Raw genomic sequence first — 71386 nt, forward strand, 5'->3', positions numbered from 1 at the left:
AATTTAACAAGCAATTCCTGTCCATGAGATGCACTTCCTTGATTTCAAGTTTAAAAAACAAAACAAAAATGTTTTCTTTATAATAAAAAGATGAAAACTACACAATAAACAAATACTTCATAAACAAGGAAGGGTCGGAAACTTCCACCGTTGCTGAATAAATTTTTAGCCTATACCTAGATCTTCCAATTTGTTAAGTTCTCATTGCTTGAGCTAGTAGAAATTGAAGATTTTTGAGCTGAGTGAGGATCTTACAATAATAGATGAGAATATGATCTAACCACACTATGTCAATAGCCTACATATGTTTTTATGGACCAATATAAAAGGTCTAATCGCACCATACTAGGTTAGCATCTTAAAACTGAAATAAAATGAGATCTATTATTGGATTGAGTTTAAAATTTTCTAAGTGATTCTATAGGTAATTTTCAATGAGAAGCCACTTTGTCGTTTATCATATTGTTGGATCTTCTAAAATTAAGCATAAAAGTTGTTGATTGGGCCAATTTTATTATTTTTCTTGATTTTCTTGATTTATTATTTTTATTTTGGATTATGTTTTAATTTCATTAATATTTTTAGAATTTAGGTTGCTTCCTAATAGAGGTAGGTTTTCCTAATTTATTTAAAGGTCTTATAAACCCTTTAAAGAGGCAGCCACCATATACTTAAATTTTAAATAATAAAATTATGAATTTAGAGTTCATATCTGTATCTATTTTTGCTCATTAAAATTCTTTTGTTTTATGTGTTATTGATATCCTATTAGCTTCCTTCTGCGCTGGTTGGTATCAAAGCCTAACGATCCTAAGTTTTATAGTACTTGTTGTGTGTTTCAATTTCACGGATAATTGTTAATTTGTTATATGCTGCCAACAATCATGGTATGAAAAGGTCTTGGAATAGGATGTGGCTAAGGGGATAAGAAGGCTCCTATTTAGAAGAGAAATGTTCAGGAGCTTTTTATGAAGGGCATGTAGAGACAGATCATAAGATTTGACTCAAGGTTAGAAGATAAGGGTTAATAAGAATATACCTAGGAGAGTGACTATGGGTTTTTGGCTAGTACCAAAAACCAAAAGCATGATCAGATGAGACATCCTCATGAAATAAAACAGATCAATTGTGAGGATTTCAGGTTTTCGTATCAAAATCCTTAATTTGTCATAACTTTACAGGTAAAGGAGTTCATAGACTAGTTGAATGAAGTTAAGAGAATTTTTTTAATGTAAGAAGGTTCTTGAGTAGACACGAGTTAAGTTAATCACAATCAAACTAAAGGGTTGAATATCTACCTAGTGGGAACAGTTGAAGAAGACGTGAAAAAGACAAAAAAAAAATCAATGATTAAGACCAGATGAAAAAGAAGATGAGGGAGCACTTCCTCCTTTCAGATATTCCTAAACCCTATACTACAAGCTTTACATGCTAAAATAAAGAGGTAAGTCAATCATTATTGTATTGATAATTTCTACTAGTTAGTAGCTCTGAACGTTTTCGCATAAACTAAAGAACAATTAGCGGCAAGGTGTCTGAGTGGTCTACGGAAGTCCATATAGGATGTACTATATATCTAGTATTTATGGATAGTTTTTGTAGGCTTGTTAGAGGGTTTTGATAATAGAGAAGCAGCAAATTGTTATGGTTGTTAAAAGAATTTTCTGAGTAAGAATTTGCTAATAGATGCTTTAATATATATGAGTGATCCTAAGTATGATAGTGACTTAGGTAATGATGGTGAGATTTTGCAAGGAGATGGTGATACAACCCTTGTTATTAGAAAGAGTTTGTTAACACTCATTGGTGATTTAAAAAAGGATTGGTGGTGTCATAATATCTTTCATTCTATGAGAATTGTTAAGGAAAAGGTTTACAGCTTGATTATAGACAATGTTAGTTGCCAGAACATTGTATTTGCAGAAGCAATGAAAAAGCTTAAAATGATAATTGAAAATCATTTTAAGCAGTATAAAATAGGTATAGCTAAATAGAGATTTTGAGGTAATTATTGACAAACATTGCCTTGTTTTATTTTTCATTGGACAAAAAAACATTTTAATAATACTAGATATGATGTTGTTTTTATAGATGCATAACACTTTCTATTAGAGAGCCAAGGTAGTTCGATAGAAATATGATGTGTTGTAACTCAATTTTTAACCTCCTATTATTATATATATATTGAAAAATTAGAGAAACAAATCCAAAAATATGTTTTTTTAGTAATTTTAGTTAATTTTAATCATTTCATTATTTTCTTCATTTTTATTTAATTTTTTGTATTAAAAAATTCTTGAAAATCATAAAAATACAAAAATACAAAAAAAATACAAAAATACAAAATATATCTAGGTTTGAAATTGGATCAATAATCAAACATCATAGGCAAAAACGAGGATCAATAACTTTTGGGTTATAATTGAGATTTGAATTGAAGAGAAAAATGAAGAAAATGGCTTATTTGATTTAATTTGGCTAAAGTTAAAAGAAATTTAATGTTCAAGGATGATTTTGAAATAAATAGTCAAATTAAAAATTATTAAAAGACTTAATTAAAGAAGAAAATTAGAATTGAGAGTTAGATTAATCAAAATTGCATAATTTTAGAACCATGAATAAATTTATAACACGGTGTTAAATTTGAAGATCTAAAATTTGAAACTGACTCAAATAAAGACACAATTTAAAAAAAAAAGATATAGAGAGATTAAGGGATTTCAAGAAAGTAATGACTAAATTGAAATTGGAAAGAATAATTAATTTAATTTAGGGTTTAAATTGAAAGAAATTTCAAAATTAAACATCTTAAAAAATTGAAAGCCAAGGACTGTAATTAAAAGGAATAAATATTTTAAGGACCAATTTAACCATTTACATAACTTCATTTATGTCCTATTTGTTTTAATCAAGACAATTCAGTCCAATTGGTTCCAATTAAATTAAACTGACTTAATTCAATTCAGTCCAATTATTTTTAATTAATTCACTTTAGTCCAATTAAACCCCAAAATCCAACAATTAATTTTAGATTCTTTATTGGAATTCCAAGCAATTAAACCTGAGATTGCAATCTCCCAAATCAAATTCTTGAGCAATTAAATTGAGGATTCCAGCAATTAAAATCCCACGATCCCACCTCCTCGATCCCAAAATACCTGCCCATATCCAAATCTTCAATCCCTTGGATTAAGTCCTGAAATCATTCTCACCAATCCAACATTTTCTCTCCATAAAGGGAACAAATACACAGCCACACTGACTAAAAGGGGGGCTCTCGGATTCAAACCAAAGAACCCTGAAAATCAAACCCATCCTCCTCACCAGCAGTTACCCCCCGGCAGGGCTCATGATCATCATAGCCTCCACTGTCTCTCCATTGCCAAACCAGCACCACTCACCATAACCTCCCTCTCCGCCACCAAAACATCCAACCCATCCTCTGATTCCAGAGAACTAGACCAATTTCCATAGCGAAAACCATTGTCCATTCATCAACTCCAATACTGGAAGACCCAACACTCATAGCCTATCCTTCTTCCACAAAGCACTGGAACCAACAGAAACTCTCCATCACTATCATCTTCACCAACGGCCTCTGCCTTCTTCCTCATAACCTCCATCTTCGAACTAGCCAACAACCACCTGATCCTCCACATAACCTCTCTCCCATTCACCCGAAACAACGCCCTCGACTAACACACAGCAACCAAGAAAACCAGTAGCCATGGCCAAAACCATAATCAACCTGAGCCTCTCCAATAAAAACCTTCACTGACTTTCCTCTCGATAAAAACCCAATAGATAAAAGCCAAGAACCATAAGCCCATTCTTTCACCCTCCATTAACCAAAAAGAGAGGCATCCATCCAAATCAACTGTTTCTCCTCCACAATAACCATTGAACCACGACCTATCTCCACCATCACAGACCAAACTCGTCTTTGCCCAAAAACCACTAGTCTTAAACCCCATACAAAATCCTAGCCACCAAAACATTGCCTAAATCAGCCACCATTCACCTCTCCCTCGCCACACCTTCTCCAGTAGCGCCATGAGAAGTTGAACATCTCTTTCACTTCCATGACAAACTACCCACACCACCAAGGCCAAAACGCAGTACCTCTATCTTAAACTACACTAACACTTTAACCCAAGACCACTGACCCTCAACCACCAAGACTTCCACATCTACCACCCCTTTCAGCTGATGAAGAACAACCCAATTTCCCTTCCGTTCTTCCACCCGAACCAACCCAGCAGTTCCACAACATAGCTGAACCAGCCACCACATGAAACCAACATCACCTTAACACCTAAGTCAGACCCGTATCCCTTCTCATCTTTGCAAGCCACCAACAGATCCTTAATCTTTCTCCCATTACCCACTGAAAACCCCAAAAAAATCAATGTAATTTTTTTCTTTGTTTTACAGGGGGAGAAAAAACCAATAACAGAGGGAGAGAAGAAATAAATGGCCACTGGTGTTACGAAATGAGGTTTGATGGGCTTTATATACAGCGCGTGAACAACACACTTCTTCAAGCTAATTTCTACAGATAAGTCACGCGTGTTCACACTCGCTCCACGGGTCCCAGCTGATTTTCCAGCAATTCTGTTGTTTTTCCATCCCAAAAAGTCAATTTCAAATCTCCAATAAATATTTTTGTTATTTGTATGTTTAAGTCTCATGTATGTTGATTCTTTTAGTTTTTTCAATTGTAAAAATCTAAATATTTTTTGTTGTTATATTCTCATATAATAAATAAAACATATAAAAATAATTATTGTAATAATAATAGTTATAATATAAAAAACTAACAAAAATAATTGGGTCAAAGTCCAATCCTATTAATACCTATCAAGCTAATAGTTGGGTCAAAAGCTCAACTTGCATAATCCGAATGTGTTCAAGGCTTGTTTATAACAACTTCAATGCAAGCAATTTTTTTAGGATAAGCGTCATTTTTGACAAATCTTGTTTTAAAGGGATCGATATTCAGATTTTAAAATTAAATATAGATTCTACCCACTTTTAGTAATTTTGATGATAATTGCTTTTTAGGACTTAACATCAACATCTTTGACAAGTCTTTTATTTTTAGAGACTGATGTTATTTTCAGACTGATGCCATTTTCTGACATGTTTGAAAACCGATGTTATATTTTTCACAAAAATAATCAAAAAAAAAAAAGTTAAAAACATATAGTGATGATAATCTTTCACGAGAAAAGATGTTATAAGGGTGACATCGTTCTTTCCTTAAGCATAACTAACTCATTACCTGATTCTTTAGAACCAATGAATATTTTAGGATCTCTAGTTTTCTCTAATTACTAGGTGACAACTCCTAATTTTCCACGATATACATTTTAGCTCCTCGCTTGTGACATCCACCAAGGTATGACATGCATGATGGCAGAAAAAATATGCACACCTTAAACATTAAGAGGAAACGTATAATGTTGGCACCTATAAAGAGAAGGTGGGGACGAGAACTAAAAATAGAAAAAATATGCTGTCTTTATCATAGTTTATAGAGGATATATTTGAAGAATAAATAGCGAATGCTCTAGTTCCTAGAAGTAGAATGGTTGGGGAAGAGGATGGTGTTGTTAAAAATCTCGAGAAAGTACGAAGTGTGCTAGCAAAATTTATAGATTTGATGTCAAATAAGTTACCCTATGCATTGCCTTCTATGTGAGATATCTGACACCAGATTGACTTGAGTCCAGGTTTTAGTCTCCCAGCACACTAGCTTATAGACTTAATCTCAAGAAAGTCAAAGAGCTATAGAGGCTGTATGTGGAGTTGTTAGATAAGGGTTACATTTAGAAAAGTATGAGTCTATTTGCAGTCTCAGCTCTCCTAGGCTTAAAAATCTATGATTTATGGTGTTTGTATATTGATAATCGAGCTATTAACCAGATCATAGTAAAATAAACATTTCCAATACCATAGCTAGATTGTCAAGTATTTTTGAAGATTGGTTTCAAAAGTGGTTACATATAAGAATCAAACTTGAAGATAAGTAGAGGAAAAACTTTAAAACACAACAAGGGTTATACAAATGGATGGTTATGCCATTTGGTCTATCTAATGCCTCCACTTCATGATATTCATGTATCAGGTATTGAGGTCAGTCATAAGCAGATTTATTGTGGTTTATAGCCCTAATCTAGAGTCTTATCTAGAGCATCTACATGTTGTTTTGACACTTTAAAGAATAAACAACTATATATGAATAAAAAAAAAGTGTATGTTCTTTATTAGTACTGGTACTTTTTTTATGCTTTATTGTGTTTGTTAAAGGGGTTTAAGATTATCCATCCAAGATTTCTATAATTATGGAGTGGCTGACTCCAATGAGTGTTCATAATGTTCTAAGCTTTTATAGACTTGCATCTTTTTTAGGAGATTCATCTGAAACTTCAATTCTATTATTGCACCTATTATGAAGTGTCTAAAAAAGTATCTTTAAGTGGACAAATAAAGCCAAATCCAGCTTTCAGTTAATGAAGCAGAGGATGACTAAAGCTTTTTGACATTTTTAGAATTTGAAAAACTATTTGAGGTAAACTTAATGTATTTGGGTTAGGCGTTGAGGGAGTTCTTAGCCAAGATAAGCAACCAATTCAATGAGAAGTTATTTAGCTCAAAGAGAAACCACTCTGTCGCACCCGACATCGCGGCGGCCCTAAAAAATAATTCTTGAATACGGAAAAAGAACAGATTTCTGGCATCTTGTTCTTTTAGGGAAAAATGTCTTGTTTGAAGAGTCGCCACCTAGTATTATGGTCACTAGGAACCCTAACTGGTTAACAGAGATTCTATGGCTCGGGATTGGTTATGTAAAATGGAAGATATTATCACCCCTTAAACGTTCCGCCTAAGGCAGACTGCATTGCTGGTTTTGTCTTAAATTGCTAAATGTTTATTAGTTTATGCTATGATGATTTGTTTATAATATTCCTGACTCTGGCGCCAGTGAATATTCGAATAAAAAATAAATTTATTTTTATGCATGCACATATATTTTTTATTTTTCTAGCTAAATAAAATAAAACTACAACGAATAAAAATAATATAAATTTAAACCGGTATTTTTATTCCTAACTCTGGCGTCAGTAAATAAATCAATAAATTTATATTATTTTTATTCATGCATATACATTTTTTATTTTTTTTTTATTTTTTTTTGCTGGGCCTAGCTCAGCCCACATGGGCTGGGCTAGACCCAGCCAGCCCAGCCCGGTCACTGGCCCAAGCCAGTGACCCGGCTGGGCAAAAATCAAAGAAAGCAGGAAATGAATTAAAGTCCAAAGTAAACAGTAACCGGTGAATTAAAATGAAAAGCGGGGAAAGAGAAGCTTACTTACCTGGTAGCTCTGAAGATGAAAACGCGATGGAAGATTCGTAGGTTAAGCTCCTCTCTGTTCCCTTCTCCTTGGTTCTTGCTTTGTTGTCCCCTGTCTTTCACGTTCTGCTCTGTCTTCCCCCTTGTTTCGTTTGCGTCTCTCTTTCTCATGTCCAATGCGCTTTCGTTTTTCTTTGTGTTCGTCTGTTCAAGAGGTGGTGCAACCCGAGACAAGGCTGGTGCTTGTGCGTTGGCTGGCCAACGCTTCTCTCTGTTTCTGTCTTCTCCAGTTCCCCTGTTTTTTTTTTTTTGCGTTCTTCCTCTGTTTATTAGTGTTCGGTCCCGGTTCTCTCCTTCTTTTTTTTCTTCTCCTTCGTTTCTGCCCTTTTTCCCTAGCTTTTCTTTCCCCTGTTCGTGGCTTTTTCTTCTCCCCGGTTTTTCTCCTGGTTCAGCCTTGGCTCTGCCTTTTTCTTCCTCCTTTCCCCCCTGTTCGTGGCTTTTTTCTTTAGCCTCCTCTGTTTCTTTGAGAAGAAACAGAGGAATGCAAGTCTGCTTTTCCTTTTTCGTCCCCTGTGCGCATCCCTTCTCTGGCTTTTATAGTCGGAGAATGGCATCCGTCTCCCTTGGTAATGAAGACTCAGGACTGTTATTGCAGGAGTAATGAGGGAATGAGGATCGTGCAGTGTCCGTTTCTTGTTTGAAGAAGATGAACAGTGTCCCTTGAAACGACGCCGTTTTGAGATGTGAAATGGCCATTTGCATTTTGGCCCTTGAATGTTTGAAAGTTTTGCAACTAAGCCCCTAGTTAAATTGTAATTGAACCCCTGCAGTTTGGCGCCATTTTCAAGCTAGTCCTTGGATTTTAAGTTTTGCAATTTAGACCCCATTTAAAACCCCAAACTTTGATATTTCTTTAATTATGTCCTTGATTTGATTAATTAAATTAATTCCAAGCTTAATTAAGTCTCAAAACTTATCAATTCTCCAATTAAACCCTTGATTGGATTAATTAAATTAGTTTCAAGCTCAATTAAGTCTCAAAACTTATCAATTCTCCAATTAAATCCTTGATTGGATTAATTAGATTAATTCCAAAGTTTAATTAAACCTCAAAACTTCCAATCATGTTGCCCTTAACCCAAATTTTAATCAATTCTTCATTTATTTCATTTTACTTGCTTTTCATCATCATTATTTTTTTTCACCATTATTAAAAGGATCAAAAATTGGGTTATGACACACTCAATGTATGATCTGGAGTTATATACTATTATTCAGAGTCTTAAATATTGGTGATATTACCTAATAAAGAAGGAGTTTATCCTAATCACAGATCATGAAGCTCTTAAACATATGAATGGGCAGCATAACTTAAGTCATCAGCTTACAAAATAGGTGTCATTTTTACAAGAGTTCACTTTTTGCTAAGGCACCACCTAGGCAACTTAAACAAAGTGGTTGATATCCTCAATATGTGGGTTATTCTACTCAGTACTATATGTACCTAAGTGACAAGGTTTGATGCTTTCAAGAAGCTATATTCAAGTAACTCATCATTTAGACAGATTGATGTTGAGTTGACAGATGAAGGTAAACGATATAACTTTGTACTTATGAGTGGTTATCTATTTCATGATTTGCAGCTTTGTATCCTAGATTGCTCCTTACAGAAACATCTGTGAATTGCATTAAGGGACACTTTGAGCGGGATAAGACATTGACCCTAATGTTTGCAAATTATTATTGGTCTAAGTTGTCTGACCATATATCTATTTTTATAACGAGATGTGTTGTTTCTCAAAGGTTTAAGGAAGCCTTAACAAATGTTGGACTCTCTACTTCATTACCTGGTTCTTGATGCTTCGTGGTTGGATGTCAATATAGATTTTATGTTAAGGTTTATCATGTACCTAATAAGCCATGGATTTTATTTTAATTGTTGTGGATAAGTTCTTAAAGATGATTGTTTCACAACCTGTTGAAAGACCATGGATACAACATGAAAAGCCTACCTCTACTTCAACAAGGTGATTTGTTTACATGACATTCCTATGTTCATTATTTCATACAAAGATGTGAAGTTTATGAATAACTTTTGGAAGAGTTTATGGAGTAAGATAGGAACTCAACTAAACTCTGATAGAGCATATCATCCATAGGCACATAGGCAGATGAAGGTGTTTAACCTAGGGGTGAGTAAAATAGATTAAACTGAGAAAACTAGAAAAAAAAATAACCGAAAAAACCAAACTGTGAAAAAAACTGATTAAACCGATTAGAATTTTTTAAAACCGACCGGTTCAGTTTTGGTTTTATAAGCTTGAAACCAAAAAAACAGAATCGAACCCACACCGAAAAAATACCAAAAACAATTGAGCCAAACCAGAAAAAAACCGAGTCAAATCAGAAAAACCAACCCAAACAAAAAAAACCCAGCCAAACCGAACCGAACCGATTAGTTTGAACAGGTTTTCATTATAAAAACCAAATCGAAACTAGTCGGTTTGAACCTGTTTTGGTTCGGTTTCAGTTTTTTAAAAAACAACTTTAGTTATTTTTTTTTTATAAAAACCGAACTGAACTGAAAATGATCTTCCCTAGTTTAACCAAAGCCTTGGTAACTTACTGCGAAGTTTAGATGGAGATAAGCCAAAATAGTGGGATCTGACCTTTTTACAAGTAGAGTTTGCATGTAATAGATCTTGAAATTGGACTACCCAATTAAGTCCATTCGAGATCATCTATAGACAAAACACTTTTAGAGTGTTAGAGTTATGTCACTCTTCTAGAGTGTCCAAGATGATAGTATGGCATATTACTTACATAATATTCATAACCAAGTCAATAACACAATCCCTAACATAAATGTCAAGTATAAAAGCCCTGGTTAATACTCATCGTAGGAGAGTGGTGTTTGAGGTTAGTGATCTAGTATAGGTGATGCTTACTCGTGAGATGTAAGGTGTTGCAGAAGATAAATGAAAATGCTTATAGACTTCACCTTCCTAGGCAACTAAATACTTTTGATATCTTTAATGTTTAGCACATGCCCTCTATTAGGTTGATAATTCAAGTTAATCTTGAAGAGATGTCAAGATTTATGGTATTTTCCTCCTTTAAAAGTTGTCGGGATCACCATTAAAGATCTGTGGGATTTTGCTCAAACACTACTGTCAAAGATTGACATACATTTACCACTTAAAGATATTTAATTATCAGCGTCTCTTCAATATCGAACGTATTATCCTAATTCCATTAGATCCTATAAAATCACCATTTTCTAAGTGGTAAAATTCAAATGAAAAGTGTGAATATCATAATGGGATTCTCAGCCACTATAAAAAAATTACAAGAATTACAAGTATCAAGTCTAAAAGCTTATGACCAATGGACAAGTTGAGTTTGTGAAGGATAATGGTACCTACTACATTGTCACTAGACCATCCTCAACATACCAAGTGATTGAAAATGCTAGTGAGACACATATATTGCTAAAGAAGTTGATCTAAGAAGGGTGCTGCATTGTCAATTATTTTTGTTATAGAACTTTGTTGTTCTTGTTTTTTTTTTTCATGTTTGTTGGGGCCACATCCCATCTTTTAATGAAATATGCACTCTTTTCATATCTTTTTTGTTTTGAAATCAATAGATGTTTAGCATTTTTATTTTTGACCATGAAAAAAAAATTGATTAAACCCCAAGGTGAACCAAATAAAATGCTAAGAACTCATTAACCCTTATGATTTATTCCATGGCTCGTTTAATTGAAAACTAACAAAACTTTTACAAAAGTGGCAAGGCAAAAAAATAGAAATCCAAAGATTGAGTACCAAATTAAAAAATATAATATTTGGTAAATTGGGATTTAAAAATGAAATTGAAAACAAATAAAACTTCTACAAAAAAACCATTACTAAAAATGAGAAAACAAAATTAGAGACTGAAGTTGAAATACCAACAACCAAGAGGGTAAAATAGTGATTTTTGGGGAAGGAGAGAGAAAATAAGGGAAAAAAAAGTATAACCGACAACAAACTGAACCATCACCAGATACACGCATCAGACCAACATGAAAAGGACACTATAACGCTTCCAAAGACATGACAAAAGGGTATTTTTGGAGACCGAGAGGCACAACACATGCCGACCGAAGAGCGCAAATGCCTCCCATACACCCTAGGGTGTGCCACACGCGCACATCTTTTTTTTTCTCTTAAATTTAGCTAAATACAAAAATATCCTTAAGCTGACTTTCTAATTAAAAAAAACCATTATGAAAACCAAAAATACCCTTTGACTTTAGGCTTTTTTTGTATTTTGAGGGTATTTTTATCGTTTTACTTTGCATTTTAATTATTTGTTATTGATTATATTTGTTTACATGTCAAATTGCCCCTCAGCTTAAATTGTAATAACAAAAAACCATTGTAAAAATACAAAAATACCTTTTAACACTAGGTTTAAATGTTTTCATTCTAAAGGTATTATGGTTGTTTTACTATGCGATCAAGATGAAAAAAAATACTTATTTGTCCCTAGTCAATATGAAGATGACAAATGATCATGTTAAAGATTTTAATCCTAATTGATTTTATTAGCTATTGTAGTAATCATTAACTTGATTATATTCTGGACCTTGATTGTTGTTTACTATCATTATTAATCCTAATTGTCATAACATTTTAGTGATGTATAAGAGCAATTCATTTTGACTAATTCCTAGAAACTGTTTTATGTTTTTTATTTTCTTAATTGAAAGAATAGATGGAAAATCAAAAGCATAAACAATAAATGGCCAAAATCGAGTGAGTAAATTGATGCTAAGATTGAGTTGAACGAGATCAAATGTTAGTGTATTGGTATAGGATTCTCGGGAAAATCAGAACATAGCATTCAATTAGGGAAAAGGTAGAAGGGTCCAAGGACATTGGATTTCAGAACAAAAGGGTTTTCATTAATGAAATTGAAAATATTTATTTATTTATTTTGTGATAAGAAATATCATAAAACTAGTTTGTGTGGGTCAATCAATACTAAAATAAGATCAAAGTAAAGTGAAAAAGAAGAAGGAGAAGAATAAAATTGATAGAATCAAGAGGTAAGATAGGAAAAGAATAAAGTTACAAACTTGTGCAATTCAAGCTGTGTGCAACCAAAACATACATTAATCTTATATATTCAATTAACATTAACAATTTTACAAGTCAAGAACCCATGTTTTTTTATATAATCATGCAGTATATATAATTAAGAAAAAAAAAACTCTCATTTAAGTATAAGCTCTTTTCTTCATCTATTTAAAATATTAAATCAGGATTTCACCGCAATATATTTGGTTCATGCAACTTTCAAACCACACAAAATAATAATAATAATAATAATAATAATAATAATAATTAAGGGTGCTGCAGTGTTTTATATATATATATATATATATATATATATATATATCAATCATTAATATCATCCTTCGTTATTGTAAAACTATGTGAATCATTAAAACTAATATATGAATCATTAAATTTAATTTTTTCAAAAGCACAGAACCACTGTAAAAACAAACACCCCTAAAAAAAATATCTTAAAATACACAAAAAGTTTTGGATCTGAAAGGAAAAATATGCAACATTAAATTTTCAAGTGGTTTGTAAGTTTTTATAAAAATCCAAGTGTTAATGTATTTTACCTCTAATTTAAAACCATCTTGATTTTCATGGAATGGTTTAAAATTGTAGATATTATATTTCTTTCACAGCCATTGTGCATAATGTTATTTGAATTTTATATAATTCGACCAATCACATGGTGTATATAACGCTAGATATGTATCAACAAGTCTAATTTTAAGAAACAGTACGACCACATAAAGTGATTTTTTTAATAAAACAAATATAATTTTTAATTTAACCTTTGAATCAAGCTAAAATTGATTCTTTATTTTCATAATTATTTCTTAATTCTTTTCCTAGTTAGATCTTAGAGTTTTAATTTAATTTGGTTTTAATTAGTTAGATCAATTTAGTAATTATTTAAATAGCTTTGTAGCTTATTCTTCTAAAATACTTATATATATATATATATATATATATATATATATATATATATATATATATATATATATATGTTATATTCAAGTTAAGAATAAGCACAATCGTCTAGGCTTTTTCCTGTTACGGGACATTTTTCCCTTTTCCTGTTCTTGTCCTAGATGCTGCTCTAACCATGGCCATTTGCTTTCTCTGTTGCTATGTTCCATGCAGAACAAATGGGTGGAGTCTTTGAGTACTCAAAGTATATCCATGCAAGTGAAATCAAAGTAACCTCACATCACTATATATTCTACTGAAATGCTTCCCAGTCTATTCAAATAGAAATCCATTCAAGTACAAACACTATTTCCTTTTTCTTTTGCAATGTATCCCGTAGAAATAAACGTACAAGAAAATTTGACCTCAAGAAATGATGATCAAAATGTATTGATGGATCGTTTCTTGTATGAATATGTGAAGGAGGACAACATTGTGACCTTTAAGAGCTGTGTTCAGAAACATTCGCCAGATAAGCTAGTGACTCCCTCTGGGAATTCACTACTTCATGTAGCCGTAAGCTATGGAAGTGATAAAATTGCAGCTTATCTGGCAGAAGAGTTTCCTTCGCTAATCACCAGTCGAAACGACCAGGAGGACACAATCCTTCATGTTGCTGCCAGGGAAGGAAGGCTTAGCAATACAATTAAAACTCTGGTCGGATCGAATCCCAGCTTGGTGAGGTTGGAAAATAGAAAAGGAAACATTCCTTTGCATGATGCAGTGATCAGGGGTAATAAAGAAGCTGTCGCGTGGCTGGTATGCAAAGATCCAGGAGCGGCCTTTTACAACAACAATACACAAAAGTCTCCATTGTACCTGGCTGTTGAGAGTGGCCATAAGAATGGGATTCTTGATGATCTCCTGAATATCGAAGCTTCCTCTGGCGCGCTACAAAAAGGAAAGTCCCCTGTTCATGCAGCCATCGAGCAACGTAACAAAGGTGAACACAATGTGTATCTATACTCATTAGAAAATGATTTACATAAAAAACAATTCTTGCAAATATATCATCGTTATGTTCATTGGAAACTAATTCTTTTGATTTTCAGATATATTGGAAAAAATTGGAAAGGCAAAACCAGAGCTATTAGGTTTCAAAGACGAAGGGTTGGGAAATTCCCTCCATTATGCATCATCCATGGGTTATCTGGATGGAGCTCGCTTCCTACTACAGAAGTTTCCTGATGGAGCAAATGAAAGAGACCAAGAAGGAAACTATCCTATCCATCTTGCATGCAAAAATGATTCTGTTGATCTAGTAAAGGAATTGATGAAAGTCTTCCCATATCCAAAAGAGTTCCTCAATGCAAAGGGGCAGAACATTCTCCATGTAGCAGCTGAAAATGGACAAGGCAAAGTGGTTAGGCACATACTCAAACAGGATCAGAAGCTCATCGAACCACTGCTAAATGGCATTGATGAGGATGGAAACACACCTTTGCATTTGGCAACACAGTCAGGCCAATCCAATGCTGCATTTGCTCTAGTGCGCGACACCCGCGTTGAGCGTTCAATTGTCAACAATGCAAACAAGACACCGTATGATATTGCTGAAGAACAATCTAAAATAGCTGTGAATCAATATGAAAAAACAGATGAAATGGTACACTAGTTGATCATCATTTAGCAAGATCTACAAAAGTGTATATTTTAGGAGAATAATTGGTTTAATATTTTTGTATCTGTGCTAATTACTCTTTGTTGCCAGCTTGCTGAGGAACGAAAGCAGTTTGATTCAAAGAACAACACCCCTGCTGACGGGACCCAGGTATAAGAGTTCAAATGATATGTTCTTCGCTTACATTTTAAATATTTTGGGTAAAGATATGTACTCGATATTACAAGAATATTCTATCAAGTAATGGAAACAATCAAGCAAGATCAAGAGACCAAAAAAATTCAAGATTTAACACCTAACCGTTTAAGGTTTTTGAGTATAATGATGTCATGTGATTTGAACAATTATAATTTATGCATTTCTTCATGATTTCTATTTTCTGAGACAGGACAAAGCAGTTGATCCAAAGAAGCAAGATAAAAAGAAACCCTCAAAGGATTACAAACTGCTAGATTATTATGGAGCGGTATTGTTTCTTTTCTTCTTTCCTATACTTTTGGGTTTTGATCTTTTCGGTTTCCGGAAGAGGTAAGACTTTAAGAAAGAAAAAAGATGGCTGTGTCTTGGTTTAAAAGTGGTGCTGAGCTACATGCTTAACTTGTATTCTATAGTATTCAAAATTCTGAAACCATTCCAGAATTTTGCTATCTTGCGTCCCCAAAAAGGCATTTCAAGGCCAGATGCTTTTGGATAATCTTCGAAGAGCGAAAAACTAAAAAAAACCATTAAGTTTTTTTCCTCTTGCTATGCAGATGACAACATTATCGATCCTACACTTCCACGCCCGCCCCAAAAAATCCCTACAACAGCCTTTCAGTAGTTCTCAAGGCAAGCCACCAAGGAAAGAGGAAACAAAGAGCAGGATAGAGAATCTTCTTGTGGTAGCAGTGCTTGTTGCTGGTGTAACCTTTTCTGGTGCTATACAATTGCCACAGCTAAAGAATATCAGTAACTCAAATGAACATCATCATGACTTTAACATCACTAGCACTGTCTTCCATAACAACACTGCCTTCGACAGTCCTACTGGTTCATCCCTTCTGGATGGCTATTTATGTCTTGATGTGTGGGCTTTGAATACCTCTGTGGTGGCAGCTATAATCCTTCTTTGGACGAACTTGAATGATGTCAAATTTGCACCATTTGTCGTTTGGTTTTCATCCTTAATGGTTGGTGGAGCTATTTACATGATGTGCTTGGCGTTCTTTTTTGCTGTGAGCATAGCATTAGGTGGATCCGATTATGGAGTGTTAGCAATCATCATTATTGTGGTGGGGGTTGTGTTTTTCCTTGCTCAAACGTTGCTTTATATTCAATGGATTCTTCCACCATCTGTCAACCAAATTCTTGAAGGAATGCTCTCGTATTATGTCTACTTCCTCTCGTTTCTCTTTCTATTCTACAGTTGGAGGTGGCTGCCTGATAAACTCTCGGAGCTCAAGAGAGGGAGAACAAGCAACGAGAGAAATTCAGGTTGATCTTCAATAGATGTCAGGATTTCTGGGATTTTCCTCCTCTAAAAGTTGTTGGGATCAGTAAGACTATTTGCAATTGCAATAATGAATCGAATGTGTCTGTACTACTTTCCTTTATTCAAAGCAAGTTCGTTGATTGTCCAAGAAATACTATACTAATGCCAGTGGTTTTAAATATACCAGAGAAGGGTTTGTCTCGGAGAACTGGATTCAAAATTGTCTTTCCTACTAGTGCTTCTCAGAGTTCTTGGCGTTCTTTATCAGTTTATCGTTATATTATCTTCTGCGTAAAGAAGACGACTAGCCTGTCCACTTTCCTGTTCTGCCTTAATTTGGAGTTGCCATAAATTATTTCAAAACTGTAAATCAATACTTTTTGTTTCAACTCCAAAACTAAAACACATTCTATACATAAACCAAATATAAAACTATATCAACCTAAATTCATATATAACAATAATTCATTGATGGAGCAACCGAGTTTCGCTACTCCTCTATCCCAAAACGGGTCAACTCATAGCAAAACTCATTCCTAAACTAAATTAATTATTGAGTTGTATAATCATTATATATCTCATTAGCAAAGGATGAAGAAAGTGAAAGAACTGTCTGAAAAAAATCTAAGTGGAAGAACTGTCCGAAAAAAATCTAAAGAAAAGAACGAAGGTTTCTTTTTTTTTTCTTCATCATGGTTTCTAGGTTGAAAGGAAAAGAGAAAAAAAAACTACAAAAAAAAAAAAAAAACTAAAGGAATGATTTTTTATTTTGACAAAAACCATTTTAGCATCCCTTCGTTGGAGACCAAAAAACAGTTGAAGACCAGTTATTTTACCGGTTATTACTTATAGCTTTTTCTTTGGCTCTCATGTTGGAGATGCTTTGATTTTAACAGATTCAAACCGTGGGACCAAATTGTTATATGGTTGATAATTGAGCCATTGATAGCAAAATTCAATAGGATGGGGACTGACTTGTGAAACCCATTATAGTTGGGGGGCTGATTTGTAGTTATCCCTATTGAAGTGAATGGAGGCAACAATTTCTAAGAGCAACGAAAATGTATATTTGCTTCGTGAGAAAATGTATTATTAGTTTTTTTCTAAGCACATTTCTTTCTTATTTAACTTTTATTTTGACCTAAATATTTCAAAGCTTATCCTTTACAGCAGCCGCAAAAATGTAGAAATTGTAAAACAATTAGGAGAAAAGGAATAGCAAGGAATTCAACAGAAATAATGTATAAAAAAGATCAACATATTATTGATTAGAAAATTAATTGTATAGTGTTGCTGCCCAGGATCGAACTGGAGACCTTTAGTGTGTAAGACTAACGTGATAACCACTACACCACAGCAACTTCATGTCCTTGATGCTCAAACAACAATATATCATATCAATATTGTGAAAGTCTTAGCTAACAAGCAACAAATGCCCTTTAAACACGGAAAAAACCGTGACAGATCGAAAGTGAAACCTTGAAGACTAAGAGAACAATTATCATTTGATTCTTTGTGTGATTTAAGCCCTTAAGATTCTTAAAAATCTTGGGCTTTCTGAGGTTTTTTTTTTTAATTGGTGAAATTAGTCCATTTGGTTTGGGTTGAAGAAGTAATAATAAAGAAGGGAAAAAATGGCCAGTGTCATGAGGAGTTGCATACAATCAATATTAAAGTTATTGAATTGTGTGATAGGAATGGTTGGCATAGCAATGATGTTGTATGCAGTTTGGCTTATCAGAGTGTGGCAAAGAGAAATTGGTGATTTTCCATTTTTTGATGACGACGACGACTTTAGTCCATGGTATGCTTTTCTTTCTTGTTTTTGTGAAATTTTGGTTTGTGGGTTTTTTGTTTTATGTGTTTTTGGTTCATGGGTCAGCGTTAGAATTGTAAAAAGATGCTTTCTTTTGGTTGTGGAATGTGGGTTTTGTTTGGTTGGTGAGGAAAATATTTGAATTTTAGGATTGGTTTGTTTGATGTTCCTTTGGGTTTGGTATTTTATGGTTTAGTCTCATTTGAATGTTTGATTAGTTGCTAAGTTGGTTGATTTATTTGTTAATTGGATGATGCTTGGGTGGAGGGAAAGCTGGAAAAAGAGGAGCTTTAGAAAGTTGAGGACTGATTTTCTATTGTTTGAAAAGAGAGGAGCCTGGCTGTGATTTTCTCTTAATGCCATTACTTTTTAAGAGGGGGAGGTGTGATTGGCCTAATTGGTTTTGCTTGTGAGTGGAACATCATTGAGGCAGAAGTCTGTCAATATATGCATCTTCTTTGCTTGCCTCTATTTTTTGAAGTGCACGTGTATTAAATTTGAAAAGGAAGTTTGCTTCTATCTAATATAGAGCGGGCTTCTGATCTTTTCAAGTGGGCCAAATATCTTTACAACTTTTCGGTTTGTGATTCATGTACATTTTCTATTTGCTTTTAACATTTTCATCAAGTTTCTGGACAACCAATGAAAAGGATAGGAAATTGAAGTTTGGAAGATTTTGGTGATGCTATTTTGCTTGTGATAGCATGAAACTTGAGTCTCTTTGATTAATTATTCAGTTTAATGGAGGTTTTTATTTCTCAATTGCCAAATTGGTAATTCAATTTTTTGATTTACTACCTAACCTTTCCCATAATGCTATTAACAATCAAGAAGAGCTTTATTTTCATGGCTTCTATAGAGTTGTTACAAATTTTGTAATTCTACAGTTAAAGCCATACTCTGGTTTGTATTGCAGGAGAATTAATAATGACAAAACTGTGTTATTAATGGAGCTGCTTCTTTGAATGGAGATAAAATAATTGATTTTGGTTGGTGTTTGATCATTGATTTGTGATGTTAGTTGAAACAAGAGGTATAAGGGGGCATGGGCTGTTTTCACTTTCGATTTTAAAGTAATAGTCTGTATGCGGCTGGGTAGAGCTTATTTAACTCATAGTCAGTAAATGAATGGTGTATGGTTGTTTGCTGCTTTCTTGCCTGATTATCTTTAAAGCAATGTATTCATAAAATGCAGGTTCATTTACACATTTCTTGGCCTAGGTGTGACTTTGTCCATGATCACATGCTTAGGTCATATTGCTGCTGAAACTGCAAATGGTTGCTGCCTTTATCTAGTATCCTTTCCTCGAAGCAGTTAAATAAGTATCTACATTCCCTGCTTTATTAGTTTTTTTGTTTAATTATTCTAATAAATATTGGTTTATAGCCCCATACATTACCTTTTAGCATCTGATCAGCATCATAATTTCAGTTTGATTTCGTTGAACTACCCATGTGGTTTAGTTATACCCATATTTCATCATGGTGAATAAGATTTTGAATTCGTACAATGAAATTCTGTTTTCAAAATTGTTGTTTACTTGAGAAGCACAACTTTGTTCATTCATGGAGCTTTAGTTTCTTAGAATGCATGACCTTTTTGGCCAATTTTGACCTTAACAGGATTCAGTATATGTTTTTTGTATTCTTACTCCTCATGCTGGAGGCTGGAGTTACAGCTGATGTATTTTTAAACCGTGACTGGGAAGAGGTATGCTACTATGACCAAAAACTCAATTTGATTATCACCTTATGGTTTTGTGGTTACAAGTTACCATAAGTCCTTACTGAGAATTTATATGGTTACCATTCTATTTTGCCCGACTTGGCGCCAGGACTTCCCAAAAGACCCAAGTGGGAGTTTTGATCAGTTCAAAGGTTTCATCAGATCAAGCTTTGAACTCTGCAAATGGATAGGCTTATCAATTGTGTCTGTGCAGGTCTCTCTCTCCCAGTCTCCTTCTTCCTCTATCTCTTTTTCCTTGCATCTCATTGACAAGGGAATTGGAGTGGGGTGTGATAATGAACTTATTTGAATAATTCAAAGCTTGTGAAATGCAGAAAACATTTGAGCATTACAAATAATTTCATAAGATGTAAGCTTGATGATAAATTAATTCTAGACCATCAATCAGTTCATGTTAGCATACGTGTTCGAAACCACTGTTAGCTGTTCCAAGACCGCATCCCTTGGCTTGCCTTTGTGATGTGTATCCTCTTGATTCACATGCTATGTTTTTATTTGATTCACCTCTAACTCTTTCCTGTTTAAGCTATTCCCTGCATGCCTCAAGTCTTGAATTTAAGCAGCAATATTGTATTCCTATATTAAAAATGATAATTAACTCTAGGTTTTACAAGTCTTGCTTTATTAATATTTTCTAGTATTCACATACTTGAAATTGTGAATCACCTGTGCCTTCAAATTTGCAGGGACTGTCTTTTCTAGTAGCAATGATACTCAAAGCTGTTGGGCCCCATCCATGTTATGACAGTGATGATGATTATGCTTCTGATAGGGTTCCACTCCTGAAGGATGTTGTTCACCCACCTCCTTATGTTGTTGTTAACCCTGTCACTGGATCTAGAAATGATGCGTGGAGTATAAGGATTAACGAGAAGGTAGAGATGCTTAATTATTCTGGCATTCATGTTACTGTCAATCAAGAACTTCTCATATCCACAACCACCATTATGCACCATGCTCCCCACCCGCACACCTTTTGTCCCTCCAACTTGGTCCGTCTCTTATTCTTACTAGGATGGTCGTTGGTCTGCATTGCAAAAGAGAAAATCATCTCAGCAAACTTCGTTTAGTTATTAGCTTATATTGGCTATACACTCATAGTTATCCTGCCATAACTCTATTGACTGGTAACTAGTAATACAAGTGGTGGTTGTGGTTACATAAAACCCTTTTATGCGTTCTGGCTGACCTCTGCTCTAGAAACTTTATTTGCTCCATCAAGTTTCCTTCAAATTTGCTACTAGACCTTTTCAGCTCACCCTCCTTTTTTTTGTCTATCCAGTTGATGGGCTTGATCAAAAATTGATTCGAGATAATAAAAAATGTTAGTTCAAAATATATCTAAGCTAGCAATTTCCATGTTTTCCCTTGTTCTGGGCCAACTTCTAGATATCGAATTTTCTGCTCAAAATCATATCCAGATTCCTGACCGTTGAACTTCTGCTTACAATTTGATAATTACTAGTTAGTTGAATATAATACGTGGTCTAGCCGCTCTTGATCAAAATGGTGGCTGCATAATTATCTTGTAATAAAAGATAATTTATTCCTGAAGGTTCGCCATTAATCAGTCTAATCATCATTTGGAATCAAATCAATTTTTCCTTTCCTTCTGCTGTTCTTAATGTTTACACACATGATATGAGAAGAAAAAAAAAATCCAAAAAACGAGTGGCTTGATGTTTTCATCAGCAACATCTCTGTATCTATTTATATGATTTGTGTTCTTTCCGACCCTGAATCAGGCAAACAGGTGATAGCTTTCACAAGGATGGGAACTTGCATTTGGACGATTGGAAGTGCAATGTCACAACCAGCTTATATCATCTCATGTCCAAGAGCTTGTACAAGTGCTGAAGCTTTCGAGAAGGAAAAGGCTCTGTGGATGTGCCGTCAGTACATACAGGATTTTGTGTACTTTTGTACCCAACCTTGTGCAATTAACACCATATAATGTAATAAAAATCTTCACCTTCAAGTGATGAATTCTTTGTTGTTTAATTAAAATCTGGTGTACAGATCTTCCATGTATGTTGTTTATCCCAGTAATGAGCAATAGTGATAACATATCTATCTAGAGGTTCCATCATCGGTAGGTTTCAAGCAGCCTTCATTTTCAATAATATTTATTCTCATTTTGCATCATCACCATCAAGAGTATGCGCATGATGTTTGCTGGTGCTGTCACACACTTCCGAGTACCTGAAAGAATTGGAAACTGATGTAGCAGCACTACAACTGTGAGTTTATCATTTAATCAATTCTGGCAGACGCAACTGAACTTAAATAATAGGAATCAAATGGATATAAATTAAATTTAGGAAGAATGGATCAAACATAAACCTTAATCTGGGGTTTAATTGTTGAATAATTCTCTAAAATAGGTCTTAAGCAAATCTTTTAAAAAATAAAAATAATTAGAATTCTAATTCAAATAGAAAAATAGCATAAACCTGAAAATCGAGCTAAAAATTAAAAATTAACCAAGAAAATAACAAGACTTATAAAAAAAAACTTCTAAATCTAATTTAAAAGCCTTTTCAACCTTATTTGATTATAACCTCTGAAAAAAAAAATCTGATTCAATGATTCAACAATTAAATCTAAAGTTATGATTTTTTTCATTAGATTGGTTACCTTTTCTCAAACCTGTACATGTGAATCTCTCATGTCTCATGTCACCGGCTCGCTGTTGCATACAAATTTGAAAAAGATATGTTAATTTACAAGCAATAAGGATATATGTGAATTATTTGGAACATCACGACCACTATTTGGCAATGGATTGTAGCTCAACTGATATTAATTTTTATAAATAATAAAAAAATAAAATAAACAAGTCTTCCATATTTCAATAATAATCGTGTCTTTTCACGTCAGTACTGCAGTTCGATATTGATCGAGATAATTCATGCCAGTTCTTCAGTTGACAAGATATGAATATTGCCATCGATGCTCTTCTAATCCACTCGGTGAAGATGCATCCAAGTCCATGTTCTTGTCTGATCAAATCTGTCTAACGGAGCGTTTATGTCAAAGAGTCATGTGCCACTCATCAAAAAAAAAAAAAAACTTCAACTTTAACCTAGAAACACCCTAGCTCTAGCATGGAGCTCAAACAACCCAGAAGAAGCCTTCACAGCTTCATCAAAACACAAGTGAAAAGGCCAGAAAGTTGGAGGCATAAACAAAACGAAGAAATTAACCACAATATCAGGCTTTTCTTTTCCGTGCCCTTTTTCCTCCCTTGATACTGCCTTGGCAAAAGCATGATCTGGGTGCTCATACTATGAACACCTGTGCCATATCAATATCAAAAGTTAGTTGGATTCAATAAAATAATCGGTGACAGTTTGTGCTATAAGCTGAATGGATTTACAATATGAGATTTGCCGGCCCCAACTGTAGCTACTTTAACAACCAAGATAATCATACTTTACTATTAAAACACAATCAAGGCAATCTCTTGTCAACTTCAAAATACTCCTTTATCATGCTATCGTGTTATGCGTGTTTAATTTATATATTATACTTTTGCACATAACCACAATTAGGTAAGACCTCAAGGGCCATTTTAGGTTTTTACTTGAAGGTTTGATATTCTAATCATAGTTATTAAATACGTGTTAGCTTGACAAGTTGATTATAGATTCAAAACTTGATTTAGGTTAGGTTTTTAATTGTATCAAATAAAACATTGACTCATTAAAAATTTTATTAATTGTTAGTGATTCGTTTTCCCTTTTACCTTGTCAAATCTAGTATCAATTTAATAAGGTTAACAAAAAAAATATTAAAAAATAAAAATTATTGTTATTATTAACATTAGATGACTTGTTTACCTGCATTTAACTAATAATTCAACAAATTAGATTCTTCGTTGTAATCTTGGAAAGGATGGGATTGGGAAATAACGACCTGTTTGGAATTATGGTAACGGAAGCAGTTCAAAATATTTTTTTACTTAGAAAAGCATCAAAATGAATTATTTTTTATTTTAAAAAAATTATTTTTAACATTAACACATTAAAACAATATAAAAATATATAAAAAAATTAAAAAATACAATTTGCATTGCATTTCCAAACATACCCTACCTACTTCTATAACCCAAAATCCATTGCATCTCTAGTGAGAGAGGGAGAGAGGGGGAAAAAAAGTAAGTATTCAACGAAGCGTGTACAAAGCTCATTCATTTATCTCCTTTTTATGCAAGGCAATTGTTTATACAGGAATCCTCTAAAGAGAGTTATGAAATGGTCAAAGAATGGTTTTTATTATAAAAGATTCATCAAATCTTCTTTTAAGAGCACTAAACCCTTGATTCGATCGATGCACTGTTTTTAGGCTTTACACAGTGCATAAATTCGGATTCCCACTTCCAACTTCTTAACAGGATTCTCGATGATTAAATAGCGTATCATCAGAATTTAATCATGTGCCATCTATATATAACAAGAAAATACAGCAGGAAAAAGTATTTAATGGTGATTAATTAGTCATGTGCATCATTGATTTTAAAAAAAAAATCATATGCTTAATGATTTTATACACCCCTTTGACAATCAGGTTTTTTTTGGTGATAATTGAGAAGATGATGGAATTGTGATTATATGCATTATGAGAATTACTGCCAACCATCTCATTGAAGAGAAACAACTATCAGTTTTTTGTTTTTTTTTTCTTAAGTGGTGTCTTTTGAGATACTTTTGCCACAGCTTACACCTAGATCAAGATTTAAGTTTATGAAAACTCAAAATTATGTTAATTTCTTTTTGATGCAAAATTAAATTATCCCAATTTGAGATTTCCAGTAGAAGGGTGACGCAGGCAGAAGCAATAGCACAAAAAAACACAGAAATTTTAATGATTGAAAAGAGTTACAGATATATATATATATATATTCTGAATTTATAATTTTATTTTTTAAAATTTAAGTATATGATAAATGTCTCTTCAAGAGGAAAACCTATCTTTATTAGAAAACAACCTTAAATTCAAAAATTAAAATAGAATCCAAAATAAAAATAATAAATTTAAAAAATCTTAGAAAAATAACAAAAATTAGTCCAAATAATAACTTCTAGGCATAATTCTGGAAGATTCAATGATTCAAAAAACAACAAAATTCTTTTTATAATAAAATTATCTATAAAATTACTTGAAAAAATTTAAACCTGATCCTCTCTTATTATCTCAGTTTTAAGATGTTAATCTCACTTAGTGAGAACAAGTCTTTTCTTGGATTTAAAATTATCTTACTAGTTCATAAAAGTACTTGTTATGACATTTATATTGTCTACTTGGGTAATATCACTATATAATAGGGTCTATTTGAGAGTGCGGTAAATGTTGTTTTATTTTGTGTTTTTTTTTTAGAAATACATTAAAATAATATATTTTTTATTTTTTAAAATTTATTTTTGATATCAACGTATCAAAAAATCTAAAAATTTTAAAAAATTAATTTAAAACTAAAAAAATTAAAAACACAGTTGAACAATAATACCGAATAGAATCATAGTCAAATCATCTTCTGCATGTTTAAGTTTTATACCTTTCGTTTTAAGTGTAATAACTGTTAAATGTTGCAGTGAGAGAAATACACCAATTAATTATTTGTAGCAAAACAAAGCATATTTCTATAAATTAATTACACAGATCTGTGAGAGAAGTATATTATTTTTGTAGTGAGAGAAGTATACCAATTAATTACGACTCTTTCCAAATTTTACCTCAGTAAGTATATATGCTAAATATTAATGCGGTTCTTTGTCTGGTTCAATTAAAACTGCTTACATTGTATAAATAAACTATATGTTATATTGTTAAAATAGATTATATTATATGCTTGCTGAGTATAAATCGCCTGCTATCAAGTTGTCACATGTGGACAAACAAGAATATTTATATAAATCTCCCTTTGAAATTTGTGGAGATGAAACTCTTCTAATTTCTTGTCGATAAATTTTGGAGTTTCCTTCGTAGTCAGATCATCGTCCAGAATTTGTGGGCATTGGATCAGTCACAGATTCCCATTGCTCCAAAGAACAAACAAAAAGGAAACATTTTTTTTACTTTTCATTGAATCCTGCCTCTTGTAACCCCACTAGGCCACAATACCCTTCTTTTTTTTCTTAATTTTCTTACCAATTGTTGCATAATTCACTAATTTACCTGGTTATTAACCTCGGCTAGCAAGTATATCAATCTGGCTCGGGCAGATTTCATAGTAAATAATAAATAAAATACGCCTCCAGATTTCATAATTGCAATTTAATTTTGTTGACGAATTCGAGTCACGTCTCTTACATCATGAATTATTACAAAAATAATTGAAACTCTATTATCGGGTCTATCCCAAAATCCAACTGGGTGGTCCAATTAGCGAATAGACAAAGGAGCAAATGCTAGACAAAAAATTGCCTGCATGGGCCACAAAAAAGTTCAATTATTGGGGACTTTTGTGCCAGTTCTTCTCAAGTGCTTTCATGTTTATTCAGATTTTGATAGAATCTTGCTTGGCAAAGGAAAAACATTTCTTCATAGAGAAATTAATGCTATGCAATAATTTGTGTTTCCTGCATGTGAATTTACTTGAGTTATCTATGAAGAATAAAGGTATTCGGAAAGACTCCATCGGCACCTAGGCTACGTAAAGGCTAAAGCAAACCATTTTTTTCAGAAAGAAATAGCAATTATAGCAAGCCAATTGTCCTTCTGAATTGGACTATGATCATAAATGTCTCAAATTTCCTCTTTTGCTAGGTTATTATATGATTACTTTTGTTTTATAACTAATGATATTTTGAAATTATAATGCTGACGATTTAAAATATTTTTTATTTAAAAAGATATTAAAATAATTTTTTTTTAATTTTTTAAAAATTATTTTTAACATCATAATATAAAAACGATTTGAAAACATAAAAAAAATTATTTTTGATAAAAAAAAATCAATTTTTGTTTTTTAAAAAAGGCTAAAGATATATTAGGGTTAGCTTAAATCTTACTTCTTGCAATCTCAAATGAGATCTCACTTTGATGTTTGAATCTTGATAACTATCATGTGAAATTAAATGGCATTGATTGACTGAAACTACTCGTCAAGAAGTGAGTTGAAAATAATGGTCGGTTCAGTTGTGTACACATGAAATTTATTTCTTACCTAGAAATAAATCGACTGACACCAAGAAAATCAGATTTCGAGGTAATCTCAAGCAACAATTCTGGGCCCTCTGCTTTTCTTTTCTTTCCTTTTCCTTTTTTTGTTTTTTGTTTAATTTTTGTTTGGGAGTTTTACTGCTTACAAAATCACAAATATACTTCACCCTCTTCCTATTTTCCCAAATTAACTATGAATTTAATAAGATCTCAGATTTTTTTATATGGCTACGCACTATAGAGAGCACATTTTCATATATGGTCAACTCTTGGGCTCACCTTCCCCTCCCCTCCCCTCCTACAAAGAATTCTGAGTTTATTTGAATCCCTCTGAATTAAGTTGATAAATTTGTGATACAGTGTTTTGCTTAATGTTTTGTATATAGGTGTTAACAATGATGTTATTTTCAACTTTACAGCATCAAAATCATATCTAGTTTTAGGTTTAGATTTTAAAATGATCATTCACATGTGAATTCAATTTGAGAAAAATTCTCACGATCTATTCTTATTTTCAATTACCTAAAAATGATGTATCCCATGAAATGAAATTCTCAATGACATGTAATTTCATCTATATACATGATTTAATTAGTGGGATTAAATCATAGTTGTTAAATCAAAAAAAATATTGAAATAATATAACTCGGTTGACACGACTAATAAGTGAAAAATATATATATATTTTTTTTATACTATATTTTTTCATTAGTAAGTTATGAGAAGTAACGTTATCATTATAATTCTTTTAAATTCAAGTAATTATTTTTTCTTGTTTAAAATTATGCTATTGATTTTTATTCAAGTTTAATTAATTGTTTTGAGATGTCGTATATGCTTTCTAGTTTTTTTTTTTCATTCTGTAATTGTTGTTAAGGATAAGAAGCAAAAGAATTAATTTGATTATTGCAATTCTTATTTTGATTTATTAGGGGAAAATAAACTAAGTTAAGTTGTCAAATTTTTAAACGTTTGTTTAGAATAATTCCACAGATTTTATTCCTAAAGTTACTACCGAGTGAATGAGAATTGTTTTCAATATTAAATTCACTTGATGGTAAGAAATTGATTAGAGAGCTTTGTTTAATTAATTTACTCGTATTCTCGTTGATTTCCCCCAGTTTTAAGGAATAATAAATTTATTTATTTGATGAAAAATAATATTTATTTTACTTTGATGATCAATAGATTTATAAGAATGAATGTATAGACTCTTAAATTGAATTAACGAGATATCAATTTATTATTTTTATTTTTAAAATCATTTTTTTAATTTTTTTTATTCAAATGACCCATTCTATTTTGTTTTAGTATCTTGTAGGAAAATTAAAAGAAATTTTTCTTGGATCTGACTGCTTTTTACAATTTTATTATGAATTTATTTTGTTTGTAATATCAAAATCAGAATTATATTTTAGGGTTCCGATTAACAACCAACAACCAATAATTTTAATAACTTGATTAAACTTAATCCAAACTTAAAAAAAAAAAACATTTTAAAAAAAACTAAAACAATAATATATTAATAAAATAATTATCCTCTTTCAAGTTTAAAACACAAATACGTACTCCCTCTCATGGTCTCAAACTCCAAATATTATTACCGCGGGAATCAACGACTCCTCTTTTCATTTCCCTCTCACACTCACTCACACGTGCTCAACAAAAAAAAATCATTTTAACGGTTGAAAAAGCAACTCCTTTTCATTCTCTTAATTGACTAAACTACCCCTACCAAGCCTTTCAATCTCTTTCCAGCCGACACGTACGGTTATGCGGAATTAACGCCTTAACCGTCGGCGGTACCCGAAATCATAGTGGCAATCTTGTAAATAACACCAAAACCAATATACCACACTGTCATGGAAAAATTAAAGAAAAAAAAAAACAAGAAGCCTCAGTTTTGTTCTTCTATATAACAACCTGACACAGAGAACTCAGTTGAACAACACCACCACTTGAGTACATAGCGAGTGAAAAACTGTCGGCAAAGGTTGTAAAAAAACTGTTTCTTTAACTGTTTTTCTTGGGTTCTCCGCCTGGAAAGTGACATTGTGAAGTATAGATAGTGGTGGTTGCGGTGGTGATTGGTGGCGCCGCCTGTTTGTTAGAGAGACTATTTGGTGCGAAGACCCTTTTGGCTCACAATGCAGCTCTTGGGGTTATATGTTGTGGTGTTCTTAAAGTGCTTTTTGGGTGTCTTTGGGCAGCAAGTTCATCCTCAACATAATGTGGCTGACTTACACTGGAAACCGGCTACTGCCACCTGGTATGGCAGTCCTGACGGTGATGGTAGTGACGGTGGGTGTTCACTCTATGTACTCACTATTGTATTTCCAAATTTGTAATTTTTGGTGCAACATTTTTTTTTTATCTTAGATCTCGTTTTCTTTGTTTTCATGGTCAAACTCGGTGAGTTGACTCACAATTTGCCTCGTCCACTAGCCTTGGTAAAAGTTAACGGGGAAAGTAATTTCTTACTTTTTCTTGTTTCTTTATTTATTTATTTTTTGGTGATAAAGAAACCAGGTACTCTTTCTTTTGTAAGGAGATGGCGCGTATACTTAGCTTAGCAATTTTGGCACCATGTTTCTTAAATTCTCGCATTCCCAAAACCTAAATTTGCATCCCTAAAGTATGTGACAGCACGTAATGTGTGCAGGAGGGGCATGTGGGTACGGGTCATTAGTGGATGTGAAGCCATTCAGGGCCAGAGTTGGTGCAGTGAGCCCAGTACTCTTCAAGAATGGTGAAGGATGTGGGGCATGTTACAAAGTTAGGTGCCTAGACAAGAGCATATGCTCAAGAAGGGCAGTGACCATAATTGTTACAGATGAGTGTCCAGGTGGGTATTGTTCCAATGGCAACACTCACTTTGACCTTAGTGGTGCAGCCTTTGGTCGCATGGCTATTTCCGGTGAGAATGGTCAGCTCAGGAACCGAGGTGAAATCCCGGTCATTTATCGCAGGTATGGTCCTGGCTTGTGTTTTATATGTGTGTACTGTTTGTGGTCAGTCATTTTCTTCTCCCTTTCTAGTTTAACTGCCTGTGTTTGTCATGTTTATTTTGTCACTTCTCTTAATAATTTTGGTTTTTCTCTTTAATCTTTCTATTTTAAAATGACACAAAACCCCTTTTTGTAGGACCCCATGCAAGTACCCAGGGAAGAACATTGCCTTCCATGTCAATGAAGGCTCAACAGATTATTGGCTATCCATTCTAGTAGAGTTTGAAGATGGTGACGGTGATGTTGGATCGATGCATATAAGAGAAGTAAGCGATCTTCTTCCTTAATTTCTGTTGTTATTCATTACATTTTGGACTTTAGGCTCCGGAATCTTGGCCATGTCTAACTTCGTAGTGTGCATATAAGAGAAGTAAGCGATCTTCTTCCTTAATTTCTGTTGTTATTCATAACATTTTGGACTTTAGGCTCCGGAATCTTGGCCATGTCTAACTTTGTAGTGTGCATATAAGAGAAGTAAGCGATCTTCTTCCTTAATTTCTGTTGTTATTCATTACATTTTGGACTTTAGGCTCCGGAGTCTTGGCCATGTCTAACTTTGTAGTGCAGAGTGAGATGCCATTTACTTCATGCGTCATGACTCGATAAAGTGCAAATAATTATCTATCATCTTTAGGGGTGTTGGTGCGCGCTACAGTGCATCTTCGAAAGTGTTCGCGTTCACTTTTAAATAAAAAGAACTGCCTAAAGGCCCTAAACATGCTAAATTAGATAATCAAAGTAGTGCCCATTTCATGAAAAGCAAGGGTATTGCTAATTTTAGACCTTGTAGTCAAGTGGCATAGTCCAACATCACCCCATCTTTGTGAAGTAAACTTTGCACTTTCTAGTTCTGCACTACTCTGTTTTTCCTGCTTGGTTTTTTATCTCCTGTTCAACTATTTTCTTGACTCGTTGCATGTGATAAATGGGCCACTCTCTGAAACTCAAGAATCTGAAAGGGAAAATCTAAGGACTTAGTGGATTCTAATTTCTGAAAAGAGATCTAGAGATAAAGAAGGAAAAAGGGTATAAATCTCTGTATTCAAATAGAAATTCTATGCTTGTCTCACATGATTTTACATCTCTATTGACAGGCAGGAGGCACTGAGTGGCTAGAGATGAATCACGTATGGGGTGCAACTTGGTGTATTATCAGGGGACCCCTGAAAGGACCATTCTCCGTGAAATTAACAACACTAACAACAGGAAGAACACTGTCTGCAAGAGAAGTGATTCCAAGAAATTGGGCTCCAAAAGCTACTTACACCTCTAGGCTCAATTTCTTCCATTAATATGGCAAGGCTCCATGCTTTTTCTTGGTGTGGAACCAAAGAGAGAAACAAGCCCATTTTTATGACTGGAAAACGTGCCTTGTTCCCTTGACGCAAAAGTAGCCGTTGACTGGCGTGGTGAAATCTTTTTTTTTTAAGGAAAAGTAGCCGTTGGATTTTATAATGGCATCCAAAGCCCTTTTCTTTTTCTTTTTCTTTTTTCTCTTTTTTTTTTGTGTCTACTTTTGTGGTGTGTTTTAATTTAGATCATCAATGTAGCCCTCTCCAAAGGAGAGAGAGCGTATAATATCTATTTTATGTTTGTGTAAGTTTTTAGGCCCTTTGTGTCATCAATGAATTTGGACCGTTGAATATTAGAGATTAGAGCTTGCTTGTGGGACCTTGTTCATCATTTCTTCACTACCAATTCATTGTTTATCAGTACCTTTTAGCGAACAAAACTTAATTTGTTGCATAATTGAAGCCTGTTCATGTACTGAAGAGATCGTTATTATTCTCATTACAAAATCCTTTAGTTTTCATGAAAGAAAGAGATGCAAAAGATTTAGTTACATGATGTTAAATAAGTTCATCAACAAAACCGTCTACAAGATAACTGTACTTGTAGGGGTAAAGCACTTACATATGAACTTGTTCATATACTTTACTTACACCTCGTAACATATGAACTTGTTCATATACTTGTAGGGGTAAAGCACTTACATATGAACTTGTTCATATACTTTATTTACACCTCGTAACAAAGCTAGGGTAAAGAGTTGATAACGATTTAATAAAATTACAGTTTCTCTGTCAAAATCTTTTAGGTGTTCGCTTGGATAATTACCGGATATGTTATTCTCAAGTATGAATCTAAAACTACGTTATATATATATAAAACTCTTTTAATGAACTTACAAGTTTAGGTGTGGATGATTTACATTAAACCTGATTGGAAATAGATTTAGTCTCGATTCATAATTAATTTTGGTCAAGGATGATTAAAAAAATGGCTTACCTGTTAAAGGGAAACTGTTGTCGATATATGATATCTTCGTGTGTTAGAGCATGTGAATGAAAGAAAATCTAAAAGAATCCAATGGATCGGAGAAATATTCAAACTTGAATAACATTAATGTTTGTTGTCCTCAAATATCTTGTATATAAGGTTGGAGGTGTTCCACGACCTAATTAAGAACGTGAGAGCGAGGCAAAATATAAATACATTAAACTCACATGCACACTGCTTGTTATAGATTTATAGCAACTAACATGTATAGCTTGGTGGGTTGTGGACTTATGGCGTGTGGTGACAAAGAAAATTGTGAATACTCCATGTGGAAGGAGGTCCCCCAGCTGATTGCAACTTGTGAAAGGATGTTCATATGATTCGCTCAAATATTATAAAGGCGTACGTGTCTTCATTTGTGTTTTATCTATGATAATACTAAGGAATGTCTCCTTGGTAAAAAAGAAGAAGAAAGATTTAGAATCAAAGCTAGCAGATCCATTTTGACTCGTTGTAACTCAGTTGGCAAAGGTGGCTAGCTATGGCTACTTTGGCATTTACCTCCCTTTGGGTTCTTGGTGATTTAATTTTTCGTTTAACCCATCAACTATAAGAGACTATAAGAGATGATGTGTGTTCTTGATAATACCCTCTTTTATTTTTAATTAATATAAATGTTTAAATTAGCTTGTATTTATCTCGGTTAATCTCATACATTCTCTGTTCATCTTCATCACAAATTCTAGGTAACACTCTTTTACTTCATGTCAAATTGGTAGCAAGTTCTATTTCAATGCACTCACGGTAGAAAGTTATTGAGATTAATTCTTTATGTGGGCTTAATCATGGAAATCCTTTTGTTGTAAGCGCAAGTGATTGCATGCATGCCTACAATTAGTCTACAACTAGTTTTTTTTTTATCCACGTGCAACGGCTCACATTTTTTTTTAATCTTGTAAAAGATGCTATGAGTAAAAAAATTCTAGGCATGCTATTCTAAAAACAAATCCCAATAGTCTTAAAGCAAGTGTATTAAATCAAGACAAATCCCCAATCCTAACCTCTAATTAAATAAACTTGGAAGAATAAATTGAAGAAAAAAACTGAAAAAATAATAATTAAAAGGACGAAATAAGAGAGAGGAGGAAAACACTGTGCCCTCTGATTCACTTAGCCCTCTCAGTTTTTTGTTTAGTAAATATTATTTTTGCTGGCCACTTGTAACCCAAACCCAAATTTCTTCATGATCTATCTCTATCAACTATCAAGAAAGGCTATCCTATGTCCTAACTTCCTGTGAGCGAGGGAACTAGGCAGCACTGGACCCCGGGCAGGGACCCATTTTCTTTTGCTCAATTGATAACACGTAAAGGGTTAATTGAGAGTGTAGTAATGTTTATGTTTAAAATATTATTTAAAAAGATATTAAAATAATATTTTTTTAATTTTAAAAAATTATTTTTGATATTAATATATCAAAACAATTTAAATATATATAAAAATTAATTTTTAAAAAATATTTGAATTTTAAAAAATACAGTTTCGACTGTATTTTTAAATCATGTATTAATTTTATGATTATATTTCTGCATGGCAACGAGTTATCCTCATTAATATCAACCTTCTCAAGGATTTCCAATTACATAATATATCGGGTTTCAAAATTGAAGAACAGATCTAGCTAGATAAATTTGGAAAAAAGTGCTTTGCCTGCCATGCCTGTTGTACATATGCTTGTTTGCTCCAAGAAAACTAGTTCAAAATATATATTCCATCACTGATCAGCATGGACATATACAAGTCTAATCAGAAAGAAAAGTTTTTCTTACCACCAGAAATGCAGCAACTAACAATATATACAATAATAAAAAAAAAAATGTACAAAAAAAAGAAAAAAAACAATTTCTTACCAGAAGTAATTAAACTAAACGTAATGATTCTATATGTCTATTAATAGCTACTCGTCAACCCAAAAAGAAAGAACTTGTTCGTGATAATTCGAACCCTTGTTAAAAGCAAGCTTTCCAAACGAGCATGCATGAAAAGGATGAACTGAAAAGGTTCATAACTTCATAAATACAAACTTCCAAACATAGCATCAAGCACTATGGCGAAAATGTATAATTAATGCCAAAGGGTTTACAATGCTGATTTGGTTAGCTACAACATCAAGCACTAGTTAAATTGATAGCAGCACATTACTGTCATGTCATGGAACCACAACTTTATGATGGCCTATCATGTTGAGCCAAATTAAACAATCCACCAGCAATGTTCATGACCAGTAAGCAAGCACAGAGGAGCTTGTTATTCAAGGGGGCAATAATTCGAGCAAATCATAGCATTATTTAAAGGATTAAGAAGTGGACAAGTGTTGCATCCTCACTAATCAGCCATTATAAGCCAGTCCTCGCTATGATGATTGTGTTAGTTGTTGTCATAATAGCACCAAAATACAAATTCCTGTGCTACCACACATTATATGCAAGACATGTTTAGCCAAAAATCTAACAAGACACAGAGTTTTCCTGCTAAAATAATTCTATGTCAAATGAGTTGATACACCAGGTCTTTCTAACGCCCACAGATCTGCCTTGAAGATTGCTTTGTAGACATGCAAGACACTCTCCAAATTTAAGACCGACCTTTCCTTCGGAGATCTTAGTACGAACAAAAGTTTTTCCATTGTAAATTCGTACAGAGCTATTGACAAATTCTGGCAAAAGAGTCGATCTTCGTGACCAAATTTTTCTGTTTGAAAGGCTCTATTTCTTCTGCTTCGGACAAAACAGGAAAGCATGAATAAAAGGTTGTTCAGATGCAAGACCTGAAACATAGATGGCAAAGTCAATAAAAAAGCATTCATAATGCAAAACACACATCAGCATTTAGAATTCAAAGCAACAATCATTCATCGCTACCTCGAACAAAGAGGTTTTTTGATGGAATGCAGCGAAAAGAGTTCAGCATAGAAGCCATTGAAACTTGCCCATTCTGCGAAATGCTCTGCCTAGCTAGGCTCCCAAGTTTGTTACAGAATGCCATTTCAATTATGGACTACACTTCTACAGCAAAACCACGATATCTCCAAACATTAACAGCATTCATCCTGAATAAACTAGAAAACATTTATCAATATGCAATCAAGCAACTTTCAAAATTCCAAAATCAAACAAGGGCCGTTCTCCCGATACCTCCTCTGATAAGATATCGGATAACTACAATTGTTTGTCAAAATCTCAAACTTGAAAATAATTGATGAGCGAAACACAGACGTTGTTCTAATACGCTGTACTGGATTATGTTTGAGAATAAAGAGTATTCCATCTCTTAAAATTTCCTGGCTAATGTCTCATTCCCCCCTCCCTTTCTTTGGAACGAGTTATCCACGAATCGAACTAGATGAAACAAAAGATAGATTCCGGAGGATCTGCATAAGTTCATAGTAAAAAACATCTCACCAGGGTGGTCTCTCGAAAGCTTAATCTGCCTCTCCAAATTGACTCGGATAGTAATTTGGTAATGCTTCATCATTAGCATGCTCTTCTGCTACAGCCCCTGTGCACAAACACCAGCTCGCCCACATATAAACCCTACATCCCTATGTTATCAAACGCATTCAACAACATCACCGAAAGTCAGAATCCACCCCCTTCAGTTTAGTAGCTTCAGATTTGCATATTGCACAAAGTTCTAATCAAAAACCAAAACCATATCACAAACAAAATGTACCATAAGTTGAATCACAAACAAAACATACATTGAAACAAAATGTTTATGGATTATCAAATATATTTATTGATCATAGCACAACTGTTAAGTAACTTTTTGAATCTCACGTAGTTTTTTTTCCTGTAAAAAAACATGAATTTATTTTAATTTCACCGATCAAGTGATTAGACTGACAATGGTGTTTCTTTATGTACTAAAATCTCTTACGTGACTTTTTTATTATTCAAAATGATTCATCTTAATGATTTTAACTGGGAGTTTCATATGAAAAATCATATATATGACTATTTAAGATAGATTCCGGAGGATCTGCATAAGTTCATAGTAAGAAATGTTTAATAAACATCTCACCAGGGTGGTCTCTCGAAAGCTTAATCTACCTCTCCAAATTGACTCGGATAGTAATTTGGTAATGCTTCATCATTAGCATGCTTTTCTGCAACAGCCCCTAGTGCACAAACACCAGGTCGCCCACATATAAACCTTACATCCCTATTTTATCAAACACATTCAACAACATCACCGTCAGAATCCACCCCCTTCAGTTTAGTAGCTTCAGATTTGCAAATTGCACAAAGTTCTAATCAAAACCCAAAACCATATCCAGTTGGCTCATACCATAAATTGAATCACAAATTAACAAACCATACATTGAAACAAAATGTTTATGGATTATCAAATATATTTATTGATCATAGCACAACTGTAAAGTAACTTTTTGAATCTCACGTAGTTTTTTTCCTGTAAAAAAACATGAATTTATTTTAATTTCACCAATCAAGTGATTGGACTGACAATGGTGTTTCTTTATGTATTAAAATCTCTTACGTGACTTTTTCATAATTCAAAATGATCCATCTTAATGATTTTAATTGGGAGTTTCATATGAAAAATCATATGACTATTTAACAATTTTGTTTACTGAAATTAATTTAAGAATTTGATTAAGAATTTAGGATGTGTTAAGGATTTGATCAAAAATCTAATTTAGATAATAATATTTATAGTTGATTGTAATATAGATCTCAGTTATAATATGGAAGTTGTACGTGTCTATATTTATCAAAGATTTACTAAAAACTCTTATAATTAGTCACCAGTGGTATGATAGTTCATGGCTTGAAAAGGAGAATTCCCTTTAGGTCAAATCTCAGTTATTTAAGAAATAAATTGAATTAATATCAAGAATTTGATGGTAATTAAAAAGAGAGAGAGAAAATATTTTTGGATGTTATTCATGTGTCATGAGTTATTATTTATGATGGTGTCTCTTTCATTTTTTTTAATTCATACTTAATATTTAAGAAATATTGACTTAAACCAAAACTGAAGTCGAGTATCTAAATAAATTTAATTTAAAGGTGATAGTATTAAATGTTTTATAATATCATCATATTCCAATTAATGATTGGGAATTAAAAAAGAGTTTGTCATAATCGAAAAGCTTTTTTATGGTGCTTATATATACTTTGGTTACGTGATAATTAATTTTATTAACATTTAAACCATGATAAATTATTTAGCAAAATCTTTACAAATTCTTATATAACTTACCGGTTGGTCTACATTAAAATTAAAATCTTCTTTTGTCAAAATATTTATTATACCAAAAGATTTGGGCAGAATGTGTAATTTCTTATACCTGAGGAGGAGCTTTAAGTTAATTTACTCTTACAGAACATCAAGACACCTGGGAGAATCTTTGACCCAGCTTAACAGATCCGAACACAACGTTAACTGCCATAACGACCACCTAGGAAAAGCAGAGAGGAAAATCTCCAAATAATCTCCATTAGCCCAAAATATTAGAGACAAGAAATTGCATCAAATCATCAACCATGTCATCCTCTTTTGATTCATTCACCCCTGAAGGAGATCAAAATGACCCCACAGTGCTGCATGTCCAACACGATCATGTGTCACCTACCTCCCACCCTTTTGTTGATGATGGCTACACAGGTGATGACTCGTCATTCCCTGGAGAAACACCATTGCCACAAGAAAATTTCTTCAATGACAACATGCATTCTTCTGAGGGGTATGGGTTTGGTTTGCCTTCTCCAAGTACTGAATTTTCCTCACCCTTTGAGACTGATGGTGGTGGTGGTGGTGATGGTGTTTTTGCTTCTGATGGGCCAATTCTGCCTGAACCTGGTGAAATGCAGGAGTTAGGAGTCAAATTCCGTGAGTGGCGCAGGTGAGTTTTTGTTTTTGTTTGTGGAAACAAGTTAAATTTGTTTTCTTGAATGGATCTTGGTTCGAGTCTTGTACATTTGGAATTTACAATGGGGTGATTTATTTATGCATGATGAGATCTAGGATCACCAATATGGCCATTTTAGCAAAGGGTTCTTATCATTTTAATGTAAGCTGAAAAGTATTGATGTGATAGCAAATTTATAGAAAGACAGGCCTCAATCTTGTAACTTTGGGATGATCTCATTCTATGTTTTTGCTTATTGGTATATACATAAACTGACATAAGAATTGGTCATTGGAGACCATGAAAAGGAAAATGTGATGTTGATGTGGGAGCCTTCTTTTTTTGGAAGCAGTAAAGCATCTGTTTTGTCTTAATTGATTTATAGCTGGCACCTTCATCATCATATGATCATTGTCCTACTTGATTTATGTTTTTGGAGGCTAGCTGATATAACATTTCTTATTATAGCACCCATATCGAATAAGAATCTGTATCCTTTATAGTACAGTGAGGTTGAATAGTCAGCCTATGTTTTGCCAGAATTTCCCCAAATAGGTTCGAAACGGTTTCTTGCTAGCATTAGCAATCAAGGTCAGCCTTCATTAGCCTCCACTGGTAATTAACACCCCCTCCCCGAGGTTGTAGCTGACGGATTACCTAAAGAAGTAACTTCTTTTGGAGTTTTAGAAATAAATAGAAAAGATGGAAGTGTGCAAGCCAGTTCTCTAATAAATGCAACTGCTACTGCATTATCTCATTCTTTTTGGAGCAGGCGCATGTTTACTAAGTTGGTGTTTTTGTCGGTTAATTAATTGTGAAATATAAGAACGAAGCTGGCAAGCAAAGATTAGCAGCAAAACTAAATGTCCTGTGCTAATTAATGTTTAATATTTTTTAATTGAGTTCATCTTTGTGGCTACCAAGTTTAGAAGTGGAGGGTTGTGAAATCAAAGTTGTGATTCTAACGAAATTTAATTAATGGTTGGAAGTTTAAAGGAGTTTATTTTAGAAAACATCTCTCTTCTGATTGCTTTTAAAATAATATGACAAAACTTGCTTGATATGAAGCAATGGAGTACTAAAAACCTCATTGATTTTTACATGCTGCTGTTTTTGCGTTACACCATACTTGTACTGCACCACGGCTAATTCAAAATCTGAATGTTGAAATCTTTTAGACCAATGTCTTTTTAATGTCTGAAAGGGCTTCTAATTGTTATAATTTCATCAGAATGTTGAAATCTTTTAGACCAATGTCTTTTTTTCTCTCTCTCTCTTGATCATCTGTCATGTATTTCACTAATGGTGTTTCTGACATCATTGAGATTTTCTCAGCCATCTGTTATGATCCATTCTAATGAAAAGAAACTTAGAAAATAGAACAGACTAGAAGTTGCTGCAGCAGGCTAGCTTTCTTTGATAAGGTGCATTATCAGTGCAGACTCGAATGGTTTTTGTTTTGCCTGATCGCATGCATATATGATGGAAGTTCTTTGGGGATGAGCAAGGCACCAAACCTATAAATGGATAAAAGTTTTACATTTTCGGCGTGCTGAAACAGATTTGACATTCATCTTTTGCAGGCAAAATGCCCTCCATTTAGAGGAAAAGGAGAAAAGAGAGAAGGAGATGAGAAACCAGATCATCAATGAAGCTGAAGAGTATATACGAGCTTTTTATGAGAAGAGGCAGCAGAATTGCGAAACTAACAAAGCTCAGAACAGAGAAAGAGAGAAGGTAAAATCTCTGAAAAGCCACTTTTCCTTATCTCCTCCCTATCTTTTTCGAAGCGGATATGAGCTCTCAAGTTTTTCCGCATTCCTTCCATCTTTATTATGAAGTAAATAGAAGAATGCGTTTTTTCTGCAGCTGTACTTGGCCAATCAAGAGAAGTTCCATAAAGAGGCAGACAAACATTACTGGAAAGCCATTGCAGAGATCATTCCTCGAGAGGTGCCGAACATTAAAAGGAGAGGGGGTAAGAAAGAGGATGATAAGAAACCTTCCATTATGGTAATTCAGGGTCCAAAGCCTGGAAAACCCACTGATCTTTCAAGGACGAGACAGCTTTTCTTGAAGCTGAAACAGAACCCTCCACCTCACATGATGCCTCCCCCTCCCACACCTGCCAAAGATGGAAAGGATGCAAAGGATGGGAAAGATGCAAAGGATGGGAAGGATGGGAAGGATGCAAAGGATGGGAAGGATGGCAAGGGTGAAAATGAAGGGAAAGATGCCAAGAATGAGAAAACTCCCGCACCAACATCTGCTACTGCAGCTGCAGCTGCCGATGGAAACAAGCCTGCTTCACCCTGTAAAGACATTGCCAAAAGTAGTTCATTTGACTTGTCGAAATTAGATGTTCTTGCTGCAGCTGCTGCCGAAGGTGAGCAAGCTGCCGAAGGTGAGCAAGCTGCTGAAGGTGAGCAATCTGCCGAAGGTGAGCAAGTTGCCGAAGGTGAGCAAGCTGCTGAAGGTGAGCAATCTGCCGAAGGTGAGCAAGCTGCCGAAGGTGAGCAATCTGCTGAAGGTGAGCAAGCCACTGCTTAGTGATGGTTCCTATTATTCATACCATCATTTCCTATTCTACTTGTAAGGTCTCAGCTTAACCATTCGTTATGCAAACTGCGAATAAGTTCAGCTCTCTATAGATGTTATCGAGCTTCCTTCATGAACTGTGGAGAGCTTTCTTCCTAACTATAGGATGTTCTAGGCTTTACTTGCAAAAGATTTCTGTTAATTCCAATTTTTTTCCAGATTCATTGTTTAGCTAAATCTTCTCTCGTGCTTTGCTTCTGAGTGTGATGTTTATGGACGTGCCCTTTAAGCATATTTATATGTTCTACTACACCTATGCTAGCAAGAAAGCCACAAGTTGTTATGATAATTATGCATCCTAAAATTTGTCTGCGACCATGTGAATTACACTCGATCAATGTGGCGGTGCATTCTTAGGGTTTTTTGAAGAGGAAATTCAACGTTGATTGATTTGCAAGCTAGACGAGGATATATACTCCTTATTGCCCCAACTTAATCTATTTCATGTAATTTTTCTTTCGGAAAATTTATTTTTTCCCTTGGAGATTTATCAATATTCCACTTCTCTATATTTTTAAAACCTCTTGATTTTACCCTCCAAAACATTTTAAAGTTACCACCTTAAACCATTAAGTGTATATTTAATATTACAAAATAAGTTTTAAAAAACACTATATTTGACTAAAATTACAATTAAAATTGATATTGAATATAAAAAATTAAGAGATATTTAGTTAAAATTATTGTTAATAATAAAATAACTAAAATTAACATGTAGTAATTTTATTTTATAAGTTCAAAATATATAAGAAGAAGTGTATGATTATTAATACAAAATAAATATAAGAAGTCTTATTTTACATGAGATCATTCTAATTATACATGATTTAGTCGAAACAAAAACAAGGAGGTAAGGTAATCACAAAACAGTGTTTAGGGACCTTATCATATCAAAAACTTGGGCGTTGATGGATGTTGATTTTCTATAAATTATTGTGTTTGGAAACACGTATTTTTAAAAAAATTAATTTTTTATTAAAAATTAATTTTTTTATGTTTTAAATTATTTTGATGTCCTCATTTTAAAAATAATTTTTTAAAAATAAAAAAATATTATTTTAATATATTTTAATATTAAAAATACTTTAAAAAACAAAATATAAAAAAAATACATCTTCAGCAAAAACTTGGGTCTCGGATTTCCTCACCAAGTTTTTAGCTTCTGCAAAAACTTCCCAACGATAATTCTTTTGATTAGTTTAAAGGATGGTGAGGTTATTTTGGTCTTGTAGCAAATTCAACGGTAATAAAAAGCTGCTCGCAGAGGAAAGTGAACAAAAAGCATAAGTTGCTTTCCAAAAACTGAGGGCATACCTCATTTATTGGTGGGACTAAGGGACAAAACTTGGGTTCCATTTTATAACCAAAACAATATAAAAGCAGAAGCAATCTCTCTGCAAAACAGAGGATGTTTTATATTATTGTAAAAACATTTTTTTAAAAGTGTTTTTACTTTAAAAATATATTAAAATAATTTTTAAAAAATTCTTTACATTAATATATTAAAACTATTAGAAATATTAAAAAATTATTAATTTAATTTTTTTAAGACAAACACACCTTCAAAACACTTCTAAATTAAAAAAAAACATGCTTAAATAACAACTTATTAAATTGATTCTAAGGTTTGTTTTGTTTTTAATGTTTTTTTTTTCTATAAAATATTATAAGAACAGGAGAGGAAAAAAACGCAAAAAAAAAGTGAGAATTTTTTGGTTATTTAATAGTAATGGTTGAAAATGATACTATTTAAGAAGTGGAACATGGAAGAATTTATAAGGGCAAAATTATAATTTATCATTTTATTTTTTATTAAAGTCTTTTTTTCTCTCTCTCTTTGAGAGAAGTCATTTTGAACTTCAAATTTATAATTCTCATAAACTAGGTTTATTTATGGGCCAAGCATGAAAATCATGTACCATGTTTGATTAAAATGGGCCAGGAATTCAGTATACAAAGTTTGGTCCAATAATGAAAGCCCATGGATCATTATAGGATTAAAATGGGCCACTTAAGACGACGAAAGAAGGCAGAACCTGATGAAGGAACGACAATAACAAAAAGACAAGGCAGAGAGCTTTTTGCTGATGCATGACATTTGATTGATGCAATGGAAAATCTGGGAAGCTTAAAGAAAAATGAGGATTGTTTTCAGAACTCTTTTTCAAAGGGTTGCAGCCTAATGTTCAAATATACAGTACAATAAGATTGTTAGATGAAGCATAGAAAGCTTTCTGATATATGGAAGAGGATGGCTGCTCTCCGAATGGATGTTCTTATAATGTTATTATCCGAGGATTTCTCCAGCACAAGAATGCAGCAAGCGCAGCACAATTTATTCATAAAATGAGAGACAGATGATTCTCTGCCGATTCCCCCACAAAAGCCTTGGTGGTGGATCTGTTATCTGGTTAATGATGGCAATCTTGTTCTGAACAAGTATCCAGGCTTCCGAGAAGGTTGTCAAGCCGAAAAGGTTATGTAAAATTTTCATGCTCGATGCTGTTAATTCATGTTGCAAAAGCAGCTTTTTGTCAGTGTAAGTTATTTTCAGTTCCAACTTGTGAAAATCTGGACAGTGGCACCAATCACTTGTTGTTTCTTCATACTGTGATTAGTTACATGTTTTGGAATAGCATTCACCTCTTGTCGATTAATGTGTACTTAAATAGAGTTAGCTGATGAAAGCTATCGAAGTTTTCTCATATTGATGAAATCCAATGCTATTGACTAGCTTACTCACTTATTCCTAATGAACTATCATGAAGTTTTTTCCTGATGAACTATCCTTTCTTTCAGCTGTGCTTTCGCTATATATTTTTGTGATCCTTTTAAACGGAAACAAACGCAGAAGAGATCATAGTTGGCTGCAAGATCACTTGAGACAAGCTAGAATTGAGCTGGTGAATTGTCACCGTATTATTACATTATGTGTATAAACTTTAAACATAACTTCTCTGCAGGTAATGTCATCCATATAGAGAGACAAAATTTCAAATTGACTAACAAACAATGGAGGGAAGGTTGGGGGTGTTCTCAACTGACATCAACCCGTGCCTTTTTCTTATTATGAACTTGTGTTCAGATCCTTTAGAACCTTATTTCTGTTTCTTACCACTTTCTTGGCTTCTAAGCGCTCGGAATCTGCTTCAGCTCTCCCTGGCTCTTGAGAATATTTAGGAAAAAAATGCATGATCAACGTTGGAGCATTGTCATTTGTTACAACTCATTCTAGGAGCTTAGAACGTAAATATCATAACAGAGGAGATAAACGACACTGACATCATACCTGCTATCTTGTTCTGCAGAAACCTGAGGGCATGAGATCATTTGAAACACAATTAGGACCTGGTAGCAAGAAAGGAATATCAATGGATACAAGACCTGACACCCTCTCAGGGTGGACAACGATAAAAACCTGGTGCCAACATCAAAGCATTACATTTACATATGTGCATAAGATCAAAATGAAGGTCTTAGGAATTATTTTTCTTTTTCGTTATCTGTTTCTTAAATACTTCCCTAGCTACAAGGCCTTCAACAATACTGGATATCCAACATTTAAAGGAAAATTCGTTGTCGATTCATGCATGCATGCCCTGCAGAGCTTCTTGTTTTCCTTACCTTTGTTATGTGAGAAGTTGTTGCAACAATGTTGAAACTGATGCATGCTTGACACTTCAATCACATAAAGCTCACTTAAATTGCTAATTAAGCGAAGGTGCTGATAAAAATTACGCGAATCCCTCACGGTGCATATATTATATATGATATAACACTAATCAGATGAACAATCCACTTTCATGACGCAAGGAAGGAAGAATAACAAGATGGTTCTCAGACTGAGATAGTAATGTTTGATCTGTGCATAATTCTCAAGGCAGGAAACAGACCACATGAAGGCCATTCATTTTCTGACACCAGAACGAAGATCTATAACAAATGGGACGGTGAAATAATTCTTGCACAGCTAGTTTAACCATCAAGCAGCTCAACACTATATGATGTTAAAGTTGAAGATCAAGTTCACCAAGATCACAGGCTCACAGCAATACGGCTCAACTAATAAAATTAGTGCACAATGAATGACCCATGTTTAGCAAAAACAAAAAAACAACGACAAGGTAAAGTTGATGGGAGTTATGATCAAACTCAAACTCATGAAAGCACCAAGGTTAGCATTAGTGTGGTTCATATGAATCAAAATTTAAGTGATGCATTATTTAAAACCAAAAATCCATGCAAATCATGACCACATTTATGCCAAGAGTGTCAAGAAGGGCAACAACATTATCTACAAGGTCCATGAAGGTCCCTTTCTCTGGTTCAGCTGGCTGTTCAGAGTGGCCATTATCAGATCTTATACTTCTTCGTCATCTTCTTCAAGCACCACATCTAGCAGTAGAAGACAAGATGACAAAGTGGGTTCTTTTAATTTTAGGATGAACATCGATGATGCCTTAGCTACCTTCCATCACATGATTCATTTAGATCCTCTGCCTTTTGTTGTCGAATTCAATAAATTATTGTCTGCAATTGTTAAAATGGGACATTATGAGACTGTGATTACTCTTTCCAAACAAATGGAATTAGCTGGAATCTCTCATAATCTTTATACTCTTTCTATCTTGATTAACTGCTTCTCGCACTTGAATCATATCGATCTTGGCTTCTCTGTCTTGATCAAAATCGTTAAACATGGTTTTCAACCCGATATCGTCACATTTTCTACCTTAATCAATGGCCTCTGTACAGTGGGTAAGGCTGCTCAAGCCGTGGATTCTTTTATGACTTTGTAGGGAGGAGGGTATCAACCTAATGTCCACACTTATACTACGATTATCAATGGCTTATGTAAGATTGGGGAAACCACTGTGGCTTCTGGATTGCTTAAGAAAATGGAAGAGGGGAATTGTTTTCGAAACTCTCTGTCAAAGTGTTGCAGCCTAATTTTCAGATATACACTACAATAATAAATGCACTTTGCAAAGAAGGATTGGTAGATGAAGCATTCGAAGCTTTCCGAAAGATGGAAGAGGACGGCTACTCTCCAGATGAATGGTCTTATAATGTTATTATCCGAGGATTTCTCCAGCATAAGGATGCATCAAGGGCAGTGCAACTTATTGGTGAAATGAGAGACAGAGGGTTCTTTGCAGATGCCCACACCAAAGCCTTGATGGTGGATCTGTTATCTAATGATGAAAATCTGTAAAATAGCTCCAATCACTTGCTTTTTTTTCATGTTTTCCATTAGTTACATCTTTTTACTAGCTTTCACCTCTTGTAGATTATTCTTGCACATATGTGGATGTTGATAAATACTTGGTTGAAGACTCAAGTATCTTTGGACAAGAGCATGCCTTTTTTTATTTCCCTGATGAACTATCCTTTATTTCTGTTCTGGTGTTGCTATATATTCTCGTGATCCTTTTTAATGGAAATTAAGGTAGAAGAAATCATAATTTGACCACAAGGTAAATAGAGACGAGCTGAAATTGAGCTGGAGAATGGTTGTTGCAGTGCCTGCTTCACCTTCAGTACATCACATCAGTTCTAGGAAAATGGAATCATTAGAACATTTATTTTATGCTACTAAACCCTCTCATAGTGTTGCCTCATGCACTTGCTAGTGTTAGGACTGGTCTTCCTCATTCCTCAACTAAATCTTAAGCAGATCTTCATCTATAGTTTCTGCAGGTTATATTAGCAAGTGAGACATTTGATTTGCTTTTTTATTACAGAACAGTTAAACTCAGCTTTGTGGTGGTTATTTGGAACTGAAACTCCAAAAAAACCTGTCTCCTTAAGACAAGCACTGGACTTTTACTGCTAACAGTGGCGGAGCAATTGCCTCAATTTTATTTTTCAAAGTATTTTTTATATTAAAATATTAATATAATATACTAATTAATCCAATCTCTTTTTTTTATTATTATTGTTCCTGTCTCTTTTTTTTTACAAAATTTCTTTTCAAACCCTAGACTATTAATTAGTTAAGCAAGTAATCTTTTATGCTTTATGTTTTAGAAAAGTTTTCTTTATCTTTTCTATTTGTTTCATTATCTAATTTTAGTTTAGTTTTTTATAATTAGTTATTAAAAATATTGGGGTTTATAATAATTTATGGATTTGTTGAATTAATATGTATATGGTTAATATTATAAGCTAATGGATATGAATTGAAATGAGTTTTGATGAACTGATAAGTATTTTGCTATGAATTTCATATGAAAAATGATGGTGATGAATTTACTAGTGATTAAAAATGAAGTACAAAACAACTCAAAAATTAGAGATATAATAGATAAATTAGAAAGAAAACATTTAATATTTATGTTTAATTCACTTATACAAAACAATAAGTCAGCAAAAACAATATCAATTTATGACTTAGATGTTATGTATCATATGTCAGTATCGAATTGTTGTCAAGAACTTTCGTAGTCCTTATAAAGCAGTTTTAGAAATAGATAAATAAAAGTTTATTGTATATATTGAGAAAAATATTTTTAATGAGATTAAAAAAAATCATTATGAAATAGTTTTAAAATAAAATTTTTTGAAGAGAACAATTATAAAGTAATTTTTTTTTAATTTTAAAAATATTTTTAAATTAATTTTACTTGACTTGAGTTGATATATTTCAAATTAAATTTTTTATATAACATATATATGTATAGTATATAATATCAGTAATTTGTTTTTTTATTTAAAATATTCTAACTCCGTCACTGCCAGCCAAGAACACATCAAATGAGCCAAAAGATGATAAAAAAAAAAAAAAACCATTTACAAATGTATTGAAGGAACAAAATTTTGCTTAAAGAATAAGAAAAAATAATTAATAAGCGCAGACCTCTTTGTAGATGGAGACAGTAGAAGGGAGTACAGAGGCTGCTTCTATACAATTTTAAATTATTTAGGAAATATAATTAATTTTAATTGTTTTGTAAACTAACTCCAAAAAAAAAAAAAAAGAGACTTTTTTATACATTCAAGGTGAGCTGCAACCCATAATTTGGTGGAGACTTGACCCATTTGGCTATGGGCTTGTAAAGGTAACTGCTGGTTTTAGTGTAAGCTGTCTAAAATATAAGGTAGGGTTTTTGATCCATTTAGCACCGCCGTTCAACAAGCCCAGAGTCCATTTACAACCAACTGAACTATAAGATAAGAAATGAAATGGTGAGAAGTGTTTGATTGAAATAAATGAAATGAAAAAAAACTAAAAGTGAGAGTGAAAATGAAAATCAAATATAATTTTATTTTTATAGAAAGAGATGGAAATAAAAACAATGAATAAAATTGGAATTCTTTAAAAACAATATAATATTTTTATTTATTATATATTAACTATTTTTATTACCATCATTACTCCAATCACTATATTTTATCTACGGTGATATTAAAAATTTAAAATAAAAAAAAATATAATATTATTATTCTAAATTTTTATATTATTATCGTCATTTCAATTACTATATTCATCACCATCATCATGCTTGGTGATGGTGAAGAGAAACACAAGCCGAAAAGTATTTAATTTTTTTTTAATTGCTTAAATGATTATTCAATATATCTTGGATATTTATATAGCATCATAACCTAACCTAAAAAGGATTTTAATTGCTGAAAAACAACTAATAAAAATAATCATAACCTAATATAAGATAGTCGGAAGAAATTCAAAATTCATAACTCAAGTTAAAAACCAAGTTTGCCCAATTTGACTAGTTGTCTTCAGTAATGTTTCAGCAGCACATTATACCTCTTTTTTTTTTCCTTTCCTTCAACTTTGCCTTGTAGTATATATATTTTTTTTAAGAAGTTGTCTGAAAAATATAATTTTTATTTAAAAATATATTAAAATAATATTTTTATTTTTAAAAAATTATTTTTAATATTAGTTAATCAAAACAATTAAAAAACATCATAAAATTTAATAAAACGCAGTACCAAACCAGGCATGTCCAGTTGACGCAAGAAATCTCACTTTAGTTGCTGACTTATGGTTGCTGAAAATTCTATCACAAAAACTCCTTCCACTGACTGACCTTGCCGCTGGGATTTCTGCTTTCCCTTGCTTCGTCTTCATCCTTCTTGCTTTATTGCAGGCATTTTACAGCCTTCTACCTTGGTCCTCGTCATCGTATAATCACTCTTCCACCATCCCCTTCACTTTTCTTCCATCACCTCTCGTGACGGTGGCATTAATTTTTTTTATAATATATTATCATTATTACCATAGACCCCATCATCTGCACATCTTCCATCATCACGATCACATTTATTATTTATAGAATCACTATTCATTGTATTAAAAATGTTAACTTTCTTTCTGATTTTTTGTTATTATTTCAAATACAGTGTTGGAATTAAAATGACATTATAATTCCTCTACTTCTATTCCACTTCTTTCATTTCTATTTCAGATTTTTCACTCATGATAATTATTTTTATTTTTTTCCCTGGGGAGGGGAGAGGGGAGAAAAAACCCAGCTTTTTAAAAACACAGGAAATTGTTGGAGTAATTGTAGTCTCCTTCAATCTTCTCACGGGTCCATCTGTAAAATTAAACGAATGCTTATTTAGAATAAAGCATGAAATGAATCATCAACAACACACAGACGACAACGCCACTTGTCAAAAAACTAAACAAAATGTATGGGATGATGTTCAAAATCCAATTGCTTAAGAATAAGGTTTTTTTGTGGTTGAATTATAGATTAATTAAGTGTTTATAAAATTAAATATACTCTTTATAGTAAAGGAAGTTAATCTCTTGATGAAACAAATCTTGATACGTACAAAAAAAAGTTGTTTTTGGGTTTATTTGAAGACCCTTAAATATTTAAGTTAAAATCTTTATAGCGAGAAAATATAATAAATGTCAAAAAAAATAAATTCTAAGAATAAGAATGTGTTCTTGTTTTGGTATAAAATGAATGCTTTAGGTAAATAAATAGTATGTATGTGTTGAGAATGAAAATTATGAATTTTTTTACCTAGGCGATACATGAGATATTTATACTTTATGAACTTTGTTTTTTTACAAGTATCGGACCTAGGCCACAAAGCCATGCCTAGAAAGAGCTATAATATGTGTCGGGCCCAAAACATCGAGCAATGTACATGGGTTGGGCATGAGACTTGAGTCCACAAAGCGTTGGATGTAGGCCTCGTGCCAAGGCTCGGGCACCACGACCAAGCCCATAGGGCACCATTTGGGCTTGGACACCACGCTGAAGCTCAAAGCTCATAAGGGCGCTTGGCGTGTGTCCATCATCTAGGCTTCAGCATGGTGGCCGAACCCATAGGCGCTGGCAAGTGTTCAACAACTAGGCTCTAGTGCTACATTTGAGCTTACAATATCAAAGAATCATCTCAACCTAAAAACTTAAGTTGTTAGGTGAGGTCCTAGGATATGATTTATATTATTCTCTAACACACCCCCTCAAGTGAAAGCCCTTTGGACTTGAAACTTGCACATGCCCACTTTACCCTGTGCTTAATTTTTATCAAATAAATAAGGATGGTGAGATTCGAACTCGTGACCGCTTGGTCATCAAGGCTCTGATACCATGTCAAAGAACCATCTCAATCTAAAAACTTAAGCTGTTAGGTGAGGTCCCAGGATATGATTTATATTATTCTCTAACATACAGATGGTGGCAAGTGCCTAGTGTTTAAGTGGTTTGGGTTTAAAGCTTGTTTTTAAAAGCCTACATCATTATTAAGATAGGCTTGGACCACTAAAAAATATTTTTTTAAAATATTGATAAATTTTTATCCATCAAAATGATTGTTTATTATATCTTAAGAACCTAAAAGAGAAAGCACTCCAAATGTTGACCATATAGTAAGCTTTTAGTTTATTAAGTTAATCTCTAATTTTCTATAACCTTTTTTAAGAAGTAATTGATCAATTCTCTAAATAATCCCCCCAAGGACTCTGGAACCGGCTGAATTCAAATCACAAAACACTCAGTATTTAATTATATGTATATATGGTCAAGTCCTATTCATGTTTCCATACCAATATATTCACACAAAAAAAAAAACAAATGTTCTTACGCATAGATAATGACCGCAGCCACACCTTGACATCAAGATGTTGGGTTTGGTTTGCAGAAAGGAACATCAACATCTTAGTCCATAGCTGCCCCTCCCACCATGCTAGATATTTACAATGCCTTGTCAAGTTCATGATTAGCAACTACATATATTTTATAAACTACATCGTTTTCATAATTTAGCATTTTCTCATCACTAATCCATCGTTATCGTGCCGTCGAAAGTAAGAAAAATGTAGATGATCTCATTGGACGGCAGAAATGGCCCCCACAATTTCAAATTAGGACAGCAAATGCATTAGCCTGGCTAATCTTAAAGGTTTACTGCCATAATTGATAGTTGTTTATGGTTGCCTCTTTATTCCATAATTTTTATAGCTATGAGATGTGATAAACAATTCCTGAATCCGGTGAGGATTCCCAGACAAGAAATATTATCTACAAAGAAGATTTTTTAAAAAAGAAAGACTTCCATATTGTTCACATTTTCGAAGATTATTCCCCTCAGCAGAATATGCCTGTGGTCATTCTGCTTTGAATCCCACTATGTTTTGTAGATTTTACGATTCCTCTCATTGTCTTGTAGGTGTCTTCTCTTGCTCAAGATTTGTGTTTTTTAGTACTTTATTCTTCCTTTTTTGGGCTCGAGATATCGTCACTTTGAGTTTTCATTTATCAAGATTGATCAAGTCTTTCAATATATAATAGGTTTCAGGTAGATATATATATTCTAAATCCCATTACAGATCTAAGATAATAATATTGGAATGTATTTATTTACCGTTCGAATCAATATTCGAGAGTAAGCTCTACCAAGATTTTAGTTGTTAGCAAAGCTCGATATTTGAAGATGGTTGATAGCTTTTGGTTATAATCATATGATAGAAAATACATAAATAGTGAATCAATATATTTTTTATTTTAGAAGGATAAAAATTAATTATAAAATTTTTTATAATCATCTTTTTTATTTTTATATATTTGTCTTCATTTTTTAACTAAACATGTCTCTATTTTTTTTTTATTTCTTTTTTTACAGGTACATTAATCAAACAAAATCTTAAAAATCATCACATTAAGTTTTAAACTTCAACAAGTAATAATGCCATACACATTCCAGCATGCATATTGAAAATGACTTTAATCATGTGGATCATTTGTTTGCTCCATCTTCTTCTTCTTGTTAAAAATTTTATTAATTTAAAAGTTTAAATTATTAGGTAAGGTATTAAGAATAATTTTACATTATTCTCTAGCACATTCCTCGAGTAAAAGCTATATAATCTTAACACTTACACAAACTTATATTATCTTATACTTAATTTTTATTAATTAGAATAAATGTAGTGAGATTGATCTCATAACTATTTATAATATCAAATAATCATATCAATCTAAAAAATTAAAATGTTAGATGAAGTTCTTCAACACTTGTTTCATTGGACCATTACCAAATAGTGTATGAAAATAATATTGGATCCATGCAAATTAGTATGTTTATGTGTTAATTTCCTGTATTCGGAACTCTTTGTTGATTTCATACCTGAGGCAGATTCACAAACCTCAGATCTTCCATAGAAATTGATTGTAACTACAATCATTCCACACCAGAATTTATGTACCGTGAAATAGGGTTTCCATCAAATAGCGAAAAAAAAATGACTGAAAGCAAGCAGAAATATAAAAGAAGGGTTAAAATGGAATGAAAACAGCACATAATGATGAAAAAGAAAGATGTGGTACTGCAAATTGCATACTATGTATCATTACAACTACTGTTCATAAAAGAGGAGACATATCATTACAATGTTAATTAAGATCATAAAATACTCCAAAATCTATAAAATTACAAATGTCTGATTCCATTCTCCAAGCAGAAAAACTAAGCTTGAGATGGATAGACCAATGAAGAGGGAGATCACCAAACTGTCTCCTTCTATGCTGGTCCTGATCTTAGGAGTTGACTGTCTCCAACATGACATGAACATCTAAGGAAAAAAAAACACGACTGGGAATACAGAATGAGACTACCTAGAGACTTGATAGATAATATCATCTGGAAAGAGAATGCAAGAGCTATAAAGCTAAATTCTCATTGCATAAAGGCCTGAAATATGCAGCCTTTGTGCAATAGATGCAATGGAAAAGGATTGAAAGGATCAAGAAAATATGTGAAGGAGGTTTGGAAAGAAGGAAAAGAAAAAAAAATGAAGGGGTTTGAAGCTTCTGGAATCCTGATAAGGAAGCTCAGCTCCGAGGGAATCACAGGTTGTTTGTGAAAAATCTGCAACCAGTGAGGAAAATAAAGTGGGCCTAGAGATCGAATTTTCCTATGCACATCAGGTCACAAATTGGTTTGCTAAAAAATCTGCAACCTGTGAAAAAAATCCAAGGGCTGGTCCAAAAACCTCCTACAAAAGACTAAAATTGAGAGAGAAAAAGTAAGAGATATCGGCTGCTACGCTATACCAGAAGAAAACTAGACTTGTGGGTAACTATGTCAATCAATCTTGATCCTTCCAAAAGAATGGCTTCGTGGGGAAGGAAGAGGAAGAAGAAGAAGAAGCTGAGCCCATGTTGTCTTGTTGTCTCTGGAGATCAGAAGAATCAGTAAACTGCTGTTGATTTGGAGTAACAAAAGGAAGGTGTGATTGTAATAAAAAATTGTTAGTGGTGTCCAAATCGTCCCACACAGGACTCCCTGGACCCCAACCTGCTTGAATAGCATTATACCAAGCTTCTGCCATGTCTCCCCACATCAGTTCCTGAGACCCCGAAGTGCCTTCCCCTGCACTGGATCCCACTGCCTGAACCTCATCACTCACCGTAGCCCCACTTGAACCCAACCCGGAATCATCATCAGGATGGTCTCCTTGGGGCTGTTCTGGTGGCGGCGGCGGCGGCATGGTTTCCACCTGCAAGTTAATGCCTTCCTGGGCTTGTTTTGGCATTGAACTTTGATTGGGGGTCGGTGGAGAAGAAACTGATGAACTTGGAGCTGTGGAAGTTTCTTTTTCTTTGTTGAGGAAAAGTTCAGGGAAATTCAGCTTAGCATTCTCTCCTCTCAACTTGAAGGCCTCGCGATCATAAGCTAAGGCAGCATCTTCTGCATTGTCAAATGTGCCTAGCCAAAGGCGAGTCCTATTTCGAGGGAGACGAATCTCGGCAACCCATTTTCCCCAATGCCTTTGCCTCACTCCCCTATAAAGCTTTGTTGTATTTATAGGCTGAATCGGTGGCCTAAACAATGGCCTCCCATTTGGCCCCAGCCTGTTCATCATCATCATCCTTCCTCTCGGACTTAAGTTCAATGCGTCATTCCAGTACTGAAACAGCTGCTGTTGCTGCTGCTGCTGGTTAGCCAATGCAGATTCCCCAGCAAAAAACGGAGGATATGCAATGCCATATTGCTGGTTTTGACCAAAAGAAATCATTTGCTGCTGATTCTGTGCAACTTGAGATGGTGGACGAAAGATAGTTGATGAAGGGTTTGTTCCAACTTGTTGGTGGAATTGAACAGGTTGATTAGACCCTTCAAAGGCAAAAGGAAACTGAAGTCTTGAACTTGAAGATGACACAGGCGAAGACGACAAAGAAGGCGGATATAAAGACAGAGTAGAGGCAGAGCTAGAAGAAACAGAGAAAGAAGGTGGCAATTGATGAGCTAAATATGCAGAGGATTGAGTTTGTTCTTGACGTTCAGGGCTACGGATTTTTTTGGAAGGCCTGTCTGACAAGGAAGCTTCACCAAAAACCGGCTTCCAGTGCCGCCTCTCAAAGCTAATATCAGCTTCTTTTCTGCCTCTATCAAGCTGCCAATCTTGGTCCATTGCCAGCCTTTGAGTTTCATCAACAACACCCTTCTTGGATTTTCCAGTGTTATTCTTAGCTGAATCCATTGGTAGCTACCCGCTCGCTCGCTCTCTCTTGAAAGATTCTATTATATGCTAAGGGAAGGAATAGAATTTTCAGGATAAGACACCACGCAGAAGCAAATGGGGTAAAAAAGAAGAGTGGAATCAAACGTATCAGAAACAAGAAAACCAAATCTACAAAAGCAGAAAAATGAAAAGTAACAATACCAAGATCCAGATTTAGTCAAAAAGATTCGAGAATCTTGTATGGAATTTAATGGCTAATCTGATTGAAGTAAAAACAGAATCCGATGCCAAACATATCAAATCTTGAGCACTCCATCTCTAAGTCTCATGAAAATGAATACTGATAAGAGAGCGAGCGCGGGGAAAAGAGAGGTAGAGAGATCCAATGGGATGTTGTCGCTGTTGGGTTTTTCCTGTTGGCGGTGGTGTGAGTTTCGGCTTTTGGTATCGGAGGAGTAAAATTGAGAGAAGTTCAAAACAGAGAGAAAGCAGGGGATAAACAGGGGAGTGTTTTTTTTTGTAGTTGTGAGAAGGGGGAAAGCAGGGGGTGTGGGTTTATATGTAACTTTTCGGGTGTTAGAGATAGAAGAGAATTTGTAGAAGGCTCGTGGTTGGTTAGCTTAATTTGGGACCCACACGTTTTGTTGCCTTTCAAATATCGTTGCTTCTACACTAATTTGCCTATTTTACTCTCTTTCTCTCTCTAACCTTCCACACAAATTCTATATTTTTATTGCAAAAATGTTAATTTGGTTTCCTTCAACTTAAATCAAAGTTAAACTACTATCCTACGGTGCTGTGTTAGAATTGATAATATATTTTAAAAATATATATTTTTAAAAAATATTAAATTGAAATTTTTTTATTAAATCTTAGTAATTTTAATATATTAATATCAAAAATTAAAAAAACATATTTTAATATATTTACAAATAAAAAACAGTTCTCAAAAAACATCTCACATTAGAATACCAAACAAACATTAAAAAAAAGAGAGAATCTTTCTTATTAAAAAAATTATATTTTTTAAATTTTTTTCTTTTATATTTCTCTTTTCTCTTTTCCATGATATAAAGATCGTGTAGTAATAAATTTTTCATGATTTATATTTTAGTATAAATCCAAGTATGATTTTGCTCATAAAATATGGTGAATTTATTTTTAGTTTAATGTGGGTATCCGGGCCAGTTTGCGTGCACCTCGACTAATCTCACGGGCCCTGAAGTTAACGACCATGTAAGCCTCCAGTGGCCATCATATGAGCAACCACAGGGCTCGAACCTGAGACTACAGAGAGAGCAAACCTCTTGGTCCCAAGCTTTTACCACTGGACCACCACCTAGATAGTTAAATTTTTTTAATTTTTAATCTTCCTTGATATGAAGATAATATTTTAGTTTTTCTTTTTCATATCATTATTGCAAAATCATATTGAATAAATCAATTGATCTACTTCATCGTGGGGGCATCTCTCCTATCAAAGGACAAGAAAATCGAAACTACTTGACAGAAAGAAAAAAAAAAAAAAAAAAAGTCTTTCTTTCTTCATCTAACTTAGAGAAATTCAAGTTTAAACGCTTTTGACAAGAAATTAGACACCTACCAGTACCACCTGGCTAAAATCTTTGGAGATTCATGCACGCATTTGTTTCTTCGAACTTTCAACCGTGACTGGCCAATTAGGAGCCACTAAAAGGTGTGGAGGGTCGGCAGAGTAAAATATAGTAGCTACTCGAACTTCAATGTCCGTACAGTTGTTAGAGATAATTTTGTATTGTTTTCAAGTGACATTACTCTGTGTGTTGCTCACTGATCGATAAGGTCTCGAGGAACACATGCTTGTGACTTGTGAGAGTGTGGTTCAAACAGAATCTTGGGCGAAGACAATTAACAATTAAGAAATCCTTTGTCTATAAACTAAGATCAATGTATGTTGCGGGATTATTTTTTTAATTTAAATAGATAGTTAACGTGTTTTCTAGTATTGTTTTTATATATAAATGATGTGGGGTTAACGTGATCTATTTAATAAGTTTAAAAATATTTTGAATAATTTATAAAATATAATTTGATTAAAATATATTCAAAAATACATTTGAAATAACAACATGATAAAACAACTAAGGTTAATTTATTAAATTTATAACTTACATCATAAGATAGTTATAATTTTATAAAAAATAAATTAAAATAATTTATGAAACCTAATTTTTAATAACTCAATGTTAAATGATAAAATTAAAAATAAAATCAATTAAAAAATAATTAAAAAAATGGCTCGAATCAACCCGGATTAACCTACCAAAACCTCGAATCGAGTTATAAAACTTGGATAACCTCATAGAAAGAAAGTTGAAACAAATTATGAAGGCTAATTCTCAATCAATCCAACGTTATATGATGAAATTGAAAAAAATCAATTAAAAAAGATTAAAAAAAAACTAATTCAACTCTAGTTAACCTGTCAAACCTGCGATCTGAATTATAAGATCATGATAACCTTATAGAAAAAAATTAAAAAAAAATATAAAACTCAATCATTAATAATTTTAATATTAAAAGATAAAATTAAAAATTAAAAAAATAGTAAAAAAAACTGAAAAGAAAAATCAAAGTACTGTTTTAGTAAATAATGTTTTATAAAAAAGTGAACAATACATTTATTTTCTCTTTTAGTTTTTGTTAATATAGATTATTTGTTTAAAATTTAATCATAATTTAAAAATTACACATACCTCAATAGATTATTAGAAGATTAAAACGTCTTAAAACTTGCATATATCTATCTTCTCTTGCCCTTGAAATTCTAAAGATATAAATAAAACTTTAATCTATTAATTTAAACACCATCATACCATATAAAAAGTTTATCAACCTAAAAAGTTAGATAAGGCTAGAATATATTTTATATTATACCCTCCAACAATAAAAATTAAATATGCTTTTGTGTACCCTTAAAGGGTTAGTACTAGGTTACACATTGAAAACCACACAAGGTATCCCTCTGCCCACAATAAATAAATGAAACTACAGGCAACTCAAGTCCACACCAAGCAAACATTTTATATTATGAACATCATCCTTCCTTTTGCTTGAATACTCACAAAAGTTTGGCATCCATCAAAAAACTAGTCAAAGTTTGGTCACTAATTCGTTGCAATATTTCTCTGATATTTGTACATTATTATTTTAGAATTTTTTTTTATGAAAAAGCTGTGTTAATTATTCGATGATATTACTAATTCGGCTGCAATTAATTGAGCGCATAAAAGCACCCAAAATAAATAAATAAATACAACCAGAAAAAGAAAAGGAGAACCTAGTTATCATGCTATTGCCGCAATACCATAAAGCAAGAACAATAAGTTTTTCAAGCAATAAAAGATAACAAACAAATCATGGTTCTATTTAGAGGAAAATGAACTAGTAAGATTTGTCTGATTTAATGAATTAACTCACGATAACTTTATCGATTTAATCAAAAAATTATTTATTTATTTTAAAAAAAATTAAAACCATGTTATTTAGATTTCATTTAAATAGTATTAAAAAAACTTCATTCTAATCTTTTTTTTAATAATTTTAAAACTATTTTATTTTAAAATAACTCTAGTCAACACACGTCAATCTATTTAATTTATAATTGGAGTTTTAGACTAGTTGATGACCAAACCAAGTTTGATCAATGATTTTCTATGTTTACCATCTATGATTAATAGAGTATCTTCAACTGATTGCCTATTTGATAATTCCCAAGAATCATTAATTCACAAATTATCATAAAACAGTAAGATTTGAGTGTGTTTTAAAACTGTATTTGGTATGAAAAAGTATTAGATCGATAATTTTTTTAGTATTTTTTAATAATTTTGATTTGCTAATATTAAAAATAAAAAAATTATTTTAATATATTTTTAATATACATCCTTCACCACAGTATCATAAACAGGAAGAAGAGGACGACTGTGTGGTCTTTCTTATGCCACAGAAAAAAATGATCATCCATCCACTTGTATTAGGGTTATAATCACTTTCGGTGAAAGGTATTCAATCAAGAAACAAAGAAAGAAAATTGTCGAAGATTCTTCTCTGTTTTTTGTCTTTGGAAAGTCAACATTATCACAGTGTGTCGGTGTAAATCGGCACGTGTCGGTGGTCCACCCAGCTACCCCATCATTTTTTTATTTCTTTATATTTCTCGAAGTCCAGCACTTCAAGAAAATTAGTAACTTTCGACGTTGAACTCCTTTTCTATTTCTTTAATAGAGTTTGGTTCGAATGATAGGTGAGTTTTTTGTAATAGCATTTTAATCTACAGTATAAAATTATAGCAAAAAAATTGTTTTCCTGAATATATTAATTGCAATGCAAATGATTGAATGTAGTAATTTAATTAATGTGCATAACTTATCATATTTATTTTTTAATATTCAAAGGGAAAAAAAAATTATCTATTCTATGGTAAGATTAGTATGAGCTTCCCAAGTTTTGTACTAATTAAAGTTTTTATTATAATTAATAATTATTTGATTTGACTCCGACTAATGATAAATATTTAAAATATATGATAAGAAAAAAAATTTAGTAGTATATATTATTTGTATCATGAATACACTTCTTAACACAATTTATTGTTTAGTAGCCCTTCTAATAGTCAAATTTATTTTTTATATCAGCATATCAAAATAATAAAAAATTTAATTTCAAGCAAAAAAATTTTAAATTTTGTAAAATATATTTTCTACCGTGAAAAAAAAACACGTCTAAAGAAGATGAAATTGTTACTAATTTTGCTCAATGGGCATATAATTAAGCAAAATCCACACAGAAAATACATATAAATATTAGAAATTATAATATTATATGTTAGTCACTAGAAACTCCTGTTCTAATCGAAATTTACTATAAACAATGCCTGACACTCTCAAAAGTTATTGCGTGAGAGTGACTTGGAAATAGAGGAAACCCAGGATAGCAAAACCTGACCATAACGTCTTCTTCTCTTTGAAATAATTTTTTTTTTTAGGAGGTCAAATATCAAGCCACCTTAGCTTAGTGACCAAGACAGGAAAAGCTTTCTTTTGAAGCTGGTGACCCAAGTGAAGGACACGTGGTACCTATTCCATCACTGTGGCTACAGCATGAGTATCTATCTCCAGAACTAAAAAGAAAGAAAATATCTTTGCTAGTTCTCACAACCAATCAAGAACAGTGAAACATGTAGATGTCTTAATTTGAAATTAACCCAAAAATATCTATCTTATTGGAACAACCGGGGAGTTACCATTTTTTTTATATTAATATGAATATTTAGATTAGTTTGCGTGCACCTCGACTAATTTTATGAGTATTAAAATTAACGATTATGAAAATCTTCAATAATCCAGAGATATATGGGACTCGAACCGGTAATTTTAAAGGAGTAAATTCAAGACCCGACTAGTTAAGTCATATTACTATCTTAATTTGACAAGTTACTATTAAATGATCCCACTCGTTAAAAACTCAGTTGAATTAAACAAGTTCTTCTTATTCTAAAAAATATCTAAGTTATTGAAATAACACATGAATTGTTATTTTAATTTGATGGATTAATATTAGTAATAAATTTTATGAGATTATCTTAATTATTAAAAATTCAACGAATTATTATTGTACCGGCCGGTTCTTACGTCCATGCAAGAACATGGAGACAATTTTTAACTGCCTGTTAACTCTCTTTCTTCGACCATCCAACATGCAATCACACCAAATTTATCTTATGTGTGTCTCTTTCTACACAAATCGTGGGGCATATGCATGAATATGTCACGGAGTTTGTGAGAGAACCCCACGGAGTTTGTGAGAGAACCCTTTGACATTTGCGAAGAAATGGAAGCATGCATGAGTATCTCACAGATTATTGGACTCCTTTCACAGACATAATTCCATGGATCCATCATACTTTGGCTGACAAGGAGGCAGCCATGCTTCCCGTGGATCATTTCAAAACATGGTAATTAATTGATTTAAATTTTATCCATGTCAATTCATGCAAGTAGCTGTCGAAGGCCTATTCGTGGTTATTTGTAATAAGTAAACTCGTAGTTATCACCAAGAATCATGATGCATAAAGAAGATAACCAATGCTATTAATTATTTGTATTATAGTACTAATTATATATTTTGTTAATGAAATATAAGTAAAGAATAATGAAATAGCTGTCAAAGGCCTATTCGTGGTTAAATACTTGATTAGTTGGTTCTTCACTAATTTAATTAATTTCTCAAGAGCTAATTTTAATTTCATGTGGTCAACACATATTTTCATTGGTTCCTGCCACTCTCTTTCTTAGTGAGCTTGAATTCCCGATTCAAAACAAAATCTTGGTCCTTACTAGCTAGAAAGGGACTGCACTAGACTAGAAATTAACCCTAAATTATTGAAAAATTAGACATCATTATAGGACATGATATATCACAACAAAATCAATTTTCACGTGCAATTAGCCTTGAGATTTAAAATATCTCTCACAGACCCATATATTGGATAAATCAGTACTGTGTTCAGCAGTTATATATAATTAAAGCGTGCATAAACTGACTAGAATATCTATGTTAATATATATATATATATATATATATATATATATATATATATATATATATATATGACTATTAACAAGAGATTGCACTTCAGCAACCTCTTCCATATATGTTTTTTTAAATAAAAATAAAAGCAAAAACTTAAGTAAACTTTTATTGCGATTCTGAAAAGAACATAAAAAATCAAAACTCCTACTATTTTTTATTATCCATTGTAGTGCTCGGAGAATATTTCACATCATATATAATGGTTACTAGATGGCATGCCTGCGCAATGCTGTGAGCTTATGAAATAAATGTGTTTGATGATATTATAATTACGAATAAATATTTAAAAAAATAAAATTGATAAAGATAATTTTAGAAAAAATCATAACAAAAAAGAAAACAAAAAAAGAGAAAAAAACCATATAGGGAAACACTACAGCAATCCACAGTGTTTTGTGAGGAAAACTACAATGCTTACCCCACATAATTTAGCTTTACTTGTAATTATAATTCTCAACCAGCTCAATATTAAAAAACATCAAATCGACAAAGATAATTTTAGAAAAAAAACATGTGGGGAAAATACTATAGGAATCCACAGTAATTTGTGAGGAAAGCTACAGTGCTTTCTCCATATATTATAATTATAATTCTCAACCAGTTTAATATTAAAAAATAAAATCAACAAATATAATTTTGGAAAAAATCATGTGAGGGAACACTGTAGTAATCCACAATGTTCTAAAGAAAAAAATTACAAAGCTAAATTCTCAACCAACTCCATATTAAAAAAATAAAATTGACAAATACAATTTGAACAAAATCATAAAAAAATGAAAAAAAAAATCTCATGAGGAAACACTATAGCAATCCACAGTGTTTTGTGAGAAAGACTACAGTTGTAATTCTCAACTAACTTAATATTAAAAAAAATAAAATCGACAAATAATTTTAAAAAACATTATAACAAAAAAAAACTATGTGGAAAAATACTGTAGCAATTCACAATGTTTTAAAGAAAAACAATTACAAAGCTAAATTATTAATCAGTTCAATATTAAAAAAAAAACTAAAATCGATGAAGACAATTTTGTGAAAAGAAAATTTAAAAAATGAAAAAAACAGAAAAAAAATTGGGGAAAAAAACAAAACTAAAAAACAAAAAAATAAAATCGACAAACAATTTTGAAAAAAATCATAACAAAAAAACAATACGGGGAAACAATACAACAATTCACAATGTTTTAAAGAAAAAAATTATAAAGCTAATTTCTTAACCAGTTTAATACTAAAAAAAATTGATAAAAATAATTTTGTAAAAAAAATTAGGAAAAAAATAAAAAAAATTGTGAAAAAAAACAATAAAAAAAGTTGTGGAAAAAAAAACACTACATAATAATATATAAAAAAAACTATATATTTTCCCCACATGTTTTAAAGTATTACTTAGGGGGATTATCAAAGATCATTTCTAATATTAGCTAAGAACTAGAATTCAAATGCGAAGTGGAGATTAACATATAGTCCGAATCGTGATGGTACGCACCCCATTATCATATATATATATATAGGTCTTAAATTAAATAGTCAGTGCTGAAGTCATTTGCTTGCAACTAATTAGTACTATGCGATGACTTTTCGATTGGCCATTGGTTGCCCACAACATATTTTTCCTCGAAATGGATTAACTTAGGAATCTATTATTAATAGATGTGAGAAAGTCAACTCCAATTTCGTCGAGAACACAGAGTGTGGGTCTAATGGAAATAATGCTATCATACACTTCCTTATTGGCCCGTTTTTGTAATGGTTTAAAAAAAACAAATGCATTCCACTCTCTCCATTTCTGTGTATAGTACGAGCAGAAAATGGTGGACCATGCCAGCTTCTCTGTAAGAGTTTCATAGCGCACGAAACCTTCGAAAATGGAGGTTCTGTAAACAGTCCTCGTCACTAAATTTGAAAACCTTTGTTTTTTTTTTTTTTCCATCTAAATTCGCATGTGAAATGTGTTAAAGCTCCGAAACTGGTGAAAAAAGTTAATTTAAATGCGTGTTTGGGAGTGTAGTTGTGATTATTTTTTAAAGTGTTTTTTACTTAAAAATATATTAAAATAATATTTTTTTAAAAAAAATTATTTTTGATATCATAACATTAAAATAATATAAAAATATAAAAAAATATTAATTTAAAATAAAAATATAAAAAAATATATAATTTTTTTCAAAATTCTTTAGAAACATAAAAACAAATAGGAAGAAACAAACCTGTTTCACGATACACATTCGGTTGATAATTGAACTAGAAACAGACCAGTCTAGTTATCATTATTTAATACAGAGTACAAACATTTGAATACCTTATCCAGCCAAATTATATATGCCGGCAAGTTGCAAGAATGCAAGAGCAATAAATTAATGGGACCATTTGCCTTGTTCTTTTTATGCCGCCAAAGACCGAGAGGTGAGCGACTGCATGCTCTCCACCAGTAGAAAGATTTGATGAACATAAATGCCGAACAGATGCTATGTATACACTGCAACGTCAAGATCATTGTATCAACATCTAGAATATACGCCGCCGTGTGAGGAGTACTGGTGCTCATTGATGTTCATAAATTTGTTTCTTGGTTTATAAGCAGATTCGAACCAGAGTCTAAAGGAGGATGAGAATGACCTTTGCTAAAAAAAAAAAAAAAAGAATAACCAGCTCGATAGCTCTAGCTTGTACTTTAAAGTAAGGAAACATTTCTTTTGCGACAAAAGAGTGCTAAATAAGCCAATAAGGAATGTGCATGGGCACGTAGAAATGGAGAGAGTGGAATTAATTTGAAATAATCATTGGTTTTTTCACACAAAAAAAAACTCTTTGTTTTTTAAATTTAACTCTTGATTTATGGTGGGTAATTAAATATTTGATTATGGTGAAAATTAATTCTTATTAATTTTTTAATCTTTTAACTTTCAAAATTTTCACTATAAAAAATATGAGGTGAAAGAGTTTATAACTTGAATTTTTCAGATTTTTTTCACACTCTTTCTCAACTTATTTTAGTGTTTTCATTGCTTTTTTGTTTTAATTTTCTGTCTATATCTAAAATTTAAATTCATCTTATTAAAAAATATTTGAGTTTTATATATTTTTTTTATTTAAAAACCTTGTCTAGACGTAACCCTAACATGCAAAGGGACTCAGCCCAGGAGCAAAACAAATTGGACATGTTGAGCCGAAAGTCAATAAAAGACATACCAGCACAAAATAGGTATGTGGTCGAGCCCAAAGCCTAGGGAAGACAACGAGTGCAAAAAACAATTTTTTGATTCTTTTTTTTTAGTTTAACGTGGGTGTTCGGGCCAGTTTGCGCGTACCTCGACTAATCCTACGGGCCCTGAAGTTAACGACCATGTAAGCCTCCAGTGGCCATCATATGAGCAACCACAGGGCTCGAACCTGAGACCACAGAGGGAGCAAACCTCTTGGTCCCAAACTCTTACCACTGGGCTACCACCTAAATGGTTAATAATTTTTTGATTCTTGATGTATTATTAAGTGTTTTCAGTTGAATTGAGATTAACCGAAGTAATCACTGTAGTAATTATCTTCTCGATGTTTTATTAGAATTTTGATTTTTGTAATATCTGCTTTTCTACAATATTTCTTTAGCTGGTATAGCAGAATGGGGAATCAATAGGGCCTTGCTCTCTCTACAGAATTCCATGGCTGGTTCCACAAAACGAGTAATTTTTTTTTTCGGCAATCAAAGGTAAGACTCAAAAACTTGACCTCGACATCAACATACATAACTCTTACCGCCACACCTGCCATCATTGGTATTCTAAGTTTTTATTATAGTTGTTAAACTAAAACTAAATTAACGAATTGATTAGCTGAATCAAGTTTTTAGTTGAAGAAAATTAAAAATTTACCTCGCAAAACCTGATTGATCTAATAGGATCAAACTAAATCTAAACCTGATTGAGTTAATATAAAAAAATATATATCATTTTAATAAAAATCATTTTTTATAAAGAGGTTTTAGGTGTAGAACTAATATAAATATGGATGTTTAATATATTTTGAGAACATTCAAATTCAAATTATTTAGATTTTTAATAAAATATCAAAATATCAAAGAGTTTTCTCCACAACTTAAGTCTATATATAACCTTAGGGCTTAAGAATTCTAATTTTTATCCTTCATATACATCATGTCAATTGGTATCAGAACAAATTAGCCTCTTTGATGGATGAAGATGGTAGTAACCCACTTCGCGATGCAGGAGTGAAGGCCTTCCGGAGCAATATGTGGGCTCGGGAGGAGAAACTAGATAGTTTTGCGCTACCTCGGGAACAAAAAATTGATTGTTTGAAGCAAGTCATAACAAATCTAACTCTCTAATGGGTAACACAAATAAGGTTCATGAAAAGAAAAGGAACTTCCCTAACGACTTACCTTGAGGCAGGCCATACCCCAAACCTATTCCTAGATTCAATGAGATTCATTAATTTCTATGATGAAAGATATTTGAAGAAAAGATTTATTAACTAGTTGATAGAATTGGAAGCTTATTTATCATTAAAAAGTAGAATTTGTGATACACAAACTTTCTTGTGATGCTAGAGAATGGTAGTTTGAATTTCTAAAATTTAGAACTCGTATTGGTATGTCTTTAATACCATCATAGTAAGATTTGAGACAATAATTAATTATGGAGTTTATACAAGATGATTATGAAGATATTTTATATTGGGTAGATAAGCAAATAGATTATTATTATTTGTCTTCTATTCAACCTTCTTATATAACAAAAAAAAAAATGGACAAAGTCTCATCTTTTCAAAGTAGAAAGTTTCAACATCACCTCAATGATAATAACACTACTACAACTACTATTCATCTACTAATTCTGAAGAAGAAATCAAAGCTCATAAATTAGTATCATATAGTAATTTTCAAAGTCTTGAAACACTAAAAGAAAAGCTAGAATAAGTTATTGGAATTGCTTAAGAGGTAAAATTGACATCAAAGAGGACTTAAGTGTGGATGTGTCGTCCAAACCAAGCTTATTAATGTTGGATCAATATTATGAAATTATCAAATTAGCTAGTGATTAAGACATTATTGTGACGGATGACTAAACACGTTAACTAAAGTTGTCATCAACTCAAAAGATATTTCAATACGAGGTTAATTTTTTTGGGTCCTAAGAAGTTTTGCAAATATTCAAAAATTCTACATGGACATATCTTTGTTGAAATTGAATTTAAGATATTTAGAACAAGTTACCTCATGCATAAATTGATGACATTAATGTTACATTCAAAATATTTATGCTTTTGGTATGATTGAGTTTAATTTCTTATAGTTAATTTGAGGATGAGTTTTTTTGCAAGTTGAGGGGATTAACATGGTACGCTTTTTTCTTAATTTTATAGAATAATTATTTTTATTGTAATATTTATTTAGTTTTGAGATTTACAAGAATTTGTTTAATTTAGAAATCCTAATGCTAGATGGATGGATTCTATTAACAATGTTAGTTTTAATTAGGAATCTTATCTTATAAAGGAATTTAAATCTATAACTAATATAGATAAAGATGTTTATTTTATTTTGATAACATTAAATTCAAACTTTTAATAAAATATCAAAATATCATAGAGTTTTATCTAAATTTCTTTGTAGCTTATGTTTGTATTATTAGGGCTTAAAACCCTAACTTTTATTCATGTTATACATTACATTAGTTAACCAGATGATCCAGTGACCCCAACTTTTTTTGAGTCGGTACTTAAACTTAACAGCTACGAATTTTATACTATTGGTGGACTTAATATTGAAGCTATTAGAAATTTGGGGTGCTAATTTATATTCAATTCACCGAGCAATGGCGTATTATGTTGGAGTTGTATGCTTCTGGTTTGGTTGGTGAGCTAAAAATATAATAGAACTTATTTGTACGTGAAAATGTATCTACTTTCTTTTTATACCGAACCAGGACAAACAAATTTCTGTATTTCAATCAATTGCTACTACAAAACCAATAATTCTAGATCTTCAAGGGTAGAAAAAAAAAATTCTACAAGTCATTCTAAACAAGTAAAATGTTGTTGCAACCTTGTTCAATCTGTCTATGCTGGTCTGTTCGTTGCATGTTCTCTCTTGAGAGCCGTGAACTTAGCTGCAGGGTGGACATAAATGGGAGATTCAATGGGAAATGAACTGCACCGCTCAACATTTTCCCTTTACTGTATTTGGATCTTTCTTGCGGCATTGTCCTGGCTCTTAGATAGAGGGCCTTGGTTTCTTTGCTTGCCAATGGACTAGTTGCCTTGGGAATTGGATCCGTGGATGAAATATTAATGCAGGTAGAGTTTCGTTTCCATTGCTGATCAGGCTGCCAATCTGGGCTGGTAAAAAAATCACATGCAGAAGCACCAAATTCACAGCTTTTTCTCCTCGACCGCCGCGGGAAGACATGCCATTCCATTTCTGTATCTGATTCTCCAATTGTACGACATTGGCAATGGTGAATAACAGTAAGGAATCTCTTTTGATTCCAAGGTGGAAACCCATGAGCAACTCTGCCATCATCAATGCAGAATTAACATGGGCGGTCCAAGCAGCAGTGGTTGGAATAGTGAGAATGTTTCTGTCTCACTATTTCTTCACTTTTTCCTGTTGCAGTCTTCTTGTGATGATTACTGGGAAGATGCGATCTGGGCTTCTGATCAGTTGTGTATCACTTGCATGGTGTGTCGTAATAAATCACGTATTCGATATCCTTAACACTTGAATGCTCTCGAGATAATGATCTCCTTGATCTTCTAACAGTTTCATCCGCTCTAGTTCTTGAGTTACTTGAACTAGACTTCTCACTCTTTGTTTCATACTGATCCATAGGTTTTACGTCACAACTGCCTTCTACCTTTTCTTTTCTAGGCAGGGCTGGAGATGATTTGAACTTGAAAATTCTCTTGTCCTGGCAGCTTCCTTGTTTTGTAATGGATTGAACCTCCTCTACATAATCAAGATAGATTATCATCTCCTCTGGAAACTGACGTCGACTTTCTGAAGAAGGCGCTGCCATCTTTCTTTCTCCTTTGTGTTCTGGAGCAGTAGTATCATAGCTACTAGCCACCGGTCTTTGTTCGGTGCCTAGAGCAACCACTTCATATTTTGACTGTGAATTAAGTCTAGAGAAATTGTACTCTTTCTCTGCTTTGTTGTGCATTGGATATACCAGCACATCCGGTGAAGATTGCTGAGATATAGAAGAATTCATGGAACTACTACTTGTACGACTATTCTGACAAGAGTGAGTTGATATTGAAGAGCTTCGGCTTGTTGACATTGAATCAACGTATAGAGTTTTCACTTTTAGATTGTTGTCAATTAAAACCGCAATTTGAGATTCTTCTATTTCGCTACCATAATTTTGAACATCTGTATCCAGGACCTGATGTTCTCTATGTTCCTCTTCCTGTAGTAACATGAAACAAAGAACTTCAATATTTCTTTATATGAATAGCCAAACATTAGCTTATACATATTAACAGAAGTATCAATACCTGTTGCTGCCGCCCGGAAACGTATACAAGTGCCAAAATCTCTGGTCGGAAGCAGTAATCTTTAGCAATCTCATCCGCCAATCTTTTCTTCACAACATCAGGAACATATATACTGACTGAATTGTATGAACTATGAACTATAGCAGAAACTTTTAAAAGATATTTGTTATAACTTATAAGCAATGATATAAAACCAGAAGATTAATAAAGTTCCCAGGCGATAGTTTAAGAGCTGTCTTTTCAAATCTTTGTCCATAATGCTGTCCAAAGAGCTTCCAGACAGCACGAAGCTTCGGTATCCCCTTATCTTACAGATGCAAATATAAGACTTGAAACTGCTTCATTGACATCGTTAGGACAAACCCTGAAATTAACCACAAGATTCCGAAAACGAAATGGTTTTAGAAACACACACCATGGGGTCAGAAGAAAGAAAGAAGCAATATTTATGATCCACATGTGACTAGAAACTTCATTTCAAAAGTTCTCTACATACTTGTGCCAGCAGATGTATGACAGGTTGGTAATGATGAATTCGCAGAAACTATCCAATAATTCATAAATCGCCACAATGTTTCCATCTTTAAAAAGAAGCTCATCCTGGAAATCAGAATCAGAATCACCTGTTAACTAAAATAAGTATTCTCGAGTCTTAATTCCCCTTGTGATCACACCATCAAAGCAATAGCGGGGAGAAAAAAAAACCACACAAGATCTTTGTGCAAATTCTCATGCTACCATATCTTCTGTTCCATCAAATTTCAATGGCATGCTGATAAGACTAAACAATTAAGCTTAGATGATCATTTCTATCAACCTTAACACTCTATCATTGCACATACACATATCATGTTGATAAGAAAAAAAAAACTATCAAACCTGTAATTGGTTTTTGGTTGTAAAGGAGAGCAACCAGTTCACTCTCTTCAACATTTGGTCTTTCTTTCTTCATGCAATGGCTAAAATTTCCACAGCTCCTCGAAAATCATGTCTACAACACATTTTAAGCATTTTAAGAGTTCATTAATGAAAAAAATGATACACAAAACATGATCCAAGATTTTATCAACACAAATCAAAATCAATCAACCAAATATTATTCACGCGGTAATGTAAGATTTAAATCAAACTCTGTAGTGAATGCCTGTATATCATGCATCTAATTTTCTAGTAGCAGCATCAACAATACAGCATGTTTCTGTTTCATCTCATTTAAGTGAAAAATGCTGCATAAACTAAGTGCGTGTTTGTTATTACGGTCGCAACACCAAACAATACTTTTTATCATTCTCTTTACGTTTACATAAAACCCTGCTATCGCTTTTTTTTTTTCCCTTATTGATTTAACGATTTACAATGAACGAAAATCAGTGAAATTTTGACGCATATGATTTGACCACTTCTACATATATATCTCCACAATGAATGGAAATCAGTATGAATAAAGTAGATTAGTCCATCAAAGTTGTAATACTATGCTTTATAAACTCGATATTTTCCCAAACAGTTATACTTGATAATAATAGTAGTAATGATTCCGGTGATAAGTCAATAGAGATTATTTCTTTAATTTGGGATTTGTCCAATTTCTATTTAGTCCCTGATTTTTTGATTTTTTTTAGTTCCACCCGTAATTGCCTTTCAACTTTGAATTTCGTGTAATTTTATTCATGTCAAACTTAATTGTCAACCCCAAAGTTCAGCGCCCTTTCCAATTCGGTCCTCGATTTTTTATTTATAAAAATTGACCCTCCATTAACTATCAAACTTTTAATTTTCTTCAATTTTGCCCTTGATTTTGTTGATTTCAGTCTCTTAAATCTTGCGTCTTTTATGGTTTGGTCCTTGGTTTTAAATTTGTTCATTCAAGTCCCTACTTGCCTTTCAAGTTTTACTATTTATGTAATTAAGCCTCTAATTTGACCACGTTAGCTTTTTAAAATTGCAATTCAACCCCCAGACTTCAAATCTTTCCAATTAAAGCTCAAATTGAACTTAAAAACTATTTTTTCTTACAATTAAATCCTCAATAAATTCAATTAAACCCTGAAAACAAAATCCAATTGAGTTCTTAAACATCAAATCTTGAATTTATCTTTTCAAATTGAATTTTTTTTGTTAATAGAACCTTCATCAGTTAAAATTGAATTGTCAATTTTTTAACTTTGGATATTTCAATCATTCCCAACCAATATTTGAAA

General features: G+C 32.8%; 6 protein-coding genes and 1 non-coding gene across 11 annotated transcripts; 5 read left to right on the plus strand and 2 right to left on the minus strand.

Moving 5' to 3' along the window:
- Positions 1-13735: 13735 nt before the first annotated feature.
- On the plus strand, positions 13736-16726 carry LOC18108569 (protein ACCELERATED CELL DEATH 6). Its single transcript, XM_006371511.3, has 5 exons — positions 13736-14386; positions 14496-15049; positions 15155-15214; positions 15453-15530; positions 15817-16726. The coding sequence occupies exons 1-5, from the start codon at positions 13771-13773 to the stop codon at positions 16540-16542; spliced, it is 2034 nt and encodes a 677-aa protein (XP_006371573.1). The 5' UTR covers positions 13736-13770; the 3' UTR covers positions 16543-16726.
- Positions 16727-17823: 1097 nt separating this feature from the next.
- On the minus strand, positions 17824-17896 carry TRNAV-UAC (transfer RNA valine (anticodon UAC)). Its single transcript has one exon. It is a non-coding gene; the product is annotated as a tRNA-Val (tRNA).
- An 82-nt stretch (positions 17897-17978) lies between these two features.
- Positions 17979-22204, plus strand: LOC18108570 (tetraspanin-19). The gene is made up of 6 exons (XM_006371512.3): positions 17979-18339; positions 19547-19646; positions 19982-20062; positions 20187-20291; positions 20785-20973; positions 21844-22204. The coding sequence occupies exons 1-6, from the start codon at positions 18170-18172 to the stop codon at positions 21853-21855; spliced, it is 657 nt and encodes a 218-aa protein (XP_006371574.1). The 5' UTR covers positions 17979-18169; the 3' UTR covers positions 21856-22204.
- A 6992-nt stretch (positions 22205-29196) lies between these two features.
- On the plus strand, positions 29197-31918 carry LOC18108571 (expansin-B3). Of its 2 annotated transcripts, none has more exons than XM_006371513.3 (4): positions 29197-29563; positions 29925-30231; positions 30407-30536; positions 31365-31918. In XM_006371513.3, exons 1-4 carry the CDS (start codon positions 29410-29412, stop codon positions 31560-31562), a joined length of 789 nt encoding a protein of 262 aa, XP_006371575.1. In that variant the 5' UTR covers positions 29197-29409; the 3' UTR covers positions 31563-31918. The 2 variants fall into 2 exon arrangements, with proteins under 2 accessions (XP_006371575.1, XP_024446673.1); XM_024590905.2 differs by lacking the exon at positions 29197-29563 and adding an exon at positions 29578-29731.
- Positions 31919-38012: 6094 nt separating this feature from the next.
- LOC18108572 (clathrin light chain 1) lies at positions 38013-41254 on the plus strand. Of its 3 annotated transcripts, XM_052449646.1 has the most exons (5): positions 38013-38479; positions 40069-40222; positions 40355-40871; positions 40944-40961; positions 40998-41254. In XM_052449646.1, the coding sequence occupies exons 1-5, from the start codon at positions 38121-38123 to the stop codon at positions 41033-41035; spliced, it is 1086 nt and encodes a 361-aa protein (XP_052305606.1). In that variant the 5' UTR covers positions 38013-38120; the 3' UTR covers positions 41036-41254. The 3 variants fall into 3 exon arrangements, with proteins under 3 accessions (XP_052305606.1, XP_052305604.1, XP_052305605.1); XM_052449644.1 differs by having other exon boundaries at positions 40944-41254; XM_052449645.1 differs by lacking the exon at positions 40944-40961 and having other exon boundaries at positions 38015-38479; positions 40980-41254.
- Positions 41255-45331: 4077 nt separating this feature from the next.
- Positions 45332-46298, plus strand: LOC127904761 (pentatricopeptide repeat-containing protein At1g12300, mitochondrial-like). The gene is made up of 3 exons (XM_052449404.1): positions 45332-45504; positions 45883-45937; positions 46029-46298. The coding sequence occupies exons 1-3, from the start codon at positions 45332-45334 to the stop codon at positions 46296-46298; spliced, it is 498 nt and encodes a 165-aa protein (XP_052305364.1).
- Positions 46299-52878: 6580 nt separating this feature from the next.
- On the minus strand, positions 52879-55580 carry LOC18108574 (ethylene-responsive transcription factor ERF054). Of its 2 annotated transcripts, none has more exons than XM_052449647.1 (2): positions 55242-55580; positions 52879-55096 (listed from the first exon to the last, which is right to left on the minus strand). In XM_052449647.1, exon 2 carries the CDS (start codon positions 55056-55058, stop codon positions 53664-53666), a length of 1395 nt encoding a protein of 464 aa, XP_052305607.1. In that variant the 5' UTR covers positions 55059-55096; positions 55242-55580; the 3' UTR covers positions 52879-53663. The 2 variants fall into 2 exon arrangements, with proteins under 2 accessions (XP_052305607.1, XP_006371578.3); XM_006371516.3 differs by having other exon boundaries at positions 52879-55106; positions 55242-55579.
- Positions 55581-71386: the final 15806 nt, after the last annotated feature.

This window comes from Populus trichocarpa, chromosome 19 (assembly GCF_000002775.5).
Source record: "Populus trichocarpa isolate Nisqually-1 chromosome 19, P.trichocarpa_v4.1, whole genome shotgun sequence".
In the NCBI taxonomy this organism is placed as follows: domain Eukaryota; kingdom Viridiplantae; phylum Streptophyta; class Magnoliopsida; order Malpighiales; family Salicaceae; genus Populus; species Populus trichocarpa.

Bases quoted from the DNA above. Each gene is read 5' to 3' on its own strand.
- LOC127904761 (XM_052449404.1), top strand. From the start codon at position 45,332: ATGACCACATTTATGCCAAGAGTGTCAAGAAGGGCAACAACATTATCT. The intron at 45,505-45,882 runs GTGGGTTCTTTT...ATGACTTTGTAG, and splicing joins GTAGAAGACAAGATGACAAA to GGAGGAGGGTATCAACCTAA. The intron at 45,938-46,028 runs GTAAGATTGGGG...AAAGTGTTGCAG, and splicing joins TACGATTATCAATGGCTTAT to CCTAATTTTCAGATATACAC.
- LOC18108570 (XM_006371512.3), top strand. From the start codon at position 18,170: ATGGCCAGTGTCATGAGGAGTTGCATACAATCAATATTAAAGTTATTG. The intron at 18,340-19,546 runs GTATGCTTTTCT...CATAAAATGCAG, and splicing joins GACGACGACTTTAGTCCATG to GTTCATTTACACATTTCTTG. The intron at 20,063-20,186 runs GTATGCTACTAT...ACTTGGCGCCAG, and splicing joins TAAACCGTGACTGGGAAGAG to GACTTCCCAAAAGACCCAAG.
- LOC18108572 (XM_052449644.1), top strand. From the start codon at position 38,121: ATGTCATCCTCTTTTGATTCATTCACCCCTGAAGGAGATCAAAATGAC. The intron at 40,223-40,354 runs GTAAAATCTCTG...TTTTTTCTGCAG, and splicing joins AGAACAGAGAAAGAGAGAAG to CTGTACTTGGCCAATCAAGA. The intron at 40,872-40,943 runs GTGAGCAAGCTG...AAGTTGCCGAAG, and splicing joins TGCTGCAGCTGCTGCCGAAG to GTGAGCAAGCTGCTGAAGGT.
- LOC18108571 (XM_006371513.3), top strand. From the start codon at position 29,410: ATGCAGCTCTTGGGGTTATATGTTGTGGTGTTCTTAAAGTGCTTTTTG. The intron at 30,232-30,406 runs GTATGGTCCTGG...CCCTTTTTGTAG, and splicing joins ATCCCGGTCATTTATCGCAG to GACCCCATGCAAGTACCCAG. The intron at 30,537-31,364 runs GTAAGCGATCTT...CTCTATTGACAG, and splicing joins GATCGATGCATATAAGAGAA to GCAGGAGGCACTGAGTGGCT.
- LOC18108574 (XM_052449647.1), bottom strand. From the start codon at position 55,058: ATGGATTCAGCTAAGAATAACACTGGAAAATCCAAGAAGGGTGTTGTT.
- LOC18108569 (XM_006371511.3), top strand. From the start codon at position 13,771: ATGTATCCCGTAGAAATAAACGTACAAGAAAATTTGACCTCAAGAAAT. The intron at 15,050-15,154 runs GTACACTAGTTG...CTTTGTTGCCAG, and splicing joins ATGAAAAAACAGATGAAATG to CTTGCTGAGGAACGAAAGCA. The intron at 15,531-15,816 runs GTATTGTTTCTT...CTTGCTATGCAG, and splicing joins TGCTAGATTATTATGGAGCG to ATGACAACATTATCGATCCT.